The sequence below is a fragment of the Candoia aspera genome, chromosome 14 (assembly GCF_035149785.1).
Source record: "Candoia aspera isolate rCanAsp1 chromosome 14, rCanAsp1.hap2, whole genome shotgun sequence".
Taxonomy (NCBI): domain Eukaryota; kingdom Metazoa; phylum Chordata; class Lepidosauria; order Squamata; family Boidae; genus Candoia; species Candoia aspera.
Window position 1 is genome coordinate 15,324,175 of NC_086166.1, and position 70,346 is coordinate 15,394,520.

Here is a 70,346-nt window from a genome sequence, read left to right on the forward strand (position 1 = left end):
GCAAAAAACAGCAATGTGCCACTTTCAGCAGGAAAGTCAGCTCAAAAAATGCCTCCAAGAAAGAAAATCAAAATATTTTTTTCAAACAACTGAAAACATGGCAGAAAACCAGGAGAGTGCTTGGGGGTTTTTTGTTTTTGTTTTTTGCAAGGGAAGAATTGGAGGACAGGTTTAATGCTCAACCTGGTATTACGACAGGCATTTAGGAGAAGAACTGTGTTAGTCTATGGTAGCAAAAAATCAGAGGGAGCCTGGTAGCACCTTTTCTGACTCAAAATTTTATTCAAAGGGATACATTTTCATGAGTGTCAGCCCACTCGGTAGACCAGACCAGAAAATCAACACAGGAAGACTAGAACTACTTTTATTGAGATAGTCTAGAGTGGTGTTTCTCAACTTTGGCAACTTGAAGACTTCAGTGTGGGCTTCAGCTCCCAGAATTTCCCAGCCAGTCATCTCAAAGATAAATAGGCATATCTGACTTGATTATTTATATTTAAGATATTAATTTTAAGACAGAGACATCCAAAGTTAGCTCAATGAGAGCTTAAAAAATACAATCAAAATCTGAAGATTTATTTTATGGGACTTTGTAATCTGGTTGTAACCTGGGAGTAAGTTCTCTACTTACTCTGCAGTAGTAAAGACATCTTTTTGTTAGACGTACATTTTGTCCCAATTTAATGCATCATCAAAGTTACGGTCAACTGTTTTCAGATTTGAGTCACAAATACCCTAATGCAATGGTCTGCTTAACTAAAGTTTATCAAATAAATCACAACTGATTGGGCTTGCCCAGCCCTCAAAGCAATAAACCTTGGTTTAAAAACATCAATGACTGAGGTCACTCAGACACTGAGCCAAAGCCAAGCAAAGTACACTAGCTTGTTCACATGGCACAATTGCCCTTTCAGATGCATTCGCAAAACAAGCTAAGCTCAGTTAGGGTCAGTTTTGGTTAGGTTTTATGTGGTTTATTGTGATGCGTGTAACCCTCTGGTTTGCTTCATTTGTTGTTGAAGGTATTGTGCAAACCCAGAAACAGTTCAGTAACCAGCTTAAGCTTGTGAATGCAGCCTTAGAAATGTTTGGCCACAAATGCACCCATTGGCTTATTTGTTGGATTTGCAAACCAGACTCTTGAGATCAAGAAGCTTCCTGATGTTTTAAAGAGAAGAGCGAAGTCTTGTTCTGCTGGTCATCTTTGGTAAAATGATTGAGGATGTTTCTGGTAGTGATTTTGCCTACTTCCCTTTTCAGGTCGTCAGCAGGAGGGGAGAAAAGGAGTGCTTGGAATTCATTTTTGTGACTGAAGAAAAATCACACTGAATAAAATGGCCCTGATGCTCCTGAACCGGCACATAACATGGTCCCTGCAACAGAGTTCTAGGATATTTGCAGCAGGTAAGTGGGGATGAAAATAACTGGAACAGAAGGAAGATTTTTTTTTAAGGTTTCATAGCCCAGCACACTGTTTTATAAACTGTACTGGGGAGAGAATTGGGAATAGAGAAGTTGTAAAAAGCTTGGGGTTCCTTAAGAAGAAAGGTATTAGGAAAAACCTTCCATGGATATACCAATTGGTTGATTTTTTTTATTATTTCAATGTGGAGTCCTTGCGGCTCTCTGAGCTTGGTTGTTTGCTTGCAGACATTTCCTTACCTGACTAAGTAACATCAGTTTCAATGAGCAACCATAGCTGAGAGACGTGAGGTGGGGTGCTCTCTCAGTGTGTCCTAAATGGTCCTAAGCACCTAGAATCAGCATGGGCATTGTCCTCAACAGTGTGGTGGTCAAGGCACCAGGCTAGAAACCGGGAGACCGTGAGTTCTAGTCCTGCCTTAGGCACAAAGCCAGCTGGGTGACTTTGGACCAGTCCCTCTCTCCCAGCCCAAGAGCCAATCAGGTGTGGTAGGAGAGTTCTAGTCCCGCCTTAGGCACAAAGCCAGCTGGGTGACTTTGGACCAGTCCCTCTCTCTCAGCCCAAGAGCCAATCAGGTGTGGTAGGAGAGTTCTAGTCCCGCCTTAGGCACAAAGCCAGCTGGGTGACTTTGGACCAGTCCCTCTCTCCCAGCCCTAGGAAGGAGGCAATGGCAAGCCACTTCTGAAAAAAAGCGTATCACCCCACTAAAGGGAAGAAAGAATGATTTTGGCCATGACTACATGGTAGTGTTACCTGTTGTCAAGCCTAATCCCACAGGATCAGGAAGCAAGAACAAGAATGCAAGGATTAGGGATACAGTATGGAATCTTGAAAACTGGGACAGGAACATCCAGCCCTCATTTCTTAGTGAGCCCAAAAGGCAAAGATGTTTTGAATACTTAAATCTTTTCTCCCCCACCCCTTTTTTCCCCTTCTTTTTTGTAGCCCAAACTGAGCTGCTGATCCTGGGATAAGCTATAACAAGCTCCTCTCCCATCTGTTGGTTGATTGTATCTGGAGTTCCTCTGTGTCTTTCCCAGCTTCCTCCCAATCTCTCTCACCTCCTTTACATTCCTGTCCTACCCCATGACGTAGCTCTGCCTTGGACAGCCCTTTCCACTCCTGGGGCCCCCAAAAGCTTCCCTGCTGCTGTCCTAGAACATTGACCCCACGCTGCTGCTGCTGCTGGCCTGGCTAGAACATTTCTCAGAAGCCTCCCTGCTTGCCTGTTTTCCATGTGAATGCAGCAGCTCAATTCTCTAGCCAATTCCAAAATTAAAAACTTTTGCAAACCCTTCTCCTTGAGCAAGCCCTTTAAAGACAGCCCCTCTCCTGGGCATGTTTATGGTGGAATGCTGAAATCCTTTTTCATCCACTTAAACAAATCCATTTGAAGTATAGATTCCTTTTTTAAAAAGAGGGGGAAAATTACTTAGCCTACTCTGTTGCAAATGTTTGGGACTTCTGAAAGCAGCAGGGATGGAAATCTGGTCCTGGGATCAGCTCTTGCGTCAACAGAGGGACGGACAGGCCACAACAAGCTTGCTGCTTCACATGGCAGTACTCAATGCTTGCTGGCTCTTGGAAAGAGTCAGTCTGTTTCTTGATCTTCTCCCCAATCCCTGGGGCAATTTTGCCCTGTTTTCCTCCCCTCTAGTTTGAGATCCAGGGGATAGGGATAGCTGATGATGTTCAAGATAGGAAAAACGCCAGTTTGTGAAAATATTTCCAAAGGAGAACTTAGCAACTGTGTCTTGGTGCACATCCAGGAGGAGAAATCATCATTCATCCTGACATTATTTGCCTTTCCATGCTTTGGATCAATTAATTCATATTTCCAAGTTACTGAGCATTTGGATGTGATCCATGCAATTTCACAACTTGGTGGCTTGCATGTCTGGGCAAATTCAGTATGAACCCCATAGAGAGAGAAGCTCTTTTTTACTTCCAATAAACATGCATTTCACTTTAAGACATCAGGGGCTGATTTTAGGCCTTTAGTTGTTTACTTCATTACTACAGTCTCTAAATCATGATGGGACATCCAACCCGGCCTGTTCAGCTAGATTTCTGTTCTAGCAGCTGAATATATGAGTAGATATCTCTGGAGAGCATTGAGGTCAAGATGAAACAAAAACCCTTTGATGTTGCAATACGTGGGCCATTAAGAGAAAATATTACATGTGGTCCTAAAAAGCTTATAGCAGTAGCTAGAAATACTGGAGCACATGGAACACCCACATTGCTTTCAGATCCCCAGAATTAAATGGAAATAAATTAGTTTAATTTATTTTTATATCACTCAAAGGAGCCCTGCAAATAATTTTCCGTAAGAACAATTAGCTAACACAATCAACAGTAAACCATCTGTCATCAAAATGATTCAAATACAGGAATAAAATAAAGTATTTGCCTTAATAAGATTTTGGGAGATTCCAGGCGAGATTGCATAAGAGTTGGGTGTTCTCACCAAAAAGTTGCTGAAACCTTGTAGGTTTTCTTCACCTCAGCAGTAAATATAGCTCCCTGTCTGGAAGCTGTGTGTAGGAGAACCCATGTAAGCTACCTGATCAGTCCTCGTAGGTTGCAGTGTATGTATGAACCTGATTGTGCTACATAGCTCTTCATGTTCCCAGTTCTTGATCTCTCATACTGGTCTTCATTTCAAGCAGAGAATCAGTATTTTCTTTTCCAAAGAAAAGCAGGGCATGTCTTGCAATAGTTGCATGTACAGGTAGTCCTTGTTTAGCGACCACAATTGGGACTGGCAACTCAGCCATTAAGCAAAGCGGTCACTAAGTAAAATCACAACTGGGCATATTATCTTCCTTCAGCTTTCCTTTGCTTAACAGACCTGCAAAGGTCAAATGCAAGGATTGGTCACAAAGTCATTGGTCCCAAAGAGGATTGGTTATCGCAGTCATAACTGCGAACAGTCGCTAAACAAGGCGGTTGCTAAAAGAAAACTACCTGTACTGAATAAGTAGGAGAACATACCCCAACTTCATCCAGTCCAGAATCCCAGTCTCCCCAGTTGCTTTACTTACAGACTAGAATTTACAGCTGTCCTCCTTCTGTTGAAAATAACCAGAGAACAAGATCTCCCTAAATGGATTATTTCTTTAAATTTGCATCAGAAGAGGTCTGTGTTTGGGGCACCTGAGCAGCAGGCTGTGTCAATCCACTCGCAGATTATGAACCATGCTTGATGTCATGAGTAAGGATGGCGAGCAGGGGGCTCTCACCCAGACTGTCAAGCGCATGCGTAGCACTGAGGAACTGTTCAGCCATTCAAAGAGACACAGATCGGGACCGCCTTAACCTTTGGGGTTTATATGGCTGGGTTTTCCCACGCTTTCTCAGTTTGTTAGGATTCTTGTTAAGTACTACTAATAAATATTAGAGACCAAGTCCTCGCCTCAGTGTGTTTCCTGGTAATCAGGACACTTTCTGTACGTCCGCTGTCTCCCTCCTTTAGGGGCCTTCAGAAAGACTGTCGGGGCTGAGATTCTGATCATTATAACCCAAGTCACAGTGGAAAGGATAACCATTATGTTATTTCTGACACTTGTACGTAACTCGCCAAAACAGTAACCTTGAATCGTGTCTCACCTGCCCCCGGTCCTTTGCATCTGAAAATCCTTCATGGAGACCCAACCCAAGTTTACTGTTACCCTTGGCAGCTGGCCTTATCTGCACATCCGAATGATTTGCTGGCCCCTCTCTGTGGTACGAGGTTGGCTCCTCCTCTGAGTTCCTGTAGCTTTTCTGCCTTGTGCCCAAAGAATGGGTGTAGCATTGTGCAAGCGGCCTTGGTTCAATTCCCAAGGGATGACGACGATGGTGATTGTATTAGTGTCCCCATGCTAGGGAAAGCATAACCCTGAGTGCGCACAAACTCCTGCATCTCGTTTGTCTTCAGCCACATCTGACGTTATCCTTGAAGCATTTTATAAATAAAGCACCCATTCCCAGGCTGTGTGCAAGAGCTGTTTACTTGCTGAATGGTTTCTGACCGTCTGTGGCTCTTCGAACTGTTCAGATGACACTAGGATGTGATTTCCTGGAAAACTCCACAATTTTTCTTCTCTTCCCTCTTTTCTGGGGGAAGGCGGGATTTGGTCGCTCTCTCTTTTTTTAACGGCATTCAATATTATATCCATAAAATGTATACAGAAAGAATGACATATGTAATATAAAGGAACTTATCTGTGTATAAGGATAATATTTACATGTTGTTATATGTGATTGCATGTTATTATACATAATTATATTGCCCTTTCTTCAAGAACTTTGGGTGGCCCCACAGAATATCTTATTTGCTATCACTATAACAATTTGAGAGCCAGTTTGGTGTTGTGGTTAAGGCACCGGGCTAGAAACCGGGAGACAGTGAGTTCTAGTCCTGCCTTAGGTACAAAGCCAGCTGTGGCCAGCCCCTCTCTCTCAGCCCCAGGAAGCAGGCAATGGCAAACCCCTTCCAAAAATCCTGCCAAGGAAACTGCAGGGACTTGTCCAGGCAGTTTCCGAGAATTGGACACGATTGAACGGATTAAAAAAAAAATAACAATTTTAAGTAGGCTGGGCTGAGAGGGGCATCTGATTCAAAGCCACTCAGTGCACTTCATTGGTAGACACAAAGAAACACATTCAGAATATTCCTTGGAGGAAGATACCCTTCCTTTTTATGTTTTGGGGGTCTATAAATTGAACTGTGGTCACTCCTTGTTCCCCAAACAGTTGGGATACTTGTGAATATTCCATGCCAACATACAGTACCAGCTTCAGTGCTGACCGAGTAACAAGTTAGTGCTCACAGGCTTTAATCATAGTTGAATGAATCAAAAGTGTTCCTGATTGATCAAAGGAAATAACTCTGGTTGGAGTGCAACTTTTGTTAATCACTGTTTTGCTCTGGGAACAAAGTGGGTTTCAATTCGTACTCATGTCCTAAAGAACAGATGCATTTCCAAAAAGCTAGTTTTGGGGGGGTTTGCTAACATCAGAAGTTATTTTTAGTACGCCATTCATCAAATAGGTACTGTGCAATGTTATACTATCCACGTTATGCAGAAGTCCCCCTATGGTGTACTTCCTAGTCAGCACATTTAGAGTCACTTCTTTAACTAAATTTTTGGTTTTTTGCAGGACACCGAGGAATCAGCCAAGTGGCAGCTAAAATTGACGTGGAATTTGACTATGATGGGCCACTGATGAAGACCGAAGTCCCTGGGCCAAAATCCAGGGTAAATCAATATGGGGAGGACCATCTTTAATACTCCTCCCCTCCACCACCATCTCCAAATATTTTGAAAAAAGCACTTCCCTGACCTCGTGGCCGGACTTTAATTCCCATCACGTGCAGAGGAAAGCAGGCTCTGGAAGACTGCTTTATCATTATAATCTCATTATATTTATATTTTAAAAAAATGTTTCTAGTCCTTATGGAATTGGGATATACTTTAAAGCATGACATTTCAATGCTCTTCACACTTCCTTGGGATGAATAAAATAAAAAAGATTACAGAGAGACAAAAAAAGCTGAATAAATTATATACTACTACACACACACACCCAAAACAGAACCCCAAGCGTTGTGTTGGTGTCACACCATGAAATAAGAATCGCACACGGCCATCTCCTTGAGATGTGTGGGCTACGACTCCCATTTGCAACCAGCTGCTTGGGAATGATGGCACTTGGGAATCCAGCACATTTTGAGGGCAACAGGTGGGGGTAGAGAAAGGACCCCCCACCAACATTATACGGAGTTGTCCTGTGGTTTGTCTTTGGCTTGAAGGGATGCTCAGCCCCAGCTATTACAGTGGAGCATTGTCTGTGATACATTCAAATAGGGCTTCTCCAGTGTGCCACAGTTAAAAATGCTAACTTAGCATCATGTGTGGATGCCATCTTGGGCTTAAGAGATGCTTGTAAGTCTAAGCACAACCATAGATGAGATCTTGGGAATAAGCCCAAATGTCATATGTTTGAGTTTGGCAGCCATATCAACTGAGTGAATGAATACAAATAAATAAATAAAGCCCCTCTAGAGGGGTCTAGAAAAATAGGATCTCAGGTTACCTCTGGAGCTGCTGTTTCATTTGAAAGAGCAAAGCTGTGCACGTGGACACCATCATGGTCCTTTCTCTGGCTGGTGCGATGCGGCATCTGGGTCTCAAGGCTTGTCGGCGATTCAGAGTCTGGATCCTTACAACAGCTCTGCCAAGCTTCATGGGCATCTTTCCTAACTCAGGCTGGAGACACAGTAAATCCACTGCAGCACAGGAACAGTTCATCTCCTGACTTTTCGACAGGTCAATCTGTATAATAACATCCTTTCTTTTCCTCTTCTTTCAGGAATTAATGAAACAGTTGAATGGAATTCAGGTAATTTCTCCAGTTTCAACTTGAAAAAACTCCCAGGTCTTCTGCCATTAAAACGCTGGCCACCGAGTCACAAACTGGTATCAAAGGCAGGCCGCCAACTAACGTGTCTGCCTGCTAGGCATCAGCAATGTCACTCTCCAAAAACTGAACAGAATGGGACCAAAGTTGGTTGGGGGAGGAGTGGAAATAATCTGAATTTGAAAATGGGCCGGATGCAACTGGGGGCTGCAGGAAAAAATAATCCTGCAAAATTCCCCCAATGCATCCTGATGGGAGGGGCGCTTGGGCAGGGCTTTGAAATGTTGGCAATTGTGCCATTCTAAGTACCCCTCTGCCTGCTTGGTCACATGCCCCAGAAAATGAATGAATGCCACCTGCCCTCTCTCTCCTAGTGCACACCAACACACACAGATGCAAGACAAGGTGGGAACAGAAACACACATGCACAACACCCTCCTTTGTTTAGAAAGGGCAACTAAAAATGCAATGGCTGACCTTGTGCTAATTACTTAGCACTTAGCCTCATCTGGCCTCCTCTGTAAAATGGATGTGATACTGCACTATTATGGCATCTTTTCAAATTCAGTTCTGGGAGCAATTTTGAAACTTCTGGATAGTCATGGGCCCAGCTGCACATCTGCCTTGTTGGGAATAATGGCATTCCTGAGTTGATGTAGGAATGACCTTGGGAGACAGGGCAATGAGATGGTCAGATAAAAGGCAGCTGAACCCACAGCAAGAATGTGGATGGGGCAAGAGGCTCAGAAGAGACCCTCCCTAGTTTCTTGGGCTGTAAAGGACACGGAGGGTGGGGGTGGGAAGAGAAGTACTTTCAGACTTGCAAGGTTCTGTCATTGTAGCCTTACCATAAAGTAAAATTAGCTCACCTGGTCCTGTTTCCTGTCTGGTCTACCTCGTAAGGCTGACAGTAGTTGCAGGTGGTCAGTCTCGGTTCAAATGCAGAAACAGAGTCCCCAGACTGAATTCTGTCCGCCCTGCCCCTTTGCGAAAGGTCTTCCGCTAAGGATCCAATCCCACATGATCAATTGCATGAGCAGAATGTCCTCCTCCCCGACTCCCTCCCACAGCTTTGCCCTAATATGGCCCTTTTTTCTGTTAATCAGGCGCTTCCCGACAGTGTTGGTGAAAAGGCAAAACTGCTCTAGGGGTCTGTTCTCAGTGGTTTTCCTCCCCTGTAAAGACTGAAGAAATGATGGGAAAACTCAAGGAGGGGCTTCAAAAATGAGTGGCTGCTTTGTTCAGTCCCCTGGAAAAATTCTGCAAATTTTTCTTACGGACCCCTAAGGCAGACTGGAATTCCCTTACCTCTCCTATATAACTTTTCAGTATAATAAGATGTACAAAACAAACAAAAACCAGGAGAGAAAATAAGGAATAGAAAAACAAGAGAGAACTTGAAAAAAAGAAAAGCAAAAACATGCAATTAGGTCTTCTGCTCTTCTTTCTGTCAAGTAGTTGTTATCTTAAACTTTCCCTCAACCTCTTTTCCCCTCTTCAATCCCCAAATCACTGGAATTCCCCTGTCTTTCCAAGACAAGCTTCTGCTATGCAGGCATGAAAAATGGTTTACCCCAGCAGGAAACAGAGTTTCCCGTTTTCCTTCCTGTCCAGCCTAAATCATGACTTGTTTGATTCTCAACTTCTGTGTCGTGCCGGGAAATTTCAGCTTGTTTCATCTGTTTCTCTCAGAATGCGGAAGCGGTCCACTTTTTCTGCAACTACGAAGAAAGCCGAGGAAACTATCTTGTCGATGTTGATGGGAACCGAATGTTGGATCTCTACTCTCAGATTTCGTCCATTCCCATCGGTAAGAGCTCAGTCGGGCGGTTTGCGTGGTTTCAAACCTCAGCTTGAGCAGGGGCGGGCAATCATAAGCCCAGAGCTCTTGTTTTCAGCATCAAGAGCCACACCAACAATGCTTGTGGCAGATTGGAAGTATGGGCAGGAACAGCGTAATTTCTTGGGCATGAAATGCATACAGGTAGTCCTTGCTTAACAACCATTCCTTTAGTGACAGTTCGGACTTACAACGGTGCTGGAAAAACTGACTTATGACCGGAACTCACACTTACGACCATCGGAGTGCCACTGCGGTCACATGGTCACAATTTGGGCGCTTGGCAACCGGTTCACATTTGTAACTGTTGCAGCATCCCGTGATCACATGATCACCATTTCTGGTTGGCTTCTGGCAAGCAAAATCAATGGGGAACCACATGATCATTTAACGACTGCTGCAAAAAAGGTTGTAAAATCGGGTTGGATTCGCTTCAATGATCGCTTCGTTTAACAACTGAAATTCCAGGCCCAACTGTGGTCATTAAGCAAGGACTACCTGTAGAAGCAGAAGTGCAAATCCTAAAATAGGACATGCAATTTTAAGAATAAAGAATAATCCACAAACTTTCAATTGATCAAGGGGGGGAGGGAAATAGAAAAATCTCAGGTGTTATCAGGTCTTTCCAACGTCATCTCACACACACACACACATTTTTTTAAAAATTCGGATTGGTAACCCTTTGCAGCTGGGCTTTCAAGGGGAAGACCACAGTGCAAAAGGCAAAGGTGAGAAATGTGCAGGGCTGAGATTTTTCCATTTCCCCCCCCTTGATATTTTGCATGGTTTCAAATCTCAGCTCGAGCAAGGGTGGCCAATCGTAAGTCCAAAGCTCTTCTTTTCAGCACCTAGAGCCCACCAGTATTTTTATTTTTTAACCTATTTATTTGAATTTATAAGCTGCCCAACCCCAATGGACTCTGGGCAGCATACAAAACTAGAAAAAAACATAAAAACAGATAAAAACGTTAAACCAAACAGACATGCCAGACAATACTTGATGGATGTGGTTTATTTTTTCAGTTTTTTAAAAAATTATTATTATTTCCAACTCAACTCAAGTATCTCCATGGATATATTCATGCCATTTTTTAGGGAACAGTATGGAAGGGCTGTTTTTGTTGGGTTTTTTTTTTTTTTTAATTTACAGACTAACAGATCTGGATTTCCTGGTGGTGTCCCTACTAATCAGGCCTGACTCTGCTTAGGTTTTTTGAGATTCTCAAAGAGTGGTTGATGCTGCCACAAAGGAAAGATTTCTTGTGAACTTTGCAGAAGTAATTTACTATGGCCTTCTTTCAGGATGTTTTTTTTTTTGACTTCTCAGTCCTAACCAAAACTGATCCTGCTTATCTTCTAACCCTGGAGAAGGTTAGCCAAGTGCTGAACAACCTGCTAAAACTTTGTTAGGCTATAAACCCAAGTGTATCACTACTCATTTCTCTTAAAAGCAGTTTTCTGGGTGTCAAAGATCCATTCTTCAACAAAAAAAATCAGCATAGGTTGAGTCTGCTCCTCAGCAACACTCTAAAAAGGTTACCATATTTAATTTGAAAGTTGCTGAAATTTCCGGAAGGCAGTTGATAAAGGTCCCTCTGCTTCATTCTAGGCTACAGCCATCCATCTCTGATCAAACTTTTGCAACAGCCCCAGAATCTGGTGAGTGACCTTTTGCATAAGATACCAAATTGCCAAAGTAAAAGCCACTTGGGTTGAGATGTTTCTTCATCCCCTGCCCATACATCCCAACACAAGCAGTGCATGACTTCTTTGTCTCCAAGAAAGGGCAGAATCAGCAGAATTTAATTCAGCTCCAAGGTAAGCACAGGTGTGTTTCATTTGGACTTGCTTAATACCATTGCGTAGCAATAAATACATTGTTCCCTTCCACTGCGTTAAAAAAAAAACATTTGGCAGTATGTTTTGGTAAGTTTATGGAAAGCTGCCTCTAAAATTTTTGGAAGGAATTCTCTGTGGCCGTGAAGTCAAAGCAGGAAGACTATAGTTTGATGCCTTGCAAATAAAGCCACCTCCTTTGTGTCAGATTTTAGCAACCACCCCAATGGGCACTTTTGGAAGGCACCCAAGATTTCTAGCTCTGTCTCTGCAAATTCAGGAAATTAAGTTGTCCTTTAGTGGACCATGGAGGATGTGAGACGTTCCTAGCAGCTCTCAGGTGTGATGCTGATGATAATACTGTGATTGCTTACTGTATTAGCATTAGTATTGCTGATTATAGTTGATAACAGTTACGATTATTGCACTGTTGGGGATGTGTATGTTGCTGCTTGGGAGCAGCTTAGGGGCAGAATGATTGAACTGGGATATAAAAACCATTTGCCATGAATAATGAGGAAATAAATGGGTGCCCTTCCTCTCCCTGAGACCCCAGAGTGTCTACCTCTCCTTTCTCAGAGCTGTTCACCTGCCGCTCAGGGTCTCTGGGGCTGGAACCAGGAGCCTCCCCATCTGCATGGGGGTGGGTCTCTGAAATAACCCTTTCCCAGAGGAGTGGCTGGGAATTATAGGTGCTGGCACAAGCCATTTTAATTGGCTTACTCCAGAGCGAGGACAACCCAAAGGAACTCATTTCCTGATGGGTCCTGGAGATGGTTATCATGTCTGCCATCTTTTGGTAGGAAGCCAATGAGGGAAGGGAGAGTTAGTTTGAAGAGTTACCCCAAGGTTTGCTGAGTGGTTGTGTTGCCCTGAGTCTGCTAATCTCCAGCATATTTTAAATTCCCTTTGTAATCACAACTGCTGTTCATCGCAAAGTTGATGTGCCTCCCACAAGGCACCAGAAATGGAAGAAGGATGCTCGCAGCATGCTAGACTAGGCTAAAAATACTGGTCTGGCACGTAATGTGAACCAAGCCACATGCCCTCTGTGTTATTAAAGTGAATAGGTTTAGCATGTTGTGTGGACTCTGCTCACACATGTATGGAAGGTTTTGGACTGAATATGCGTGGCTGGGGAATTCTGGGAATTGAAATCCACACATCTCAAAGCTGCCAAGGTTGAGAAACACTGCTCTAGAGGACACAAAGGAAAGAAATCTGTTCAAAATCACAGGTACTGTATATGTCTAGAGGACACCAAAGCACCTCAGTAGCCAGTAGCATCCATTTCCCATCTGCAGCTTCTCCCATTTAGTTGCCGCTCTAGCTAAATTCTGATGCCAGAAACAGCCTGACTGAATTACAGGTTTTGGGGAAGGGTGGTTGCAAGTGTCAAAATTGGGGGTGTCCTTTGCTTAAGTCAATCAAGGTCAACCCAAGCATTGTTTTCAGTTAACCCTTAGATAAGAAGGCTTTATTCCAATCATGTTAAAGTCCTTTTCTTTTCTTTTCTTTTTTCTTTTCTTTTCTCAGAGTACTTTTGTCAACAGGCCTGCCCTAGGAATTTTGCCCCCAGAAAATTTTGCTGAAAAGCTAAAGGAATCTTTGCTTTCGGTAAGTTTTATCTAGCAAAGAAGGAGCTTTTGAAATTGACATCTAGCGTTGGCAGGTCTCTGGCCTGCCAAGAATTCCAGTTTTTCTGCAGCCACAGGGGTGTGAAGAGCAGGCAAGACAGAGGTGGGGAAGCACCTTGGTGTGTGAATGCTATAATACATTCCTGTGGTGACTGAGCATGATGGACTTTGTAGTACAACTTATATGGCAGACGGTAGGTTAGGGGAGTCTGGCTTATGGAGCTACGGGTTGTCATCTGCCTGAAACTGTTAGAGAAAGATCCTCTGGGAGATTTGACAGACAAGCTCAAAATTACCAAGCCGCATTTGGTCACCCATTGTCTGTAAATCCCAAGGACAGGGACTGTTACTGCTGATTCAGTGCAAGATTTTTCAGAATGGTTTCAAATCATCTGCTGCTGGAAGTTGGGGGAAATGTAGCTCTCTAGGCTTGGAGGCACCTTAAAACTTGCTTCTTTTTTTAAGGGGGAAAAGGAGGAAATCAGCACACATCATTTTAGCATTCCTGGAAGCCTGAAGTTCTAAGATTAAAATTTAAAGTGCATTTAGTATTCCTCAGTGCTACAACAATGAACAAAAATTACCAGTTCAGAGATCTGACACCTTATGTTGGTACCTGGGCAAAAGTGAGTCCCAGTTCAGAGGGATTTCAGAGCTAAAGCCAATTGCTTATTTAGAATTCCAGCTGTTCACAAACTGGATCTAAGTCAATGGTGTTGACAGTCTGGCTGTAAAAAAACGTTACTAGAGTGTTGAGGACTCTAGTCCTTGAAAGTAGGGTTTCCTCACTGTAGGAAGTGAGAGTCCTGTTCAGTTCTTCATTGGTCAGATTTCCCCTCGAATAAATGTGTCTTGGGCACACATTTTAGGATGGATTCAGAGAAGCTAGAACAGGTACAGAGAAGAGCAGTGAAGATGATTAGAGGACTGGCAACCGAGTCCTACAAGGAGAGGCTGAGAAAACTGGCTAGGTCTAGCATTAAAAAAGGACAACTAGGGTAGGGGAATAATAGCACTCTTCAAAAACCTGAAAGGATGCCACACAGAAGAAAACCACTATGAGTTCTCTGTTATCCCAGATTGCAGGATATGGAATACAGGTAGTCCTCGCCTAATGACCACAATTGGGACCAGCATTTTGGTTGCTAAGTGAAGTGGTCACTAAGAGAATCTGACCCAATTTTATGACCTTTTTGTGGTGGTCGTTAAGTGAATCACCATAGGTGTTAAGCAAACCATGTGGTCATTAAGCAAATCATTCAGTCCCCCATTGATTTTGCTTGCCAGAAGCTGGCTGGGAAGGTCGAAAATGGCGATCACGTGACAAATGGACACTATGATGGTCATAAAAAGGTAAAGGTAAAGGTTTCCCTTGACGTAAAGTCCAGTCGTGTCCGACTCTAGGGGGCGGTGCTCATCTCCGTTTCTAAGCCTTGGAGCCGGCGTTGTCATAGACACTTCCGGGTCATGTGGCCAGCATGACGACTCGGAACGCCGTTACCTTCCCGCCGAAGCGGTACCAATTAATCTACTCACATTTGCATGTTTTCGAACTGCTTGGTGTGCAGGAGCTGGGACTAGCAACGGGAGCTCACCCCGCCACGCGGTTTCGAACCGCCGACCTTCTGATCGACAGCTCAGCGGTTTAACCCGCAGCGCCACCACGTCCCTATGATGGTCATAAATGTGCCCAAATTGTGATCATGTGACCGTGGGGACACTGTAATGGTCGTAAGTGTGAGGACTGGCCGTAAGTCGATTTTTTCCATCACCGTCCTAAGTCTGAACCATCACTAAACAAATGGTTGTTAAGCGAGGACTACCTGTAATGGATTTAAGTTACACTAAGAATGACAGCAATTCAGCAATGACCTTGGAGGTGATGGACCTCAGGACCAGAGAGAAGTTGGACTGCCATCTTCTGGAGATTCTTTATTTAGGATTCCCGCCTTTGGTTGCTGGTTAGAGTCAATGGGCTAAATGGCCGCTTGCAACTCTTAAGACTCCATAATTTTATCCATACACAGTAGAGGGTAATTTTAAGAATTAGGGAGGTTAAAATAAGCATCATTTCGTTGTGATGTACAATTATGATGGAGATATTCCTTACAAACTCTTTGAATTGAAAGGTCTGTGTCTCTTCTCCACTGCCAGGTGGCCCCTAAAGGTCTCTCTCAAGTAATAACCATGTCCTGTGGATCTTGCTCTAATGAAAATGCCTTTAAAACCATATTTATGTGGTACAGGGTAAGTGAAAGCTATGTGAATGCTCTGCCTTGTACAGATGCTCTCCAGTTGCTGAGGAGACCGGGAGGGCTGCCTTTGCTCAGAGCAAGGGTAGGAAGGGGGGGCCTCAGTTTCATTTTCAGTCAGCAGCTAGACCTTGGATCAGCAGTCAGTTGCCTGACCTGATCTGCTTAACTGATCTGCTGAAGAGAGGAACAAGAGAAAGGAAGGTGCAGAAATATGGAGAGAAAAAGAAGATTTTTATCCTCCTCCCCATGTCTGACTTCGAGCCCATTAATCCTCATTTCGGGTTCTGCCACTTTTGGTTTAGATCTTGCCCATTCTTAGCCATGGGCCCCTGATAGATCCTGTGGGATGAAGGCCCCGGGGGAAAAGAAAGGTCTCCATTCCAGAATTAAAAGGATCTCATTTCATAGAAGGTTGAAGAGACGCGCACAGAAGAAGTCCTCAAAATTGCTGCCAAGCAGAAAACAGTCACAAAGTCCACATGAGGTGGTTGAGATGGCCGGGCTTTTTCAGTCTTGGGAGATCCTTTATGGTCATGCTTCCCATCTGCTGAGACTGCCCCAGTAATCCTGGAGAATGACTAACTCCAGGAAATAGACTGGGGGAAAGAATCAAGTCTGGTTCTATTAAGTGTTTAAGCTATCTAAGCTATCAGCTATGATGTGCTTCTGGGATGGAGGTCGGAGCCTCTTGTCTTCCTCTAGTTCCAGTTCTCCTTAGGACACTGATATTGGGAGACTGTGGAATACCATAAGCATTGACATACTGCCATCTTCCCCAAATGATGCTCATGCAGATGTGTTGGATGGCACCTCTTGACTGGGAAAGTTCTTTATTTTCCAGAACAAAGAAAGAGGACCCAACAGTGTTACCAAAGAAGAGTTGGAGACATGCATGATTAACCAGGTAAAATACATTCCTTGGTTCAGCAGAGCAAAAACCTTGCCAAATCTACATTCTGGGGCAGTTATTCCTGCTTAAGTTTGTGCCTGAGCAACAAGACAGCATAAAAGCTACTGAATTTAGAACGTGAGTACAAGCCACACACTTTGCAATGGCAGAGGATTGGCAGCTAAAACGGCAACGTGTACTGAGCGGTAGTTTGCACAACACTGCCACGTTTTGTTGTTTTTACTCCAGTTTTCTGATTATAAACATCTCTGTGTTCAAACCCTCACAGCTACGTTCCTGTGGGTTGGATGTCACCTATTTAAAACAGCCCTTTTATAACCCAACGGACCCTTTCCTTACATCCTCCTCTTAGACCTTTGCTCATTCTTTCACAACTCAGTTTCATCACAGAAACTGGTGTTCGTAGTCCATTTCATAATCCCTTAAATCAGTTTTGCAAACAGGTAGTAAATGCTGCAGCTCAATTTTCTCTGTTTGTGCACGTAACGTCCATTTCCCCCCACGGTGTTTCACAAATGAGACTGAGAACAGCTCAAGTTTTCTATTATACACTGTTCTCAGTAGCACATGCAAGTCCCAAGAGCCAAAAGGCCTGTCCTAAAAACATTCAGAGAATACAACAGATTTTATGAAATAAAAAAGTGTGAAAAGGACAGATTAGAGCTTGATGTGTAAGCAAATCTTTGCATTAACTTCTGTAGATTGACCTTTAGGATTCTGGAATATAAAAATGAAAGCTAAGTGATCAATAGCTGTCGACAAAGGATATTTTTCCTGTTTACTCTTGTCCTCCAGAGTTCCGTCTGCTGCTCCAGCATCAATGAACTTTTTTCTGAAGTGTTGCTTCAGTTCAAATGCTGGAATCAAACTGAACTGGTCTGAGTCCCATTCAGACCAATTCAGACATGTTTTGCACCTCTAAGCGGCTAAATCCTCTGAACCAAATTGGCCCAATTTGAACAAATTTTGCTTGAGAGGTACGAAGAAGAACAGTTTTCCAAACAGTTTGAATCAGATTTTTTGAATCAGGCTGAGCCAAATCTGCAAAGGTCTAAAAACATCACATAATAAAGAACTTCTTTTCAAACCAAGATGCTTTTCTGCTAAAAAAAAATGACCCTCCTGTTTATCTGTTTCTAGCTTTGCTTCTGATGGTCCCAATAGAAAAGAATGTCTGTAGCTCAGGGTTGAACTGTGGAGTCCCCGGTGCTCCTTGAGCTTGGTTGTTTGCTTGCAGATGTTTCAGTACCCAACTAGGAAACATCATCAATATACTGGCACTGATGATGTTCCCTAGTTGGGTAATGAAACATCTGCAAGCAAACAACCAAGCCCAGAGAGCACCAAGGACTCCACAGTTCTGATGGTCCTTCCACTGAAGCCTTAGTGTGGTTTATCGAAACTGAGAAAGTTTCAATGTGCTGGCTATGTACAATTTATCTATTATGATTGATTGATTGTTTCATTTATCTTGGATCTTGTTTTATTTCCATGCTTTATGTTATTTAAAGCTGGTCAATGTCCAAAATAAAGATTGGACCACTAGAAAACTGAGGGTAGATGGATGTTGTCAACTGTTTCTTTTATAGTTAAAAAATCAAAAATATTTTAAGCCACAGTTGAGCACTATGGCCAGGGAGGAATGCTTTGTCCAAGTTGGGATGTGATGCAGTGACCCGGATGTGAGGGTCAGAGGGCAGCACAGTCACTTCCTGCAGTCAGCAACACCCCTGCATCTTTAGCAGAAAGCACAAGACCATTCTTGATGAATGATTGGTGGTGTCAGAAGGGCAAATGACCAAGGTCAACCTAGGACCAGGGGGGTCTACGTTTCACCACTTGCTAAGCCATGAAGCCCTTTGGATGACTTTAAATCTGCTTTGATTGCTAGCACTCTGAATTAATATTCATAACAGAAGAGGGCTATCTCCTAAAAATGCAGCAGAATTGGAAAAATAAAATAAAATATATAAAATTAAATTAAATTAAATAAATTTTAAAAAATGGTTCTCTCCGCCCTTATACAGCATAGTTAGGTCATTCCAGCTAGCATTGCTGAGGGGAGGAGGCTGCCTCCTAGTGGCTAAACCGGAGCAAGCAACAGTATTAATTTTCTCTTTGCATTTCAGCCACCAGGTTGCCCGGAATACAGTATGCTTTCCTTTATGGGCGCATTTCATGGGAGAACCATGGGTAAGGAAGAGTTTGTTTTTTGTTGGAATCAGTATTATATGCAAGCTTAGAAGATCAATGAGATGGCTTGATTGATTGATTAGGTGCCATCAAGTTGGTGTCAAATAAGCCCTAATATTTCAAGAGCTTTCACTCTTAACTCAGCGCCATTTAGATGGTCCACGATGCTGTGTTGGGGGCGTTGGGGTAATTAATATATAGACCAAAGTCTGCCAAAGAAGCCATTTGCAGAAAGGAAAAAGGTCTGAGGCATCTGTCATCCTCCTATGCTATTTTTCTTCCCTTCTCTTCCCATTCTATCTTACAGAATAGTTGCAGATCGCCCCTTCCAATCTATTCTTTTCCTTTGAATTATATCTGATCCCCTCTCTTCCCTTCTCACTGTATTCCATCTGATTCCAGTTCACCCCATCTGGTTCCTTTCCTTTCTTCCTACCTGCCTTCCTGCAATTTCTCAAGTATGAAGGAAGTTTGTTTTTTGGTTCGTTGGTTTTTTAACTTGTTTCTTTCCCATCTCTCTCGGGGATCTTTTGAAGCAAACTGGGCCAGTGGGCTGTTTTCTGTGGCATGTCTTTCTAGAGTTTTGTAGCCTCCTTGGCCGTCCAGATTTTCCTGCCTGAAAAAGGTTTCTGAACGGCGTTCGCTCTTGATGTCTTCACTTCGCATTTAACACAAGCAGGAAAGCCAAGGAAGACATAAAGTGCTGGAAGGATAGTTGCACAGTGAAAGTCAGGATGGTCACACCCACCCTCTTGGCCACCTCATCATAAAATAAGTACAGGGATACCCCAATCCAACCTGAAGAATTTCCTTGAAATTCTCTTCTGAATCTGATCTGTGATTGCATTAAAAAATTACTCAGAGGAAACACTTCGAACCATGCCTGAGCACTGCCCTGAGAAATGATACGGCTGTTTTAAGAGGCACAAGGAAGAGTCTGCTGCTTTAATGTGTGGCTCATTAAAGCCGCACCATCTTTTTTCAGGATCACACAGAACTCTGCAAAATGACGAGCTGCTTTCAATGAAAAGCAGAGGAGCTGTTCTTGCATCTTGTGTGAAGCCTGCCTGAAGTGCCCTTCCGAGGGCAGACAGCCCTAAAAATTGTAACGATTGGTTGGATTTGAGGGAAAGGAACGTTGAAAACCAACGCTCTACCCTCCACTTGAGCAAGAGTTTTTTCTGCAGGGCGTTATTTGGCCAGGAGGGGGTGCCAAAGGCTTCCTTTGGCTTTCATGGTTCTCTTCCTCTCTGTTTAGGCTGCTTAGCCACTACGCACTCCAAAGCCATTCACAAGCTGGACATCCCTTCCTTTGACTGGCCCATTGCTCCGTTCCCAAGGCTAAGGTACCCCTTGGAAGACTTTGTGAGAGAGAACGAGCAAGAGGAGGCACGCTGCTTAGAGGAGGTGAGGACTGGCTGGCTGCAGCTGCAGAGTGCAGAAGGGGCCTCAGGCAGCAGAGGCTTGTGGATATAAAGTGAGTTTGTTTTGCTCAATTAACCCGGCACAGAAAGATCAAGCATCAGACCGAGGAGAAGGACAGCAAGGGGCATCCAGCATTCGTATTTCCTGGAAGAGATAAGTGTTCACAGAACATCTTCACCTTGGCTTGGCTGAGTCCTGACCAAACCAAGTCAGCTTTCATCAGCTTGTTTTCTTGTAATACAAGCGATGGCACAAAACTAGGATCCTGCCGTAGAAATTTCAGGATGATGATCAGGCCAGTGCATAACATTAGTTTGCTTTGCCTCTCTTCAAAGCGGGTGGAATGACTGTCCCTTTGTTGAGAGGGCTGATATACGGCGTCTATACCCACATCTGCCCACCAGCAGCACCGAAAGACATCAGAGGCGTTTGCACTGTGTGGCCAGTGAAGTTAACTGAAATAACTTGATCGCCAGATTTTATTTTATTTTTTACAAATTCAAAGAGAGGGTGGCAAAAGAAAAAAAAACGATGCTGTGGCTATTCCCTCAGCAGGCTGCAGGCTGCTCCCAGACCGTAATGGGCAATTACTGGCAAAAAACAAGCTGGCCGTTCCACCTGGCCTGATTTTTTGCTGGCAAGCAAGGAACAAGATGGGCTTTTGCTGGGACTGAGCAGGTGGAGGGGCATCACTTTGCAACCCACCCTCCACCCCCAGCAGCCCCATGATGCAGGCACAGACAGGAATGGCTTATGTGTGACATGGTTGTGGGGTGGGGCTCTCCTGTGGCCACCCTTGCAAGGCATTAACACAGGCCAGGGTAAAACCCCCCCCTGCAACATTGGCCCTGGGACCCAAGCCAGACAGGGCACAGAGTCTTCTATTCCTGCCCTAAGCAGCTTTATTGAACATCCGGAGAGTCAAGGTGATGATGTCATGTCATCAGGACTGGGACAGGATTCAGCAGCTATTCCAGAGGGAAGTGCAAAATCTGCCCCTTCCTGGACTTGCGAGTCCAGGAAAAGACACAGCTTCTATAACAGTGTTTATCAACCTTGGGAACTTTCAGATGCGTGAACGGGAGTTGACGTTCACGCATCTGAAAGTTCCCAAGGTTGATAAACACTGTTCTGTAAGGAGGTCCTGACAGGTGTGTCATAGACACCTGCTCCAAAGCTCCTCAGGATTTCAGATCTGAAGTGCTGCAGGCCCTGCCCATGAGAGACAATGTCTGGGTTCACCGATGATGCTAAGCCAGGTTTAGTTTTGAGTGAGCTACAACCGATGTCACAACAGGGCTAGCCAGACAACGGTAAGAAGCCGCCTTCTTGCAGAGGCTCAGCTAGAGAAACCGCATTATGGATTTGCTTGACGTTGGTGTTGTTTGGGCTTACAGCAAAACTTGGCAGCTGAAGAGCAGAATAAAGATCTCATTAGAGAATGAAAAACAAGGTTGCAGAAGCACCATAAACTCTCTGCAGCTGCTTAAGGACCACGTTGGTGCTAATATCCTAATTCCATAGGTCTTGGCCTTGGTTTTTTGAAAGCTGCGAGAAGGAGCCCTCCTCCAAGTAGGACTTGATTTCTCAGGGCCCTTTGAAGACTGGGGTGGGGAGGGGCAGCAAAGGATGCTTCTGTTAGGACTGGAGGCTGGAATTCAAGCTGAAGATAACAACATCTTCAAAATGCACCATGGTTAACACTTTTTTAAAGAAGGCCAAAGAAGGAATGAATCCATCAGATTAGTTTGGGTGGAAGCCCACAAAGAAATGGGAATTTTTCAGTTAGAATTGGTTTGCTTTCTGTTTTCAGAGCAATTGCTTTGGATAAAACACTACACTTGATCATAGGTTTGGCCTCTATTGACATCAGTCACATTTCTTCTTAATTTGTTTAATTTATTTCACGTATGTCCTCATTAGCTTTAACCAGCAGTTTATGCCTTCGATGGGACTCTTTTATTTAATACCAGATTATGGCAGGTTTTATTAACGAATTGTCCCGTGGGTCATCTTTCTCCAGCCTGGGAGATGTGTGGGACTTCAACTCCCATAATTCACAGCCCACATGGGAAAGATTGCATGCTTCTGGAGGACTCTGTTTTGGAGAAGGTTATTCAGTGGTACAAAAACGTCACAAATTCTTCCCCTCGATTGTTCCATGAAATGTACTAAATCGTTGCAATGAATTGGAACCAGAGAATTAATATCAATGACTGGTTGCATACCGAAGATTTCTTTCTTTTAAAAAATTCTTACTGTGTTCTGACATACAGGTGGAAGATTTGATTGTAAAATACAGGAAAAAGAATAAAGTTGTGGCAGGGATCATTGTGGAACCCATTCAATCCGAAGGGGGGGACAATCACGCATCGGACAACTTTTTCAGGAAGTTGAGAAACATTGCTACAAAGGTGAGCTTTGGCATAAAATGGGACATTTCCTAAACATAAGATGTGTCACCTGAGAAATCTGTCTATCTAATCTTTAAGTAGTCACTTCCAAGCTGATCTGGGAAAACCCAGCAGAAATCCTGTGAAACTGAATGTCTAGAGTTAGCTCCTACAGGTAGTCCTTGCTGAACAACCACAATTGGGACCAGAATTTTGGTTGCTAAGCAATGAAGTCATTAAGCAAATCCAACCCGATTTTACTACTTTGCGGTGGTCAAGCGAATTGCATGGTCGTTAAGCGAACCACATGGTCATTAAGTGAATCACATGGCTTCCCATTGATTTTGCTTGCTGGAAGCTGACTGGGAAGGTTGAAAATGGCAATCCCATAACTGCGGGATGCTGCAACTGTCATAAGTGCAAGGACCGGCCCTAAGTCTTTTTTTCAGTGCCATCGTAAGTCCAAACTGTTGCTAAACGCATGGTCGTTAAGCGAGGACTACCTGTATTCAGCAGGAAGGCAAAAGATCTCTAGGCTTAAGTAGCAAGAACCTGATTTCTTGACAATTTCCAATTCAGCAATTTCCAATTTCCAATTCAATCCTGGGCTTGGTATTTAAAGCTTTTTTGTTTTTTTGTAAAATAGTACAGTTCAAATGAGCAGTGGACAGATCTAAGAGATGGAAACTTGTTCCCGCTAATTTCCAACCGTTGCCTCTTAGCATCAAGATCTGTATTTTACAGAATATTTGTTTTATTTTATACATTGGGCAGAAGGAATATCTGGCTCTGCACTCCACGATGAACTGTAACATAATTTCTTCAGTTTCAGCCTGCACGGTGGACCACCCCAACCACTGTCACTTACAAACTGATTTGTAACTTAACTCAGCCTTGCACAACCTGAATGACTGCCCGATTTCCAGCCATCAACCATGGTCTTGCTGGCTGGGGAATTCTGGAGATCCAGGCATCTAGAAGACCCCTCTGTCTTCAGAAGTCTGGCTTAACTTTGGCTTGCGAGCCGGCCCAGAGTTTGGTTTAAGATGAGCAGCCATTTAAATGTTTTAAATTAATTAAATTAATCAATTAACCTGCTGCCCAACATAAACAAACTGTCCTAACAACCAGGAAACACACTGAGACAAGGAACTGGTCTCTAATATTTATTGCTAGTACTTAACAGGAATCCTAACAAACTGAAGAAGCGTGGGAAAAACCCAGCCATATAAACCCCAAGGGTTAAGGCGGTCCCGATCTGTGTCTCCTGGAATGGCTGCCCAATTCCTCAGTGCTACGCATGCGCTTGACAGTCTGGAGGGGAGCCCCCTGCTCACCATCCTTACTCATGACACAAACCATAATTAACACAAAAGGTGGCGTAGTGAATGCGTGAAGTGACTTTCCTGAAGTTGCACACTGAGGCCAGCGGTGCAATTTGACCCCAGGCCTTACAGCTCCTTCCAATCTCCACCTCTAAGAATTATCGACTCGTCCATTCCTTGGGAAACCAAGCAGAGCTGTTTTTCCCTCCTCCCTTTCTCCTGAAGAGGTCCCAGCTGCTCTCGTCAAGGGGCTCACTTCATCCATGCTTCCTCAACAGCATGGATGCGGTTTCTTGATAGACGAGGTCCAGACAGGAGGTGGGTGTACCGGCAAATTCTGGGCCCATGAACACTGGGGGCTCGAGGACCCAGCCGACGTCCTGACTTTCAGCAAGAAGATGATGACCGGAGGGTTATTCCACAAGGAGGAATTTCGGGCGAATGCGGTAAGTCCGCTTTTGAAGGGCTGTAGAAGGCACATTGTCACCGTGATGCCATAACGGAAGGCTGCCCTCGGCTTGACCCGCCTTCTCTGTCACGTTGCATGGATTCCAGAAACCGTTCAGGAACAAAAGTGAACATCCTGCGAATTGGTTTTTAATTCTGTTCTAAACAAGGTGCTTTTAAAAAAAAACCTCTTTAACCCGCAGAGTTGACCATGTTTCAAAACCGATAGAAGAGATCTGGTGATCAAGTCTCCAGGCTGTTTTTAGCCTGTTGATCATGCACGCAATGTTTATTTGATTTTTATTTATAGCCTATTGTGATGACTGGTCACCCTCAAGCGAGATCCAATACTGTAAAATGCACCAGTACATTGTGCAGTTGCAAAATGCAAAGCTTAAAACCCAGTGTAAAATGCAAAACTTGAAAAAAATTACAAATATCAAAAGCTACATAAAATTACAGAAGTCAAGAGGAATTTAGTAAAATGATATGGCCAGATAAATTAAGTTGACAGAGCAGGCCTTTTCTAGATCTAGAGCAGAAAAAAATAATGCAGTTCTTGACACTGCACATAAGGACCTGTGGGACTCTCTGCCACTAGGTCTGCTATGGTTCAGGCAGCTTTCCAAAAGGTGTGTCAAAGGAAAAGAAACTAACTCTTCCTTGTCAATTACTGTGTTTTCTTTCTTTTCTCTTCCCTTCTCTCCTTCGGTGTGTCCACCCTGCAGCCGTATCGGATTTTTAACACGTGGCTTGGGGACCCTTCCAAGAATCTTCTGCTGGCAGAAGTCATTAATGTTATAAAAAGAGAGGATCTTCTGAACAATGTCACCCATGCAGGGAAGGCCCTGTTGACGGGGCTGCTGGAATTAGAGGTAAAGATGCATTAAAAGACAAGAGGATAAGTGGTTTGGGCAGCTGGATGTGAAGTGGGAAACTCTGCAGCCTCAGGATGTGATGCAGTGTTTTAAAAATCGCCTTTCTATTTAATTGGGATTCATGACAGATATTTGATTTATTTTGTGGACTCGGTATACAGTGGATAACATGCAGTAGTTAGTTTTTAAAAAAAGAAAAAAGAAAAACCTTCAATCCCCTGTCTGGAGTTTTACAGCCCAGGTCTGGTAAGCGTAGTTTAATTGTGTGTGTGTTCATGATTTGCCATATTGTGTAACTCAGTCTGTTTAGTCTGTGATTCAGTGTATGACAGGTTAATTATGGGTGCAAACCCTGCCATTGTCTTCCATTATTTTTACCGTAAAGTAACAGATTTGGACAATTTGTTGGATGCAAAGCACCCTGGGTTTTTACGGTTAAATATTACAAGAGATGGGCAAGACCTCTTTAGTGCAGAGGATCTCTGATGCCCATCCGTGGAGTTACTGTGGTCCAGCAGGGCTGCTGATGGATCACACTACAATCAGCAGGCTAGAAGACCCAGGCCTCCATAGTCATTCCCTCCTTCACATGTACCTGTTGGTCTAGTGGTGAAGGCACCAGGCTAGGAACCAGGAGGCCGTGAGTTCTAGTCTTGGGCGTGAAAGCCAGCTGGGTGACCTTGGGCCAGTCCCTCTCTCTCAGCCCAACCCACCTCACAGGGTTGCTGTTGTGGGGAAGAGGAGGAAGGAGCATTAGGTATATTCACCACCTTGAGTTATTTATAAAAATAATAAAGGCGGAATAGAAAATAAATTAAATAAATAAATGAGCCAATAGCTGTTAGATCCAGGAGTGGTGGAGGCTGAGAAAGTTAAGAAGCCGTTAACTCTAAAGAGTGCTTAGCCAGACGTTGGAGGGAAGGTGTATTTGGACCAACACAAAATTCCACTAGCACCACTGTCAACCAACCCTCTCCAAATCCACAGAAAAAGGCCAATGGGCGCAAGTAACTTCATGGCCCTTTTCACGCAATATGGATCACCCATAACCCATTCTCACAATCCATTTGCTCATTTTTGTGGGCCAACAGCACATAGTTCAGGAAGAATGGGTCCCCAAGTAGGTTGGGAGCTGTCAGCCTTCCCAGGTAGATCAGACAGGAAACACAACTAGATATGCTGATTCTACTTTATTGTAAGGCTACGTTAACAGAAGTCTGAAAGTACAGATCTCCTGCCATCTCCTTTACAGCATGAGAATTAGGGAGGGTCCCATCTGAGCCTCCTTCTCCATCCATTATGCAGCTGCCGGCCATGCCCTCTGACCATTCCCTTGGCAGCATCTCTTCGCCCCGTCTCCCGAGCTCTTTCCCACGTACCATTACAGGAGATTGTCACTTTCTTCCTACTAGTCATTTTAAATGTTTTCCCTTCTGGAGCGGGGCAGGGATGGAAATCCCTGGTGATTTGCTCAGGATCAGTTCCACTCTAGACAACTTGGAGGGGAGGGGTATCTTTTCTCATCCCCTTCTTCCCCAGCCCTACATGATCTTGGGTGTAAAAGCTGAAATGACCACAGAGATAAGAGTACCTAGATCAGCCCTGTTTTCAAGGGGGCTCTCTAGACCTTCATCTCTATCACAGACGTGGACAAGATAGTTGACCCTTGGGGAAGGAGCTGGCATGATACAGAAGCAGTTATTTTAACTCCAAACAAGGCTGGGTCTATTTGGGGATAGATTAAAGGGTCAGTTAGCTGGGTTTGCATAACCTGTACAATTCACCATGGAGATGCAAAACCGTAATTGAAAAACAGAAGAGAAACCTGCAGCAAAACGAAAGTGGTGGTTTCCTGGAACTGAAACTGGCTGGAATGACAGTTTGTTCCCTGTCACTCACGGTTGGATTTGAATACAGGTAGTCCTCACTTAATGACCACAATTGAGAGCGGAATCTTGGTTGCTAAGCGAAGCGGTCATTAAGCAGATCCGGCCCGATTTTATGATCTTGTTTGCAGTGGTCATTAAGCAAATCACCATGAGCATTAAGCAAACCAGTTGGTCATTAAGCAAATCACATGGTTCCCCATTGAGTTTGCTTGCCAGAAAATGGGAAGGAAGGTTGAAAGTGGCAACCACATGACCACATGACACTGTGACGGTCATAAATGCGAACTGGTTGCCATGTGCCCAAATCATGATCATGTGACTGTGGGGGACACTGTGATGGTCATAAGGATGAGAACCAGTCATGTTAGTTTTTTCAGCATTGTTGTAAGTCTGAACCATCACTAAATGAATGGTTGTTAAGCGAGGACTACCTGTAGCATTCTTCTATCAGCTACTTGTATTCTTAATATCGGGCACATGCCCTGCACAAACACACCCACTCCCCAAATCTACTCTGGAAGGTTAGGAGGACCCCACCAAATAAAGGAAAGGAAGTCACTGGAATTTCGTTGCCCAAGCAGTGTTGTTCTGCTTTAATACCAGACGTGGCACGCTTCTCCATGTAAATAAAACCATACTTTTTGTTATGATTCCACAGAGTGCAAGTCAAACCCTCTGTGCCAGCACCCAGCACGGCACAAAGCAAACAATGACATTGCTGTAAAATTGCTAAGAACACTGGGGCTGTATTCACCCAGCATGCTTAAGCAGATCGCATAAAGACTTAACAGCTGGATTTCCACAAGATGCAAAGCTTGATCAGGGTTATCTGTAGTTGGTTGCCTGGTGCTGTGGCTAAAGGTGTAGCATGCAAACCCAGATAATTTTGAGTATTTTATGGTTCACTGTATTGTGGAAACCCAAATGAGGGTTCAGTCACTAACCAGGGTAACTATCACTGTGGGAAAGTTAGGCACTTTTTTTTTTGAAGTCCAGCACCTGGGAATTATCTTTCTTTCCCCTGCTTTTTTCCAGCATATCTTGCCTTGTTTTCCAAAAAGATGACAAAGTGTGATTTGCCTTTCTCTTTTTTACAGAGTCGCTACCCCCATCTGATCAGCCGAGCCCGGGGGCGGGGGACGTTCTGCTCCTTTGATGCTCCAAATGACACTATTCGGAATAAACTCATTGGAATAGCAAGAAACAAAGGTGAGATGTTGTGCTTTGAACCAGGGTGGGTCTCTGGATCTCAAGGGCTGGGGTGTACTTAATAAATCATATTTTATGTTTAAAAAAAAATAAAGCTTCCTTCAGGTTGAGTTTAACCTCAAGCAGGGGTGGGCAAAAATAGGGCAGCAATTTGCCACTGCTTTCTTTAGGGACTTTTTAAAACTTCCCAGTCTAGTCTGCAGCCCTGAGATCTCCTGATGGTGTGCCATCCCCCTCCAAATACCAAACAGGCCTAGCCCTGCTTAGCTTCTGAGTCCAGATGAGATCAATCACATGGTGCCACCTGCTGAGACTTTTTTTAATCAGACTGAATTATGCATAAATGGTTGAGCAACTGCTTAATTGTTTATTTTGCCATATATGTTTTAAAAGCCAGTATTTGATTATTAACTTGGTCAACGCTTTTAGATGGGATGAGGCTGTCCCTGTTACCAAGGTAATAATGTATGTATGCAATTTTGAATGAAGGAGGGAAGGAAACAGGAAAAAAAGCCATGCTTTCATGAAAAATTATTATTTTGTAAATCATAGGTTCCAATAGAAGAAAAGATCTGTAGCTCAGGGTTGAACTGTGGGGCCGTCTGAGCTTGGTTGTTTGCTTGCAAACATTTCATTTCCCAACTAGGTAACATCATCAGGCACTGTTGATATTACCTTCAGGTAGTCCTCACTTAAGAACCACAATTGGGACTGAAATTTCATTTGTTAAGCAAAGTGGTCATTAAATAAATCCAACCTGATCTTATGACCTTTTTTGTGGCAACTTTTAAGCTAATCACCACAGCTGTTAAGCAAGCCACATGGTTGTTAAGCGAATCACACCAGTTCCCCATTGATTTTGATTGCTGGAAGCCGGCTGGAAAGGTCGAAAATGGCGATCATGTGACTGTGGGACACTACAACGGTTGTTAAGTGCAAGGAATGGTTGGAAGTTGCTTTTTTCAGCACTGTCATAAGTCTGAACTGTCGCTAAATGAATGGTCATTAAGCGAGGACTACCTGTAGTTGGGTAATGAAACATATACTGTAAATCATAGAGACAAAGAAGGAAGTTTTTGGTCCCTTTCGCTTAAATACATCTGCCTATTCCATTTCCAGCTTTGGCTGAAAAGCTTATGAGTGACGTCTAGTGAAAGCTAAGACTCTGGGTGTGAGGGTCTTCTATGCTTTTGCCCTGATTCTCATGATTCATGTGAGCAGAAGGACATTTGACCTTGTGGGCCAAGTTCAGAAGGCCAAGTGTGGCCTGCCATTTCAGCCACAGCCAGGGCCTTCCACTTCCTTTCTCCATTGTTTCCCTCAAATCCCCCTGCTTTTCCTGTCCCAATGAATCCCACGGCGACAGAGCATACTTGGCTCTTAGGTGGTCTTCAAGAGATCCCCTGCCCCCCTGGGCGAAACTGTGGGGAGGCCAGGGATGGAAGGGAAGGAAGATGTCAGCCGGCAGGAGGCAGCTCATCTCATAAACAGCAGCTCAGTCCAGGTGGGGCGAAATCCGGGAAGAAACTTTTCAGACCACCCAAATGAACTCCTCTGAAGGCGGCTGGGAAACTGCTCTTGCGGTTCTCAAGATTCTACATTTGCCCCACTGTAGCATTAAAGCATTCCTGACATCCGATTAGATCTTGTTTCCGTGGTCTTCCCCAGCTACGTGGGGCCTGACATCTTTTTCTGGGGTTGGGGGGCACAGCCTATTCCGCCAAGCCTGATACCTCCAGCATCTCAGCGGCCCTGCTTTACTCTCGTGGTCTGCCACCTAAGTTCACTCTCACCAAGAACGATTTGGTACAGGTTATATTCTATTTCGGAGCCAGTTTGGTGTTGTGGTGAAGGCACCAGGCTAGAAACTGGAAGACCGTGAGTTCATGTTCCGCCTTAGGCATGAAGCCGGCTGGATGAGCTTGGGCCAGTCACTGTCTCTCAGCCCTGGGAAGCAGGCAGTGGCAAACCAATTCCAAAGAGCCTTGCCAAGAAAACTGCAGGGACTTGTCCAGGCAGCCTCTGTGAATCGGACACAATTGAACAGAATATATATATATATATATCGACGCAGTGGCTCTGCGGGTTAAACCGCTGAGCTGTTGAGCTTGCCGTTCGGAAGGTCGGCGGTTCGAATCTGCATGACGGGGTGAGCTTCCGTTGCTAGTCCGAGCAGTTCGAAAAAATGCAAGTGTGAGTCAATTAATAGGTACTGCTTTGGCAGGCAGGTAACGGTGTTCCGTTCAATCATGCCGGCCACGTGACCACGGAAGTGTCTACGAACAAACGCCGGCTCTTCAGCTTTGAAACGGAGATAAGCACCGCCCCCTAGAGTTGGACACGACTGGACTTAATGTCAAAAGAAACCTTTACCTTTAATAAACAAAGAAACAAACAAATATTAGTTACTTACGTAAAAGTAATGATGGCCCACCACTATCCAGGGGATCATGTGATGGAATACCCTCTTTGTCTGTGTCCTGTGTGATTAAAGAGAGCTGAATCTGCAACTTCTTTCTTTCTCTGCCCTTAGGTGTGGTCCTAGGAGGCAGTGGTGACAGATCGATCCGTTTCCGACCCACTCTGGTCTTCCGAGACCACCACGCACATCTTTTCCTGAACATCTTCAGTGATATTCTGGCAGACTTCAAGTAGTCAAATAGTTCCTTGCACTGAGAGAGGCCAAATATCTTATAAGAATCGGAGAATAGTTTATTTAAGATCATAAATATATATGTATATACCTATAATATATATATATTTTCACTAATAGGAAAGATGGAATTCATGAAGTGCTTTTTTTTTTTTAATATTGGTTTTATCATGCTTACCTCCAACACAAACTGCTCCTGACTAAAAACTCTGGACATGCTGGTGATGTCCTCAGCTGTCTCCTTTGACCTAGCATAGGCGCAATGGTTGGTTTTGGGTTTCACAGTTTGGCCTGGAATTTGAACTCCAGGGAAAGCTTTCCGGCAACGGGTTTCTAGCTCTCACATCTGTGGCAAGGCTTTGGAAAACGCACTCCTACTCTATGGACCCAGAACACTGGTGATAAGGCATCCATGTGCATTTCCAAGGAGAAAGCAGCTGTTGCCCACATCCAGGTCTATCTCCAGAATCCCTTCACCCAGTGTGGTCTCTCCTGAAGCACGTGTTGAACCTCAAGACACATTTTCTCCCTCCAAGTCATGTGTCCTCCTAGAGTGGAAGCTAGTATCAGACGCTTACTGCACCACCCTTGAGGGTCTACAGGCCTCTCCGAAAGGGGGCTATGGATCTTGGAAGATTCACAGCATCTTCTCCAAGTCTTGATACTCTTTTACAGAGGAGTTGCCCAAATGGATTTGGGACTTCCCTGCTTTTTTGCTTGTGACCCCTTGGTTTACACCTCTCCCCTCCCTAAGGCTGTCATCGCTTTTGTTTTATGTTTTTCGGCCACGTTTGCTCGGAATACAACATGCAGATGGCATTTCCTTTGGCGACGAAACAGGGTTGTTTTTTTTAAATCAAAAGGACAAGGACAATTCCCAGATGCTGGAAGGGCACTTTGCCAGAACCACGATAGAAATTTTGCAACTGTGGAGGTCAAACGGAGCCAGCAAAATGGGTAAACCCACCAATGTCTACAGCAGCGGTGCATGCTCTGGGCCCCCCTAATGGCACCCAGTCCTCCCCACCCCAAAACCATGACTGCAGCCCCCAGAATCCTCCAAAAGTTGTTGTCTTAGTGCATTTTTTTTATACAACGGAAGGGGAAGTTGCATTGATGAATGGTTGTACAAATTCTAATGTAACTTTAATTCGATTTGGCTTAGCTTCTGTCCCAGCCTCATCCTTCTTTTGAAGTGGGATTCAAAGCTCACAGGTGGTCCTCCGTTCAAAGGCGACAATGCCTCCTTTTCTACGTACCATGGTGCTTACAGAGGACAGGTTGCAAAACCAGGGCATGTTTCCCATCGGCAGCCTGTGATTTGGCCCCCATACTCACTGCTTCTGCAACCCTCCCATTCATGCATTGGCTTAAATTCTGTCCATCTTGGTTTTCAGAACCAGGAAGAAGTTTATGAGTGCAAGTTCTGAAGTCTTTCCAACAGGAAAGCTGCCTTTGGAGGGACTGGAACGGAACAAGACTGTAAGAGACCTTCTCTTGCTGTTCCAAATGATGCCCCTGCCCTCAAGATTTGCTTTGGCAGGGATTGAAACCTGAGTCCTCCCCCTGACACATCAACTGCACCAAACATGGAACCCTTCTCTTGTGTATTGTGCTTTTTAACGACAGTCCCAACCTGCAAGCTAGTTTATGGGGAGGAGGGTGGGTGGATAGAAAAAAGGCACCATTATTCTCTTCAAGTGGCCTGGTCAACCTCTACTGCATCCTTCTGTTACTCCCCCTTGCCCAATTCTGTCAGAGGAGCAGAATGTCTTCCCCTTCCCTACTTCTGTCTTCCCAGGACAACCTCAAAAGCAGGATGGAAGGTCTTGTAATCGTTGGGAATACAGAAGATGGGAAGAGGAAGAAAGACCAGAAGCTAACAATATTAAACCTATCCAGTGCCCCACTACCACCACCTTGAAAGGCCAGGGGACTGTTTCCCATTTGCAGCAACGATGGTTGGAGAGTGCCCCGCAGACCACAAAAAACTGTCAAGGGGTTCAAAAGGCTGCAGAAGATCAGGTTTCCCTCTTGTAAGAGCTGAATCCAGTGAGACAAACAAGCGGTCCTCAGGCTAGACAGAACCATTTTGCAAACCTAGAGCAGATGTCTCCCATTCTTGAGGCCAGAAAGAAAGTAACCAAATTACCACAGACTCTAGGAAAGGGCCTAGAATTTAAACCCTGTAAGAGATACAGAGAAATAATTGATTTTTTGTCTTCTGCAATAGGGAAATCTGCATATCTATGGCTTCTTTCTTGTCTACAATAAAACAATCTAGTTGTGTCACATCTCTGAGCTTCTGCTGTGAACAAGGTTCTGAACACCAAGTGAAGTGCCTAAAGATCTTGACTGGGTGTGAAAGCTAACCAGATCTACCTACTCATATTCCCAGCACTACAGGAGGAGAGTCCATACTTTGACACCAACATTAAATAAGGGCTACAGATCCCACTGATGATATTATGATGTTTCAGGATTATAAAAAGTTATGACCCAGATGGATTAGCTAACTTTGCAGGGCTGGGTGTGGGTGTGCAGAATCTGCTACAACCAGTGGCTCCCATGCCAATCCCAGGTGTTGCTGGAGCAACTGCAAAAGCAGCAGTCTCCTACAGCTAGTATCCCTCTCTTGCTAGACAAATCCTAGCAATTTACTACCTTCTTTGCTCAGGGTGAATTTTAAGTCTCCCTAAGATTGAGGATTTTCTCATGGGTTAACTTATTTGTTCAATTTCTGTAGGGTTGACCTTGAGTAGGATTTATTATGGGTCTAATGATGGAAGAATGGCAAGGACGGGATAGAAAATAAATAAATAAATGAATAAATATTCAGAATAACTCAGACCGGGACAACCACACCATTTCCGTGACACATTTGAGAGCATCTCTGACAATCAAGGCAAGCGACCGATCTCCAGCTCTGAAATCTGTTGCTCCAACAGGGCAATCCAGGCCTGCACAGCATGCAGCCAGGGGGCCGCCTAGAGCTCACCAAACAGTCGTGTGGCATTTTTTGAAAACTCAGCAAATCCACTGCCACCAAACATTGCCACTACCAGGAATGGTCCACCGCCCCCCCCCCCCCCCAGCTTTTCAAAGCCACAGAAAGACAGGCTGTGGAGCATCTCCAAGCCTCACCCATCCTGCCAGCTCCATTGCTGCTGCCATGCTACTAGCTGCCACCCAGCTGATCGGTGTCCCGGCTATTTCTTTGTGACCAGCGATTATTTTTCGTGTAGCACTCCAGCCCTTTCCCCTCTGTAGTTGTGCTGGCTTGAGTGTCTGGGTACTTCGGAGCTGAAGTTTACTGCTAATGCTGAAGTAAGCTGCTAAATTCAGCTGTTAGCTCAGGAAGTGAGCTGGAATAAAAAATATTTAATTGACCCATTCATAGATAATCTATCAGATGAAATACAAGATGAACTGATTCACTAGGGCACCCCAGAGACCTTACAGGTAGTCCTCACTTAACAACCATTCGTTTAGTGACACTTTGGACTTACGACAATGGTGAAGAAACCGATTTGTGACTGGTCCTCACATGGCCATCACAGCATCCCCACAGTCACGTGATCATGATTTGGGCGCTTGGCAACCAGTTCGCATTTATGACCGTCGCAGCGTCCCATAGTCACGATTGCCATTTTCAACTTTCCTGGCTGGCTTCTGGCAAGCAAAATCAATGGGGAATCGCATGATTCGCTTAATGACCATATGGTTTCCTTAATGCCCGCAGTAATTTGGTTAACAACTGCTGCAAAAGTAATAAAACTGGGTCGGATTTGCTTAATGACCACTTCACTTAACAACTGAAATTTGGTCCCAATTGTTGTTAAGCAAGGACTACCTTTATTTGCATTGATCAAGGTCTGACTGGGTATCAGTGGAAGACTTTTGTTGCTGCTGAATACAAATGGGGAAATAATTTTTTAAATTTTTATTTATTTATTTTCTATCCCGCCTTACTATTTCAATAAATAACTCAAGGTGGGGAACAGACCTAACACTCCTTCCTCCTCCTCTTTTCCCCACAACAACAACCCTGTGAGGTGGGTTGGGCTGAGAGAGAGGGAGTGGCCCAAGGTCACCCAACCGGCTTTCGTGCCCAAGGCAGGACTAGAACTCACCGCCCCCTGGTTGCCAGCCCGGTGCCTTCACCACTAGGCCAACCTGACCAAAGTGCCACTACCCTCATTCCATTCTTCCTAATTTGGGAAGTTAAGACACATGCTCTAGAGTTCTGCTATTTGCCAGGGCACACAAGGCTATGTTTCTATTGTGGAGAACTTGAACACTTTGTACACTTGACTAAGATCTCTCTAGTCTCTCTGACTGTGAATCACAGGCCAGTCCATCCACAGTAAATATACAGGTAGTCCTCACTTAACAGCAATTTGTTTGGTGACGGTTTGGACTTACGACAGTGTTTTACTTGTGGGGGAGGGAGCATTTTGCAACCAAACACCCTAAATGCTCCAGATCTAGCCTGTTGGGAAACAAGTTAGTCCCAAACTGCAGAGACTCATAGACGAGCCAGAAATTAAGTGGAGCCCAGACGTGAAAAGTTGTCCCTTGACCCTTCATCCTTCCTGTAACTTTACCAACCGAATTGGAAATACAACTCTAGATCTTAGTAGATTCTGGTGCCACAGGCGATTTCCCTGAATCCTCTACTGCGTGCAAATAAGTTCTATCCCCACAGCCTGTTTGACCATTTGTTAGGGTTGAAACTATTGATGGAGGATCTTATGCTGAAGGCCGATCACAGAGCGCACAGAGCCTCTATTACTGACCATCAGCGACCCTTAGAGGTCCCTGCAACATTACATAGGCTCCCAATTACGGGTAGTCCTCACTTTATGACCACAATTAGGACAGAATTTCGGTTGCTAAGAGAAGTGGTCATTAAGAAAATCTGACCCGATTTTGTTACCTTTTTTGCAGTGGTTGTTAAGCGAATCACTGCGGGCGTTAAGCAAACCACTTGGTCGTTAAGCAAATCACGCAGTTCCCCTCTGATTTTGCTTGCCAGAAGCTGGCTGGGAAGGTTGAAAATGGCGATCATGTGACCACGGGATGCTGCAACAGTCATAAATGCGAACTGGTTGCCAAGTGCCCAAACCATGGTGACATGACTGGGGGACATTGCGACGGTGTGAGGACCAGTTGTAAGTCTGATTTTTCAGCACTGTCATAAGCCCAAACCGTCACTAAACAAACGGTTGTTAAGCGACGACTACCTGCATGTTTATTGTGAATGGACTGGCTTGCGATTCACAATTCCCGTATCAATTAGAACGTGATAACATAACCTTTGATTCCCCTGCATCAAACACTCCCAGCTTCAAACTTTAATCTCTTACCAACCTGATGCAGCCGCACCCCGCACCTTGCCTGCCAAGTATGCAGACTATGCTGGTGTGTTTGGAAAGGGGAAAACACGGACCTTCAACGATTCCGCGACTGATCAATCTCATTCCTGGAGCTCAGATTCCTGGAAAACATCACCTGACGCCAAATGCAGAGTTGGGTCGCCTAAAAGCGTCAATGCGTACGAAGTTATAGAAAGCTTTATTTGCTCCTCTTTACCCCACCAGTGAAAGGATGAGTCCTCGCGTGTTGGGCATGGCCACTTGCTCCTGAGCTGGGTAGCCACTAGAAATCCCTACTCTCTTTCTCTCTGCTGGCGATTCCTGTGATGGGAAGTCTGCACATCTGAGGTTCCAAGGATTGGTAAACACTCCATCAGTCGTCTTGTTATTTATGAATTCTGTTTTTCATGGTTTCTGAACAATGTTTTGCTGGTGTACTTAGATTATTTGCTCATTTATTCTAAGGATCCTACTCTTGATCATGATCTGCCATCAAGTCAGTGTCAACTCTTAGGGACCACATAGGTACGATTTTCTCCACGATAATCTGCCCCTAACCTGGTTTTTCAGGTCTTCCGACACTGCGCCCATCATCACTGAAACCGAGTCCATCCACCTGGTCATCCCCGTCTTCTCTTTCCTTCCACCCTTCCCAGCGTTAGCGCCTTTTTCAGAGAGCGGGTCTTGGCATAATGGGCCTGAAGCAGGCTAGTTTGGCTTAGACGGGCTGGGGGGCGGGGGCTTGGCTGGGGCAGGGAGGTCAATTTGGGTCTGGCAGGGTTAGAGAAAGGGGGGGGCTGGGTTGGCCCTGGCCACATCCGCAAAAGGGGTGCAGCCTCCAAAATTTCTTTTCCCTGCCACAGTCTGCAGCTCTAACCGTTCTAACCGGGTCCAACTCTGCAAAACTTTGCAAGATCACCTCAGGTGAGCACAGTGATGCTTCCTGGCTTGGCCTGCTTCGGGGTGGTTAAATAAAACAATGCGCTTCTTATCTGGATTGAAATAAATCATTAGGACCCATATTCAGTCCTGGGACTCATCACTCCAGGGTATAGGTAGCCCTCATTTAGCGACCGCAATTGGAACTGGCAACCTGGTCATTAAGCCAAGCGGTTGCTAAGTAAAACATTGCGTGATCGCAGCTGTGCTGATTTTACACAGGACAATGCACACTGGCTGTAATGGCAAACACGTAACTGAGACACGCGAAGGTCATACGTGTGAAGACTGGTCGCAGTTACTTTTTCATTGTAACTGCAAATGGTCGCTGTCTGAGGCAGTTGCTAAGCCAGGACACCTGCAACACGATGAACTAACCATGTGGGGCTGGGGTTCAAGCTTCCACTATGGATTTGCAATGGATTTCTTGGAGACCAGATACATATTGCTGTTGTTCAGGGATGCAGTGCTTTCATTTCAACCTATTTTTTCACTTGTAAGAGTTTTGAGATGGGAAGAATTTCAGCAATCCCTAACTGGAAACAGAGACCCTTGGCCAGGGGTTGAGGCCTAGACCGAATGCCCTGCCCAATGAGTGGGAACAGAGAGCTCCCAGTGCCCATAATAGTTTTCTGTCCCTACAAAATAGTTGCCTGAAGCAAAATATCCTGCATGCTTATTTGAATATGAAATATAATTTGAAAGTCACAGAATCCCAGAATTGGGGCATTGGAAGGGACCAAAAGGATCATCTAGTCCAGTGTTTCTCAACCTTGGCTACTTTAAGATGTCTGGACTTCAACATGCTGGCTGGGAAATTCTGGGAGTTGAAATCCAGACATCTTAAAGTTGCCAAAGTTGAGAAACGCTGATCTAGTCCAACCTTTTGCAACGTGCAGGAAGTCCAATCCAACTACCCACGAGAGTTGGCTGTCCAGATTCTTCTTAAAACCTCCAGAGATGGAGAACCCACCACCATTCCACCATTGGGCAGATCTTACCATCAGAGAGCCAGTTTGGTCTAGTGGTGAAGGTGCTGGGCTAGAAACCAGGCGACTGAGAGTTCTAGTCCTGCCTTAGGCACAAAAGCTGGCTGGGTGACCTTGGGCCAGTCCCTCTCTCTCAGCCAACCCACCTCACAGGGTTGTTGTTGTGGGGAAAATAGGAGGAAGGAGTATTAGGCATGTTTGCCACCTTGAGTTATTTATAATAATAATAAAGGTGGGATAATAAATAACAATAGCCTTGTGTGGCGCAGAGTGATAGGCAGCAGTATTGCAACCGAAACTCTCCCCACAACCCGGGTTCGATCCTGACGGAAGCTGAATTCTCTCTGGGCAGCCGGCTCAGGGTGACTCAGCCTTCCACCCTTCCAAGGTCGGCGAAATGAGCACCCGGCTTGCTGGGGAAGGTGACAACCGGGGAAGGCAATGGCAAACCACCCCGCTATAGTCTGCCAAGAAAACATTGCGAAAGCGGCATCCCCCCAAAGGGTCAGACATGACTTGGTGCTTGCACAGGGGACCTTTCAATAAATAACAAGGATGTTTTTCCTTAAACAAAAGTAGGGAGCTGCAGGTTACACCTATTTCTGGTCCTAGTTTCTGTGGCCGGACCATCTTCATCTCCCTGCATGCAGCTATTACAGTCCCCAAGTCGTCTTCTCACCAGATGGAACACCCCGACTTGGGCCAGCCTGTCCTCAAGTCCCTGTATCACCATCATGGTTTCCTCTGACCCTTCCCTATCCTGTCAATCTCCTCCAAAGAATACATTTTTCTGCAAAAGCTGGCCCATACTCCTGATTTTCAAAATGAATTCTAAAAAGCCTGGCTCACCCTCCACACGTATCCATTTTTCAGGGGTGCAACTTTGGGGGGTTCTGAGAAGCATGCGGTCTTTAACAGCAGCCTACAATCTGCATTCAGAGACATAAGGCACAGCCTAAACTGGGCTTAAACTCAAAATCCCTTGTGAAGCACAAAACAATTTGACAGCAAGTTCTGGAAGGCCTCCAGCTGCAGGGGGGACTGGTGGCTCGGAGCTCGGCTTGCCACGCAACTCCCGAGAAGCCACCACGTGCTGCAGGATGCTTGCTTAGCCAGGCGGGTGCCAGTCACATAGCTTCTCTCCAGATGCCCACTTCCCTCTGGCTGAATCCGGTCCACCAAGATTAGCAGCCCTGTGCAGAATTCCTTTTCCCCCACTGCCTCCTTCCCTGTGTTCATTTTTATCTCTGCTGGTGTCTTCCTGAAGGTGCAGTTATTACCCCCTCATGCTTAGCAAACACTGTTCGAGCAAGGGAGGAGAGCAGCGAATATGCAGCAGCGGCTAAAAGGAAAACTGAAACAGTACAAAGAAAAGCAAGCATCAGAAGCTGCCAACTAACATTATTTAGAGATTTCCCTGGCCCCGTTTGGTTCAGGACCATCATGCCCAACAGGAGGCTAAAGGTGCCTTTAAAAGCTGTTCTACTTTTGCTTGTAACTGAAAAAGATGAAGTTTTGATTTGGGGATTTGATGATTGGGTTGGTACAGATTATAGAAATCATGTTTATTATAGTTAAAATTAGAGTAAGATGTTAATGTATTTTTTATTTGTATCTGTGCTGGAGAGGGTTGGAAGTCACTCTTTTTGCTGTATTTTTATTTATTTCTGCACTGTTTAGTTTTTGTTGTTTCTTTATGCTTTCTTTAATCTTTCTCTTTCTGCATTTTATCTGTATATAGAAAATTTAATAGTTTCTTTAAAGAAAAAAGATGTCCCACTTTCCTGCATAGTCTCTTTCAATTATCCTGCAAAACGTGCGCTGCAGCACATTGATGCACTCTGGAAGGAGGTTCTTTATTTTATATATTATATTATATTTTGAGAAGGAGAGACTACAGAAGGTAAAGAACAACCTTGTCCAGGAGATTTTTTTTTAAAAAGCCTTTCACAAAAACTAAGTACTTTTTAAAATTAATCTTTCCTTCTCTTTCTTTGAGAAATAATGTCTGCTACAAAAGACAGTTGGAGAAACCTCATATTTCAGCTAACAAGGTTATGCAAATGTTCTGGATCTTAAGGCTTCTCTCTCTCACACACACTCTCTCTCTCTCTCTCTCTCTCTCTCTCTCTCTCTCTTAGGAAAAATGCCCAAATACTTTGACAAAACCTTGCTGATCCACAATCTGACCCAGCTGAGGTAAAAAATACAAGACCCCTTTCCGGTCATACTGTCTGAACTTCAGGAGAAATCTGCTCCTCTCTTTGCCCACGTCTCCCGAGATCATTACAGATTCCACCGGACAGCAGAAATTTCTCCTCTTCCCCCAAAATGTCAAGTGCGAAATTTTTAACAGAGTGCCACTTTCATTCAGGTACATGAAGCCGATGATCCGTTGCAGAAAGAAGCTGGCTGCGTACAGGATGACGAGGGAGAAGCAGAGCCCGACTGTGACGTAAAGACCTTGAGCGAAAGTAGCCTGGTCCAGCCAGTAGAGATACCAGACCGGAGGGAGGACCACGAGAGTGATGCCAGTCTGTAGGACCTTCAGCCTTGAGAAGACTCTCAGGGACCGGATGCCAGAGAATCGGTAAATCAAAGTAAATTGCTCTGAGCTTTCAGAGCTAGATTGCTGCTCTGGATCACGCTGAGAAAAGGCTACACTACCCAGCCAGCGGGGCTGCCCCAAGCGAAGACTGGGCGTCTGGCCACCTCCCTGTCGCAGTACCGCAGGACTTCCAAAGGAACGGAGCACCTGGTGGTCTTCTTTCCCCAACTGCAGAGCCAGGCTGATTTGAAGACATCTGGGCCTCAGGAGGACCAAATGCTGACGGGCGCAAGCAGTGAGGATCTTCATCTGGAATGAAACAGATGGGTTTCCGTCAGGCTGTAAAGTGGGAGGCCTCAGATCTAACCGCTTGTCACAGCAAGTGTGTGCCTTTTCAGAAAGCAGCACATTTGTGACCATGCTTGTAAATTTTAAAAAAATGCTTTAGTTTAATTAAAGGACAGGATATCGTGTTTGAGGTTACTACACTCCATTTTGCTTTTTCTCCATGTAGCTACAAGGATCTGATGCTTTATACTCTCCAATCCTAGCTTTTGTCTTCCTAACAATCATGTGAGGTAGGCCAAGCTGACAAATGGGGATTGACTTAGGTCAGCCAACATGGTGCTTGTCTGTCAAAGATGAGAAATGGCTTTCTACATGAGATGCCTCAGCAGTATTATGGGGTTTTCCATTCTTTCAACCTTCTAGATCACTGTTTCTCCACCTTAACAAATTGAAGTCGTATGGACTTCAACTCCCAGAATTCCCCAGCCAGCTATGCTGGCTGGGGAATTCTGGGAGTTGACGTCCGTACATCTTCAAGCTGCCAAGGTGGAGAAACCCTGTTCTAGGCCCAAAGCAGGGCTCCAGCCCCTCCACTTCAACTCTTCCATAAATCTTGAGGCTGGTTTTCTCTAATGTGTTGGACTACAACCACCATCATCCCCCAGGGACTACGGAAGGTGCCATTCTAACCTTGCCTCAGCAGGAGGCAGCACATGGCCCTTCTTGCCTGGACTTGGAAAGCAAGCAAGGTCAAACCTGGTGAGGACTTGGATGAGAGACCCCTAGGAACTCCTAGGCTAGACTGCAAAATCTAGAAACATTTTGGAAGGAAACCGAGGCAAATTGGAACTGTTACGACGACAAGCCAAGAGTTGGCTTGTTCAGTTAAGGCAGCACCAGCTGGCCTTAGCTGGGTCAGGCCAAGTGAGCACATGGGCAGGAGGCCACACAGAAATGCCAGGGGTGTCAGCCAGACCAGGAAGCCCCATGCACCTCCTGGAAGGAAGCAGCAGCAAACCACTTCCATACATCTGCCAAGAAAACCCACACATGGATCAGGGCCTGATGCCTCGTGGAAAAGAACACAAAAAGCCCACCCTGTGATAGAAGGAGGCCGAGGTGCCCTCTCGCCCTGAGGGTCTCCTCTCCGCACAGGCCAGACCCAACCTTGCTCACCCTGCCTTGAGCTCAGCCAACGCCACCCCCCGCGCACCCTGAAGGTCTCGCTGCGTGGTCTCCACTCCGACGCAGCCACGGGATCCCCGCGCGAGAGGGAGACTCGCTTGGCACGCGGGGCCGCCGCCGCCGACCACCTTCCCCAGCCCGCCCTTGCGCTGCAGCCCGGGGGGGATGGTGGGCCCTGCAGTCCCAGGCGCCCAGGAGGCGGCCGCCCTCAGCGGGGCCTTCCAGTGCCCGCAGGAGCCGGTCCTGCCCCGGGAGAGGACCCGGAGGAAGACTTCGCGGGCCTGCCTTGCTTCGCCCCGGATGGGCGCGCCAGCCGGAGCTTCTCCCGACCTCCGGCCTTTCCGGGCCTCCCCTCAGGGCGAAAGCAGCGTCTCTCGACCTCAGCGTGGATTCATGGAGGCTGGGGAATTCTGGGAGTTGAAGTCCACACAACTTGAAGCTGCGCGGGACGGAGAAACGCTGCCTCGACCGGACTGAACGAATCCCCGCGAGCCACGTACCGTCCCCTGTTACGCTTCCGCCCCGCAGTGGACGGCAGCCGAATGAGAACCGAAAGCGACGAGCGCCGCCCGCTCCGCCCACCTCTACTCCCGCCCCCGACGCCTCCGCGCCGCGAGCTGGGGAGGGAGACGCATGCGTCGATGTCGCTTCGGCCCGGAGGCATGCTGGGAGCTGTAGTTTTCCCTCGGCGCATCCAGTCGGAAGGCTCTGGGCTCAGACGAAGAAGCGGCTCGGGCGAGCAGGTGGCAGGCGGCCGCCATGGAGGGCGACGGCGGCTCGGCTCTGTGTCTCTTCGACGTGGACGGCACCCTGACCGCGCCTCGGCAGGTGGGGGCTTGGGGGACGTCGGGCACGAGGGCGCCTCTGAGCATGTGCAGAGTGCTTCGAGCCCGGCACCAGCCTGTCGGAGAAGAGGCCGGTGCATTTAGTTCCTCGCCTAAGAACTGCTGCAAGCAAGCAGTGTCTTTGTCGTTTATCCAGCTGCCTGATAATTAGGTGGTGGTGGTGATGATTCTCTGATTAATAGCCGAAACCTTTCTGTTGGCCAGGCTTTTAACGCAGCATATGCTGTCATATCTTGGATGGCTCTTCTTCTTGCCCAGGTTTTAATCTTTGCTCTGATGTTAACAGTTTTAATGCATCGTTGCCATTAATTGTTGATTCGCTCTTTATAATGAGACGCGAGTAAAGGTGGGCGGGAATGAATTAACAGCGCGGTCAGTCGTGGCACCATAGAAGGGAGGCGCCCCGTTGCTTGTCTAATTCTTGGTGGTTCCTTCTTTGAAGTGATTTATCCAAACTTAGTTGTCGAACTTTGTCGCTTGGAACCATCTGATTCTTAGTGCTTCGGTTTTTGTGGGCACTTCTGACTTCTTACTCCCCATCCGTTTAAATGGCTCTCCTTATTTTCATTACAGGTCAGAGTTACTGCTTTCAAAATAAATTAATGATAAAGGCAATTTTTTTTTAATCCAATCATGTCCGATTCTGGGAGACTGCCTGGACAAATCCCTGAAGTTTTCTTGGCAAGGTTTTTCAGAAGTGGGTTGCCATTGCCTTCTTCTCAGGGCTGAGAGAGAGGGACTGGCCCAAGGTCACCCCACTGGCTTTCTGCCTCGGGCAGGACTAGGTCTCCGGGTTTCTACCCTGGTGCCTTAACCACGACACCAAACTGGTTCTCATAAAGACAATAATTAGAGTGTAAGAAAAATGTAACAGTGATAATAAAACTGTTTCTGATTCAAAGCCACTACTTCCTGTTCTGATGAGCTAGACATTTTATTTCCTTGTAGCAATGGCAGAAAGTAGATTTGGTTATTAAGCCATTTCTCCATTTCATTTCTTCACTTGCAATTATGCTAGTCTATGTCCATAATTAAGATTTGATTGCTTTATTCACTTGAAATATATAAATACACTGGCCTACCTTACAGACCTGTTGCAAAGATTAGCGGAGCAATTGTGTGAAGTAAGGTTCTTTACTCTGCTTGGTAAACTGCTTTGCACAGTGAGTGCATAATAATAATAATAATAATGCCTTGCACACTGAGTCTGTCCTATTAATAATATCAACAACAATAATTCAGCACTCACCAAATCAAAAGAACACAATTTGTTTTCCCAGGGCTGTTTCAAAAGTTGTGGCTGAATTGTCATTTTTACTATGAAGGGGAAATGTATAAAAATGTAATGCTACTGTATTGTTTGTATTGAAGTAGTTAACTTTTAATTTAGTTCAAAAGTCAATCATATATATCTTTGTGCTCTACCATTCTATCATGCCCAACTAAGGCCAAGTGTATTTTAATGTTCTAAAGAAATCTAGTTCTTTAAACACTTTAAGAATCAGAGCAATCTAGAAAAAAGAGTTTGAATTTTGAGCTTAAGTTCAACTTAAGTTGGGCTTAAGTTCAACCACCTTGGGTCACTTCATGGCGTCCCCTCCTACCTCACAGGACCATTTTCAGTACAAGATGGAAAGACGTCCACATTCTCGATGGTGTGGAGATAAGAATAAGATTGCTCAAAAGAGCAAGTGAGTGTTGCTGGATTCCCTGTTTGATCTGATAACACACACTGATTTCTCTTTTCTCAACCCATCTAGAAAATCACTTCTGAGATGGCAGATTTTCTGCAGGCTTTGCGGCAGAAGGTGAAAGTCGGCGTTGTAGGGGGCTCAGACTTCGAAAAGATTCAAGAACAGCTGGGGGTGGACGGTAAGAAGATAGGCCAAGGCGCAGGAAGCCACTCCAGGAGTGGCAAAGGAAAGTTGAGTGTCCCGCCATTACGGGTTGGGCAGCTGTCCTTGCCTTCTTTATCAAATTCACTTCTGAGGTCAGCTTGCTCAAATACAATCTATGCTTGTCAGCTGAGCATACAGGGAATGAACAGGCAGCAATTTTCAATCTCTTTGTGATTGAGCTGCCTTAAATTGGATTAAAAGTCCATTCCTATTTTCAGGCTCGAAAAAGCATGTGGCTGGAAATCAGGGAGGCAGATCTCTGGACAGCTCTTCAGCCTGGTGGCTAATTGCTTCTGTGAATTTAGAGAGAATATCTTTCTGAGAAATAAGCCCTAGGGGGAAACAGCAAAGCTGCTGATTAGATAAACTGTTTGCCTTTGTGTTTCACCCCAAAACCGCTGTTTTGGAATCATTATTATTTAATGTTTACTTTATTATTACGGTTTGCAACCAGCCAGAAGAAAAATTACAGCATCAGCACGGTACTGAGTCTGAAAGAGGTATTTGAGGAGTGGTTTGAATTTTTCATGCTGCAAATTCTTCTAAAAAGTTGCTCTTCCCTGGTACCAGAATTGGCAGTACATCTGAGGAACAGATTATTTGGTTTACGGGTTTGCTGATAGAAGCTTTGGGCTCCAAAGCACCTTTTTGCCTTCAAATCTGCTGCTGCGCAGCTGCAGTCTTTATCTCCCCCTGCCCCACCCCCTTTCCTCCAGAAGCACCAAGTGGCATTCTGAGATCTCCTCCCTTGCAATTTATCTTCACAGCAACCCTTTGAGGTAGGTTGGCTGGGAGATACAGACCAGCTCAAAGTGAACTTTGATTTGAACCTGGAGCCAGATGGGTGGTACCCATCCTGCCAGCTTTATTTTCAAATATGCTTTTTGGCCTATTTGGGGCCCAGAGGCATTCTTGTACAATAAATAAATATGATGTTGGAAACTCACTTTGCTTTGTAACACACCAGTTCCCTGTGTAATTTCTTGTCATCTAAAAATCTTAATACAGGCATGAGATTGGCAGTTATTCTTGGGCATATTTACTGCACAATGTAGTGTGCAACTGAATATAATCAATTTAACCAACTGCTTTGAGGTTGCTATGCAGAATTTTTTTTAAAAAATTTCCAGGTGCATCATGAGATCAGAGGAGGGAGTAGGAAAGAAGATATTTCTGTTAATTTCATGGACATTTCCCCTGAACTAAATAATACAAATTAAAGTTCCTTTGTTTTTTCTTCCTTTTTTGGAGGGCAGTGGTTGGAAAATATGACTATGTTTTCCCAGAAAACGGTCTGGTGTCATACAAAGATGGAAAACTTCTTAGTAAACAGGTAGGTTTATAAGTTCAGATCAACCGATTGTTCGAGGGGCTGGTTTCAAAAAATGCAGGGTTTAATTCTGCCCTGGCGGCCAGTGGAACGTTGAGTAGGGGATCAGACTTATGAACAGGGTAATGTTGCATACGTACTGGGTAACGTTTGATTTTTGGGTATTAATGCAGGATTAGACATTGCAGTGTGATGATACCTGTAACGGAATTCTCTGAGCCTGGGAAAGGGAGGGTCCATTTGCAGTATATGACAGGACCAGAAAACAGCTTCTGGTGCTGAATCTGGCTAAAAACCTGAAGTGAAACATTTTGACTGGAACGCAAAGTGTCAGTCTGCAGGTGCTTACCAAAATTCAGATTCTGCATTACCCTTAGGAACCTGTCTTTCGGCAATGTGAAGAGCTGCACCAGGTATCAGTCATGGAGGGGACTGTTCCCAAAATACGATTTGGCATCAGATGGGCAATCCTTTTCATTCAGTGGGACAGAGCAAATCAGTGCAAATCGAATCCCCAAAATAATTTTTCACTCTTTGGCAACTCTCCACACAATCCCATTTACCAGGCCAGAGACTTCCATGGGCAACGGATAACGGAAAATAAATTACTGTGATGTGGGCGGCAGCGAAAAGAAGAGGAAGGGGGCTCAAATGGACATAATGCCCTATGGTTTCTCACTATGTTTAACCAGTCCTCGTATTCATTGAAAAAAATACACGGAGTTCAAATGGCGAACCCTGGGTTGTGATGTAGGATGTGATGGATATAATGTTTGAGAACACCATATCCCGGTAAGAGAGAGGTTTTCTGTTACCAGGGATAAATATTAGATACCTGAAATCAAAGAGCGAGGGGACTCTAAAAGTGTAAAGAGTGAAGAAAAGTTATGTGCAAAACTTTCTGGGAACAGAACGTTCTGGAGAATTCTGGAACATTACGTTTCTTCTTCGCTGGACCCTGCTGATCTGGCAGTTTTCCTGCAATTAATCTCCCAGATTGGTGCATTGTGGAGAGAAATGGCGTGTTCCATCTTCAGGGATGGTAGGCTTTGTCCCCCCCAGGAGAGAAGGTTTCCTTTTGTTCAGAGAATTGTGAGAAGAATGTAAAATGCTTTGGGATTGAAGCGCTCCAGACTCCCAGTGGGGCCTCTCCGAATGTACAAGACAAGGGGTCCTTCTGGCCGCAGAATAGCCTCTTTGGAGGTTGGAACATTTTGACCTTGAAAGGTTTTGCACATCTCTAATTCTGGGTCTCATTGATGGGAGCCACAGAGCCCGCCAACTGCAGTGCTTCCTCTGTTAGTGCAGAATTCATGTATGGAATTGCTGGCCCAAAGATGTGAGAATGGCCAAAGTTAGGTGGATTTAAAATCAATTAACTCAAGTCACAGAGGATGAGTGGCTGCTTGCTGGGAACCCGAAGGAATTACTATTGCAGTGGGAAGAATACCCGTTCAGTTTCTCAAGACAGTCTGTTCCTCCATCACACGGCTCCCTCTTTTCCTCTCCAAAAGACCCTCTGAGGCCTTTTTGACCATGCTTGGTCCTTTCTGGGCTTCACAAAGGCCTTATGTTAACGTAACACTGTCTAATTTATGATAATCAACGGTAGATCGAGGCTTGTTGCCTTCATTTGACCGCGGCCAACCTATCAGTTGCCTGTTTGGCTGTGGTGAGAGACGAGGTGGGCCCTTGGCGGAATCGCAGCTGCTGAAAACATGTTAAAATCACCAGGGGGGCACTCTGCCCCATCTGATCCCTGCGTGGCCAGTAAGAATCCCTCTGATTCAGGAAGAAACCATCCGCCGGGCTTTGGGAAGTTGTACCAAGAAAAAGTTTCACCGTGTTTTTATTCCTTGAGAGTTGCTTCTTGGGTTTTGGACTCTGGCATGACTCTTCTTTGCATCCTCTGGGCAGAGCATTCAGGACCACCTGGGCGAAGAGCTGCTCCAGGACTTGATCAACTATTGCCTGAGTTACATCGCCAAGATTAGGCTTCCCAGGAAAAGGTATGTGCCGCTGCCCTCTCCTGTATGCAACCTTTCCTTGAAGAAGGGGCATGCTAAGAATTCGGGTTAGCATTTCCGGAGAACTCTGCAATATCAGACCAGGGTGTTTTGAATCCAGCACCCTCGGAAAGCCACAGCATGAATGCTAGAGCCTCCTCTTGCTTCTGTTACGCAGTGAGTCAGGCAAAGAATGTGCCACCCTCTGCCCCTTGGCACAATGTTTAACCAGTACACCGCATTGAGCCTGTTCCTCCGCGCGGAAAATAAACATGCCAATCTGGACCTATGTAAAAAATTCCGTGCATGGAATAAACTAGCATATCAAGGAGAGAACCCTGCCAAGTATCTCTTGAATGCTAGTTTTCTACCTGCAGGGCACTTGTATGGAGGAAATGCAATCCCGTATCTACATCAAACAATGGGAACACCTGCTTTACTGCTCCTTTAGCGTGGCTCTTAGATTTTATGGTTTGTGCTAGAAACACTCCTCCAAGGGGAGAGATTTCCCTTGGTAAGAGGAAGGGTGTGCAGTTGCTCTGGTGGAGGGCAGCTCTAAGCCTGGAGGGTGTACTTCCAACCAGAGAAGGATTTCAGAAACACTTTGGTTCTCGTGGGAGAGTCATTTACCTCCGCTGTCCCCTCGCCCAGTGGACCTGGTTTATTCCCCTCTCCAGCTGTACGTGCGATTATTTATTCTTTTAGGGGCACTTTCATTGAATTCCGAAATGGGATGCTGAACGTTTCCCCCGTTGGCAGAAGCTGCAGCCAAGCGGAACGGATGGAGTTTTTTGAACTCGATAAGGCAGGTGATCGGGTGCTGCTTTAGGCTCCCAGTTCCTTCTCAGTGGTCTGGAGCTTTTCAGGGGAGAGCTGGTGAGCCTGCAGAGGAGGTAGGAATCGGGGCAGGCTTAAGCTGGATGGACCTTCCGTAAACCACAGTTAAGCCATTTTTGGACTTTTGGGTATTTTTAAGGGGTGCGATGGATGCCCTAAGCAAGTTATTTCACCATTCAAGCATCTGGCCAAACTCCCAGAAATTGACTTTGAGTTTTCCAGGAACTGCAGATAGATTGGGGGGCTCGTGAGATTTCCAGGCAACCTGCCTGAGTACCATTTCTGAAGCCAGTCTGTGGGGCACTGACATGGAATGGTGGGGTTCCAGTGCAAGCCTCTGCTCGTAGGCTCAGAGGTAGACTCCCTTGAATCCAGGGGAGTTACACCGAAGTAACAACATATATGCCAGCTACTCTGTGAGCTGCTTTGAGGATCCAGGCATAATTGTCAGTCCCACCAGTTAGACCAGACCAGGAAATCAATTCCACAGGAAGGCTAAAACCATATTGGTTGAGATGGGCTGTAATAACAGAATCTTGCCAGTCTGTGCTTGTCCTGCCGCCGCCTCCTCCAGTGAATCAGGGAGGGGTCTGTCTGAGCCACTTTTGAACGTTATCCCATTGTTAAACATGGGAAACATGACTTAAAACATGTTTCAGCCCCCCACTTTGCCCAGGTAATGGTTCTTGCATATTTCCGTCAAGGTTGTCGTCTTCACTCTACAGCGATATAGAAAGCAGTCTTGGTACAAATCTATTCTGTGATCTTGGCACCAAGAAAAAAAATTGCGAACGTCTGTCTGTGACCCTGAAATGGTTAAGATGGTGCTATCGGTGCACACTGATCTTTAAGGACACGTAATACGCATCATGTTTTTGCTTTCGGCAGTATGCCCTCACTGCAGTGAAAAATCAAATGCAAACTCTTCTATTAGTAGCTATCTGGATCTCCTTCCCTTGCAACAGGCTGGACCTGAACAGTGCACAGGCACAGAAATCCAGGGTCTTCTGATCACGAAAGTTAGTGTAGGAAAAAAATTCTGAAAGAATTCCAGCAACTTTTGTGTTTCAAATCAGTATAGTGAATCAAGAGTTGTTCTGGAGTTAGGCAGTCTAGACCAGGGTTTCTCAACCTCATCAACTTGAAGATGTGTGGACTTCAACTCCCAGAATTCCTCAGCCAGCCATGCTGGCTGGGGAATTCTGGGAGTTGAAGTCCACACATCTTCAAGCTGCCAAGGTTGAGAAACCCTGGTCTAGACATTTGACAAATAAATAGTAATAAAGGTTTAAGGGCCTCCCCCCACCTTTTTTGGTGCGGCAGGAGACCTGGTTTCCACCAGCCCCTTGTTTTGGAACAGCCAGATCTGCTCCAACTTGTTTTTCTCTGCCTGCAGGCGAGTTCTCGTACTCATGAAAGCTTTTGTGGACTAGAAGCATGAAATGTATAACTTTTTCAGTCCAACCTCCTGCTGGTGGGCTGCAGCTGTGAAACAGGTTGGAAATCCTGGGAAACATATTAACACCTCCCAAGGGAAGGCCCTTTGAGTGGAACTCTCAAAGGAATGGGGCCCTACAGGGGGTCGGTTTGTAGACCAAGTTCTAAGAGGGACTGAGGAGTTTCATGGATGGTCTTCTCTCTGAGAAAGCACTGGGCACAACTTGGGTTGCCCAGCCTCCAGATAAGGCGATAGGGCAGCTTATCCCCCAGAATCTGTGGTGACCAGATGGGGTTTTATGGCAGGTGCGCAGCAGCACAGGGTCTCTGCTGGCAGGAGGAAGCCAGGAGGATGCTGCTGAAAATCCAGCTTCTTCCCTGAACTGATGGATCTGCTTTGCTTGTATTTCTTTGAACAGAGGGAACGCATCCGAGACAGATTTGTGGCCGATTTACGACGTGACTTTGCGGGAAAAGGCCTCACGTTTTCCATAGGTATCACTTTTTAAGAACAGAAGTAGAAAATTGCATTCAGAAAGTATCCCCCTTGTCTGCATATCCTGAAAAATTAGCAGAGGGCCCTCTCATCTTCCCCCGTGCTAGTTGGGAGGAGAGGAACAGCCCCGGTCTGCAAAGCCTTTGCTGCTTTCCTCTGATTTGCTGTTTTCTGGGGGCGCCCACAATCCTGATGGGAATGAAAACCCATTTCAGGTGGGGGGCACCAAGTTGGAAAAAACTAGGCTGATTTGGCAGTACAGGTAGTCCTCGTTTAACGACGGCCATTGGGACCAGAATTGGGCCAGAACTTTGAGGACCAGTCGTAAGTCCCTTTGTTCAGTGCATCATAACTTTGAACGGTCACTGAACGAGTAGTCGGTAAGCAAAGACTACTTGTAGCAGAATGTTAACTGCTCCCTCTCACACACAAACACACAGCAGAAATGTCTGGTGTCGGTGTCAGATGTACGGATAGGGGAAATGCAACTGAGATGCTGAGTTCTGGGAGATCCAGCTAACATTTGCTATGGATTGGCAGATTAATGCTGAGATCCTTGAGGGGATGGGACAGCTCAAGAGTTGTACTAGTAGCGATGATGGTGATGGTGATGATGATGAAGAAGATGCCCCACCCACCCAAGGATCGCAGCCTTAGCCTGCAATTCTGTAGCAATGAATTATTATTATTATTATTATTATTATTATTATTATTATTATTATTATTATTATTTAACAGTATGTGATATAAAACAGAATAGCACAGTGTCAACAATCCAATAAATTTAGCTCAGAAACCACTAAAGAAATACATTAAAACAGTACTTTTTAAACAATGTCCTGGGATGGGACAGCGTATCGGTACATCCATAATAATTTACAAGCTCACGGTTGATGGCGTTTCCCCATTGGAGGTCCCAGACCAAGCTCCAGTTTTGAGGGAAGAAATCTGACATCTCACACACCATTGCTAGCCTTCAAGGTGGGCTCTTTCAGGGCTGGGAAGAGGGTGGAGTGGAGGCGCACCATAATTTCTCAGGTTTACTGAGGGGAGCAGTGGATCTCCAGAATCTCCAACTCTTCAGAGAAGTGTACCCAGAGTATCTACAGCAGCTTCATAGCTGACCAGAGATGTTGTCCCACCTGAGGGTTTCTTCTTGGATTTCTGGAAATCATTGGATTTCTCAGACGTGGCGAGAGGGCTGCATTCCCCCATCAGAGGTAGCATTGCCCTGTGGAGGGACATCTGAATCAGGAGACGTCACTATCTAGGGCCAGAACTGAACTCTCTCTTGGCATCTGAACAGGGTAGTGTTCATTTGTGGTTCCTGGGTTCTGTGTCTCTGGATTTTTGTTCCATTCAGAGCTACCCTTGCTCAAATCAGCTCCATCATTTCTGTTGCTCAGCCCACCATCCTCACTCTTATTTTATCTCTCCAGGAGGGCAGATCAGTTTTGACGTATTCCCCAACGGTTGGGACAAGCGATACTGTTTAGGAATTGTTTCTCAGGACAACTTCGAGAAGATCTATTTCTTTGGAGATAAGACTATGCCGGTGAGTATGAGACCAGAACAGGTTGGTTGGATCCAAATACTGCTTTGAGACTAGGTGACCCAAGAGAATTGCCATAGGGATTCTTCCTAAAGATATCAGTGTGAAGATAACTGGTACTCAACTTGTGGTGGTACCATAGCACATCCTCACACTGTTTTTTGGCAACAGCGTCAGGGTACAGCATCTACACTCCAGACCTGAGATCTCCTGCTGGCTTCCTATCCAAGTGCTGACCATCCCAACCCCATCTAGCTTTCCAAGATCAGCCAAGGCCTGCGACAAATGTACGTGTGTACAGCAGTAACATGGAGACACACACACCCTCTTTTTTTCCCAGCTGAATGGTAACAAATGGCGGTGACTGAACAAAGTGGCAAGGGATGGTTTCAGTATTTCGGTGAAACTTTTGAAATGATGAAACCTGGTGGGTTGTTTTTTTTGTAAGTAAACCCCTGAGATCTTTCATGAGCAGTTTCTCCTGGGTTTTGGGAAGAGAGACAATTTTTGGATCCCAAACATTAAGGGGGAAAGCTTCTGTTCTGTAGGATTCTTTCTTCTGGAACATAGTTGCTGAAAATTAAATAGAATTTTTAGCAGAAATGTTGATTTTGACCTATTTGTTCAATGACAGCAAAGAAGTGCATTTTCTGAGCAAAGTGGGCCTAACAGAGGACAACCTCCTCCTCCTCCTCAATTTCCTCAATTGTCGTTCTCATTTGCAGGGTGGGAATGACTATGAAATTTACACGGACCCCAGGACCCTTGGCCACAGCGTCTCTTCACCCGAGCAGACGAGAGAAATATGTGAAGACTTGTTTTTTAAATAGATGATGGACTTCCTTTGCACTGAAGCCAGGTTCAGGACCAATATTTGAAAACTCCTGGGGGAAAGGCTGGGGTACCGTCAGAACTGGGAGGAAGGATTTGCGCCTATCCCGCCCACTTGGCTGTTCTGAGCTCATACATTGCACAAAGCTGTGGTTTCTTCCCCTATGTTTAAGGAAGGAGCAGTTGTTGGGTTTGCACAATGTAATGAGCCATAAACCAGGATTCACAAACCATCATCGCAGAGTTTACGCAAGTCGGTTCCCCAGAATAAAACAGCCGGTTTGATGGCTTGGTGCAGTTTGTGGATTAGATCCGTCTTGAGAAGGAAACTGCCGTTTTCAAAGTGGAAAGCAGAGCGGGGGGGGGGGGGGTCTCAAGCGTGAAGTCACCCAGAACCTTGCTTAAGAGTCCTCTGGGTAATCGTTTTGCACCGACTGTCTGGCTTTGCGGGACAAGTCCTAACAGTGGAGATTCTTTCTCGGCATGGAAGCATCTTCAGGATTCGATTTGTCTCCGAAGGCCGATTTCTGATGCACTTCAGAACGCCCCTCGCCCCAAGCAATTTGTGGGAATGGCCCACGAGACTTGCACAGCTCCACGTGTGCCAAGTATCCCAGAAACCATCTGTGGGGTAAGAAATACTCCACTGGCCCAAATACGTAATCCACCCTGTTAGGTTTATCTAGTTGCTCAGTAGCTCAAAAACTCTACTGTTGGGTCATGGTTCGGTCTTTCCGCAATGGAACAAGAATATTCTTGTTCCGGTGGTGTTTGGGTGCCTTCTGAAGGAAGCTGGCTGACCCCGTTCTCGCTCCCTCCATTCTCACTCCATCCCTACAACCTGGTCCTTCCCCACGCCATCTGCAGATCCATTTTTGGAAAGGTAGTCCGAAGCACCTGGTTCTGAACCCTTCTTCAATCTCGGATAGCATTCAGTGGTTCCCTTTTATGTTTGGAATTTAACGGACTGGAGAAAGACCGGAAGAGCCCCCGGTTCCTCCCACAGGCATTTGAAAGTCTAAAAGACAGGTCAGCTCAGCTTGCTCGATCTGCAGTTAGATTTCTGGACACTAAGCTGTACTCCAGCATCAAACTGGATCATCTCTCATTAAAATCTCTGTGAATTGTGTGCGTTTTCTGTCCAGCGTTTGACCTCCAGAGGGCTTCTCTTCCCACCCCTGACACCAGAAACAGCCATTGTTGGCATTCTTGAGGTTTCAAGAGGACTGGAACCATCAGGGGCCACAAATGCTCTTGAACCTGGCTTGCAGTGACTTTAAAAATTAGGACGGGCATTATCCTGCCTTTTGAGATGTTTGAAGCCTGCCCTTTAATGAAGTTGGAAGGAGAGAGGCTTTTATGCAAAGCTGGCTTTAAAATTAAGACCCTGCCTAATTAAAGTTAGCCAGCCCTTCCGAAGAAGAATCAAATTCACCACTCTCAAAAGACTGACAGTTCCTGAATAAACCACAGCAAGTTGGGTTTTTTGTTCGCTTATTGGAAACAAACCAGTTTTTGGTGTGGTGGTCCAACTTTTGTGCTTTTAGGTAGTATGTTTGGGGCCTGCCTTTCCTCAAGGAAGCCTACATGGCACTCCCTCCTTCCAAGCCACAAAATATTTGTTTCACGCATGAAGCCAAACACAATTTTTTGAAAGAGCATTGGACCCTAATGTCAAGTCATATGTGCCAGGAGAAACTGTTGTTTTGCACTACTGTGCTGTCATCATTTTCACATTTCTAGGCAGTCTCTGAACCAGTTTGGTGTCGTGGTTAAGGCACCAGGCTAGAAACCGGGGGACCCTGAGTTCTAGTCCTGCCTTATGCACAAAGCCAGCTGGGTGACCTTGGGCCAGCCACTCTCTCTCAGCCCCAGGAAGGAGGCAATGGCAAACCACTTCCAAAGAACCTTGCCAAGAAAACTGCAGGGACTGATCCAGGCAGTCTCCGAGAATCAGATACAATTGGAACAGATTTTTTAAAAGCAGTCTCTATACCTTTCTACGTAAACATAAACATGATGTTTTTTAAGAATTACCACACACATCCACATCTGATTGATTTAAAGTTGTGGTGGTTTTAGGTTTCTAACATCTTGCAGTGCATTTATGCCTGGGGAAGTACACACAGTAAACATGATTTACTATAATCATGGCCCTATAAGGTAGAGGAATGTCTGGTGAACTTCTGTACAAAATTCAGCTCCTTGAAATATTCAGACGTAGAAGAGCCATGTTAGTAGCCAAAAATCAGGAGTCTCTTATCATCCTAAACCAGTGTTCCTCAACCTTGGCTGCTTTAAGACATGTGGACTTCAACTCCCAGAATTCCCCAGCCAGCTATGCTATGCTGGCTGGGGAATTCTGGGAGTTGAAGTCCACATGCCTTAAAGCGGCCAAGGTTGAGAAACATTGCCTTAGACTAACACATTTTATTAAAAAGCAGAAGTGTCTGTGAATTGCAGTATGCTTTACCTTTTTAAAAAATATGTGCAGATGTCAGTGAAAGAAAAGAGCACATTGCCCATCCTTATGCCCCCTTGCAGACATTCCCTGCTGAAATCTCAGAAACCAAGTAGCTGATGAGGTGGGCTTCTGCATGGCTCCCATCTCAAGGGGAGTGTAATTATTGACAATAAGGCAAGAAAGAGGAATGGGGTAGGAATGTTGAATCTGATGGCCACCAGCCCTGAATTCAGGAAGAAGGAAATGAAACTGAACTCAGCTTTAATATAAGCCAAGAACTACGGTCACAAAGTTCACAAAACGTATTTCAAGATTGCATGGGGAGAAGTGGGAAGCTGGCAGCTCCCACAAATGTTTTCTTAAACCAGCCAGCAAGTCCATGGAATGCATTTCCTGCCAAATAAGGGGGGGGGCAAAAAGTTAATAAAGTGGAACAGCATAGAGTTACCAGTAATTTGGAATTGTTCCTCGCTAATTAATCTCTGAAGTTAGAGATGTTACACAGAGACCAGATGACTTAGAGAAAACCTCCGGTTCTCAATTACCAGCATGATGGCTTCAGGATTGAGGTGCAAAATCATTTGCAATTTGTGAACCCGCTGGAATCTTAAAAGTTTTTGTATTTCCCAGGTGCAGCTGTGTACTCTTTCTATTCTTACTTTATTGCTATGGTGTGTGGTTTTAATCTTCTTTCCGTGCCACCTTGTTTGCAATTAGGCAGCATTATTATTGTTAATATTCCCTAAGATTAGACACCCTTGGGCTTAAACTAGACATTAACAGCCTTTTTTGAAGTGGTACTTCCCAACAGATTAGACCACATTTCTCACCATGCAATGGCCAAGTTGGCTGGGAATTTTGAAAGCTGACATCTGGGAGGCTCCAGATTGATAACAGCTGCTATATTTGCTTGATAACCAAATGAGCAATTTGCTGCCAAATTGAATATGGGTGTAAAAAAGGGGCAGTCCATATTAGCACAAGGTTCTGCTAAAATTTCTGAAAATTCTTCGCCTTCGGCCTAGCCTCTGCCTGCTAATTTTGGACAGTAAGTTCCCACCAGCAAGTTGTGAGGCTAAATTAGGAAGAAACCAAACCCCAACAGGTATTTAAAACACAGTGGCCGTCTCAAGGCCAGACTTGGTCCATTCATAACCATATCTGTTTATTTGTTCTGTCTGCCAACCCCGAGAAGCAGGCACCAATTCCCAGGCGAGTGTAGTAGGAAAAATTAAAAATTTGCAGTGATAACATCCCTTCTGGCTTGGGGTTGTAATGAGCTAGAAGAGATTTAAATTTCCTTTTTTCAGGCTGCCACGGATGATAAACGAGGGAGTCTTGACAATTGCGTCAACAACTCTCGATCCGTCCCTAGCAGTTTGCTGCTCCAAGAAGGATTTTGAGGGCTGTATTTCCCAAAGGAGGGACGCAGTGGCGCTGCGGGTTAAACCGCTGAGCCACTGAGCTTGCCGATCGGAAGGTCAGTGGTTTGAATTCGCGTGACGGGGTGAGCTCCCGTTGCTAGTCCCAGCTCCTGCCAACCTAGCAGTTCGAAAACATGCAAATGTGAGTAGATCAATAGGCACCGCTTCGGCGGGAAGGTAACGGCGTTCCGTGTAGTCATGCCAGCCACATGACCACGGAAGTGTCTACGGACAAACGCCGGCTCTTCGGCTTTGAGACGGAGATGAGCACCGCCCCCTAGAGTCGGACACGACTGGACTTCATGTCAAGGGAAACCTTTACCTTTACCTATTTCCCAAAGGACTGGGAGTGGAGATGGAACTTTTTGCAGATACAGGTAGTCCTCGCTTAACAACCATTCATTTAGAGAAGGTTCAAACTTACAACGGTGCTGGAAAAACCAACTTACGACAGTCCTCACACGACCATCACAGTATCCCTTCGGTCACATGACCACAATTTGGGCACTTAGCAACCAGTTCGCATTTATGACCATCGCAGCATCCCACAGTCACATGATCGCCATTTTCAACCTTCCCGGCCAGCTTCTGGCAGGCAAAATCAATGGAGAACCGTGTGATTCGCTTAATGACGTAGTTCACTTAATACCTGCCGCAAAAAAGCCTTAAAATCAGGACAGATTCACTTAATGACTGTTTCACTTAGCAACCAAAATTCCAGTCTCATTTGTGGTGTTAAGCAAGGACTACCTGTATAGAATAGGAAGTGCAACTTATTACTGACACCTGAAGAGTTTTACTCTTGGAGCACCCAAGACACATCATTACCATTATCATTATCATTATTTATTAGGCTTGTACACTGCCTGACTCTCAATGATTCTGGGTGGCCTTCTTGTTTTGCAGTAGCTCATGTATGTGTGAAAGTAAACGGAGTAGAGCTACCAGTGGGCTGCAAAGGCAGGCAGGAATGATAAGGCTAGTAAATCATTAGAGACAACTGTTTTTAAAAAAAATACACCCCCAAATCTCCTGGGAAAGAAAAATCTGAAGCTTGTGGCTTTGCTTTGCAAGATTAGGGCTTCCAGATTTGGATGAGCAGCAGGAGGCAGCCAAGATACTGTATACGTAAAGCTCTTTTTACTCTTTTCATAGCCCTGCACGTGGCTGTCCACCAGGTCCTTCAGCTTTCCCATTAATTAATTCAATTCAAAGAGTGTCTCTGTCTGTCTGTCATCTACCTACATATATTATTGTGGCTTTGGATGGTGCCTCTTTAAGCAGTGTTTTTAAGGCAAATTGCCCTGGAAGTTACTGAAGGGAACCTGAGTCACCAGGCCAAAGTGCAGGCCTATCCAGAGGAAGAACAGGTGCGGGTTCCTGTGGCACCACGTTGCCAACGTGAGAGCACCCCACCGTGCCAACGTGTGCCTGATCTGTACGAAGACCGATCTGCTCTCCCTGCCAACGAGCAACACGCTTGGCATCCCTAGATGAAAAAAAGACACGGGCTTCTAGTGCTAAACAAACCAGCGATTACCAGCTGCAACGGAAGCTCTGCCAAAACCCACCTTGGCAATTTCTCAACACTTGCAAAAGAGGGTTCTGTTTTTCTACCTCCTCAAGTGTGCCTGAGAATCTCTTGGCAGCATTTTTGACCCGACTTTCTTGTTGGAGATGCTGAGGGGGCAACCTTTGTGTTTCCTGTGATGCAACTCCACACTCCCTCTGGCTATGGCACTTCCCAACCTGAAAAAGAGACTTTTAATACCTTTCCTTGAGACTTAATTGAAGGGCTAAGCCAGGGAGGCTGGAAAGAGGATGGGGCCATCAGAAAGCACGTAGAAGAAAATTAGTGGATAATTTTGCTGCATGGCACCAACTGTGACATGTTTTGTTTGAGAAGCATCATGGACAATCACAGATTTCCGCAAACTGCAAGTATTTTGTCTTTTATCTGTCATTGGTCAGTGACTGTAATACTTTCACACAGACCCCCAAAAGGGAAATTCACTCCAAGCATTTCATTTCCCTCCCACTCCCCTTAAAAATTTCTCACTGTTGGAGATAAATACTGTTCAGAACGCTTTTTGCTGGACGAAGATCCAAAGCATTTGAAATGAAAACGAATGCAAATTTGGCTACAAGCTACAAAACTCAAAGCTTTAAATATGTTTGTGCACACAACTATTGTTAATAACACAGACTGTCAGTTGAAGAAGCCACAATGATTTCAAAGCTTGAATCAGGTGTGGGGGTAGAGGTGGGGGTTAGGGTACATGCAGTAAGCCCCCCCCCCCCACCAAAAAAAAAGCTGATTTTTATGTTCTATTTTTGAAAAACAAAAAAAGGGAAAAAAGCCATTGGAAGGCAGTTTCATCACCCAGAAATATTCAACCGAAACACTAGGTACTAAATTCACGTAGGAAAGGTTTCTATATGAAACGGCAGCCTTTTCTCTCTCTGTGTTTAGCTTCTCTAAGACATTCAAGAAGAACATCAAATTATATGACACACATCCTCTGTAGGTGTTCCCTCAAGCGATTTCCTTGGCCTTAGCGATCCAAAAAGAAGCAGGGAGAATAACTTAGAAAATAACTAGTGATTTTAGGACGGCAAAGCTATCTCAGCATTTGCCTCAGAATCCCATCTTCAACTCATTTCATCAAAACCTGCCCCACACTAATACTTGGCCCCAGCCAAGTATTTCCTGGAAGTGTTCACCCCCTGCAAAAGAGGCTTCTGTTTTTCCACATTTCCAGGGTCATTTAGAATCACTGAGCGGTGGGGAGGGGGGTGAATGTGCCATTTTCTTCTCCTTCCCTTCCTTAGCTGCTCAAAGTTTCTGATCTTACAGGAAAGGCTCCCCGCTCCAGACTGAAGGGACGTACAGGAGCCCACAAAGAACTGCAGAGCATTAAAGGGAGGGCTATACCACTAAAGATGGGACCACCTCACACACCCATCTTCTAACTTCAGTAAATCCAAGAACTCTGCAGCCCACCCATGTTTTTCAAGCAGACGTTCACTTAAATGTTCTCCAGGGGTGGGGAGTGGAGATCCGAAGCAGGCCTTTTGCATCAATGAACTGAAATTGATCAGAAAAAAGGTGAAGAAATATTCAGAGCAGCGCTGAGCAAGATCAGTAATTTTCTGATATAAAGCAGAGAGATACTCCCCTAAACTGTTTGTCCTAAATACTACCACCAAAGCAGAGAAGATCTTAAACTAATCAGCTGCTGCCTTCTCGCACCTGATGTCTATATTCAGATGCGTTGGGGCTTCAAATGCCGTAATATATAGCCAACCCAGCCTTCCGAGTTGGAAGATCAAGTTCTGAAAGGTGCCAGACTGAGGAAGCACCACCCACAGGGTCACGCTGTTTGGGGAGATGGACCAGTTCCTGGTTCTTCTTCTGGTCGAATCTTTCTAAGGTCTTTGAGTACCCTACTCATGAATGGTAAAACATTCAATTTGTAAAGCAAGAGCTAAACATCCCCTTTCTTGCCAGCACAAGCCCTACAATCTTTCCAATTATTAATTTTTATACTTTGAAAAACATGTTTTTAAAAAAAAAAAAAAGGTTTAATCTGGCCACCTTTGGAACCCTGTTTTCAATGACACAATCTGCAGAAAACTCATCAGGCGTGGTCACTCTAGGTTGCTGAGCAAGATTGAGCAGTCCAGCCTCTTCAGTCAACATGGCTTCAGAACTCCCTCTAGGAGTTGATCACATGTCCCGACCACGTCTCATGTTTCGTGCCCGGAGCTAAGTGAGTGATGTTGACCTCTACAGCTTGCAGCTTCTCGTTCTTTGGTGGAATAGTGCACACCTTATAGGTGACCTCGTCACCAGCTACCGGGACATACTCTCCTTCAATACTGTAAGAAAAGAAAAGAGGACTGTAATACGCCAACGGAAGGGAGCAAGCAGGGCCACTGCCCGTTGTCCCGATCAACCACCTCCATCAAGTTTAGCTTCTTCTCATCCACCAGCCAATCCACACGGTGCTCCGGAAAACTAAGATCGATCTTCGGGTTCAGTCTGAACACCAGGATATGAAACGGCTCTGAGGCTGGATAAGGCCAAGAGTCCAATTGCTCCAAGGACAAGCAACTTGGTGTCCACAGAAGTTTTGGATTTGGGTTCCCAGCAGTGCCAGCCAGCATGGCTGATGACAAAGGAGTGTGGGAAACGCGGTCCAAACTTCTGGAGGACACCAAAGAGCCTATGCCTGATCCACTCAAATTCTCTGCCTTGCAGTGGTCAGCCAGGGTTATTCAGAAACATCACAGACACTGATAGGAGTGTGGTCACTTTGTTCACTGTGGCTTCCCAAGGCTGGCATTTAAAGCCCCCTGCATGTGCTTGGGGTAGGCGGAAATGGCCACCGAGCCCTCTTCCTGGCCATTTCCTGACCTCTTTCAAAACCATCTAAATTGGTACATTCCACTCTTGACCCTTGTAAGGGACAACTTCCTTTTATTGGTCCCCCCAATGATTTTCAAGGGATGAGCCCATTGTTCTAACACTGTAAGAGGGAAAACGTTTCTATCCACAAGTCCCATCATGTGCGCAGATTTATTTCTCTCTGTCTCCCTTTACTGCCTTTGATCTAAACTACAAAGCACCACTCTTTTTTTTCCACAGGGGAACTGCTCTGAACCTGCTTATTATTTTGACTGTGTTTTTTTCCCCCTTCCCTTGCATCTTTTGTTCTTTTCTTGAAGGAACAACCTAAATTATCCACCGTATTCCTTTTATGGGCACATGATAGATTTAGAGAAGGACAGTTTGTTTTCCATCCGTTTCCTGACTTCACCTTGGTTGAACTCTGTACTGAGCTCTTCGAAGTGATTTCAAGGCTGAATCCTGATTGTTCATCACCCACTCAGATTCCATCAATGAAAGGAAAACACGCTGAGTTTGGAGACCATCAACCCACCCCTCTGGTATCCCTGTACGGTTCCAACGACGGTGTCTCTGTTCTGAATTCTGCAAAAGCTAGAAAGCAAGATGACTCTACCCTGTCTCCAGAAGGAGCTTTGCTTACTCAGAAATATGGACGAAGATATCTGGTCCTCCATCACCAGGTGTGATGAAACCGTGGCCCTTGGATCGGCAGAAGCATTTACACACCCCATTGTAGGTGGGCCCTTCAGCGGCTCGTGTTGTCCTACAGAGGAAGACAAGGCTGTTCAGAAAATTGGGGAAGAGCATTCAGCCTGGGCTGGGGAGACCACACTTCCTTTAAAGGAGGCTCTAACACCATCTTTTTGTTCTAAGGTGGCAAGAGTCCCTACCAGTTCTGATCACAAAATGTCCCATTTTGCTGGTTTCTGCTCTCTAAAATTTAGCTTTAGCTTTAGCTTGGCATAAAAGCCATTCCCATTCATTGGGTTTCAAAAGGGCAGAAGCTGGCTTCCTAAGTACCTCAGGAATTGTGTCTAAAGTTAGCGTTAGGGTTAAGTATCTCACCCCTGTGCTTGAAAACGAGTAGGCAAAGCCAGCTGGTATCCCAGAAACCCGACGACCAACAGAGAGACAGGAATGGGGATCAGTGACTAGAAGGATAAGGAGTTCTGCAGGATTTAGCCAAGCGCAGAATTATACAAAGGGAGGAAGGATTCTAAAAATGGGCTGCAGAATCCAGATTTTCTATGCTGAAAAATAGAGAAGCTTGTTCCAGATAGGTTTAGATTTAAAGAGCTGTTGGGGTTTTGCTTCTGTTTTGCAAAGGCAGAGCACCGTCCCTTTTATAAGGGGCTTGCCTGGATGGCAGCGATAGAGGAGCAAAGCTATATTCCATCACAAACCAATTCACAGATTCTCAGGGTAGGGCAAGGCGGGCTTTGCATTAACCAAAGGAAAGGGCCCTCTGTCAGCCCTGCAAGGTAGGCAAGTCAGGAAAATCTAGGAGTTGCTAACAGTCTTGGAACATGCTTTAATGGAGTTAGGGCAGGGTTCTCCACCAGCGTGCCGTGGCAGCCTCGGGTTCCACGAAAGGTCACTAGGGGTTCCCTGGGAGATCACAATTTATTCAAAAAAATATTTCAAATTCAGGCAACTTCACATTAAAGAGGCAAGTTTCAGTCTTTATCTTTAGGTTAAGAACATTGTTAATGCTTATATACAGGCCCACCCATGAAACAAATACAATAATTTTGTAACATCTGGCCTATATTTGAGCTGAATTGCAGGGATTCCCCAAGGCCTGAAATATATTTCAGGGGTACCTCCAGGGTCAAAAGGTTGAGGAAGGCTGCGTTAGGGTATCGTAACCAAATCTTGAAAGCCTACACAGCCCCTCTCTACTTCAACTTATACCTAGCAAGATCAAGGCAGAGTTTTCCAGGCTTTCTTTCCCATGCTTTCTACCTTCCCAGGGCTCGAGTATCTTCCTTGTAACAGTTCAGCCTGCCTCTCCTCCTTTCCTCTCACATTTCTTCACACCATTTGAAAAGCCCTGTGGGAGCCCACTTTTAACCAGCCACAGCACCACACCCAGAAAAAGTGGTTTTAGCGTACATACAATTATTTTTTTAGATTTTTTATCCCGCCTTCATTATTTTTATAAATAAGGCAGTGAACATACCTGATACTCCTTCCTCCTATTTTCCCCACAACAACCCTGTGAGGTGGGTTGGGCTGAGAGAAAGGGACTGGCCCAAAGTCACCCAGCCGGCTTTCATGCCTAAGGAGGGACTAGAACTCTCAGTCTCCCGGTTTCTAGCCTGGTGCCTTGACCCCTAGACCAGCCTTTCTCAACTTTTTGACCCTGCAAGAGCCCTTGAAATATTTTTCAGGCCTTGGGGAACCCCTGCACACTCAGGCTCAAATATAGGCCACAAGTTACAAAATTATTATATTCGTTTCATGGGTAGGATTCTATATGTGCATTAACAGTGTTCTTAACCTAAAAATAAAAAATGAAACGTACCTCTTTAATGTGAAGTTGCCCAAATTCGAATTAATTTTTAAAATACATGGTGATCTCCCAGGGAATCCCTACTGACCTCTGGCGGAAACCTAGGGTGCCACGGAACCCTGGTTGAGAAACCTGTTCTAGACCAAACTGGGTCTTTTGCCGAAGTGGAGCCCTGACTGGGTGGAATCAGGCTCTCCCTGAAACTTACTGGAAGCCGAGTGATGCACCTTGGCCAACTGACCACCATCTACACACCCAAGGTAGGTGCTCCCTCTCCTGGGTCTGAAGCCAATCTAGAGCTTTCCCAGGAAGGCAATGTGGTGTCTCTGAGCACTGACCTCCCACAGATCCCTTTCCTGGCATGCAGCAAATTCTCTGTCCCATGTGCTATCATTCTTTAATGGTGCTTTTAACTAAAAATAGAATACAGTAAATTGGGAAGAAGCGATCTCCAGCTTATTTCCCAAGAAGGCTTCAGCGTCCCATAGGGCAAAAACATAATTGGGGAGGGAGGTAACAGTGAGCATCTTCAGGATGGGTTCTGCAGGTTTGCTATATTAAAAAGCGAGATAAATAATAAACAACCTAAAAAGACTAGATTTGTGAAAAGAAGATCCAAAATGCTTATATTGCAGGACAAAGTACTTCAAAAGCTACTCATTAGACCAACTTGAGCATAAAAATAGTACAGAAGGAGAAATGTGGAGAAAGACATGCAAATGTTCGTGCAATCTTTAAAAAAAAACCCCAAAATCTCAAATTAAATGTACAGACAGATAAACCAAGCATTAAGATCAGAAAACGAGCAAGGGAGGAAAACCAGAATCAATCGTCCCACCCATCCTTTGTCACTAACAACTGGCTGTTGACCCTGGTGGGTTTCTGTTTGACTCCCACCAAGTTCCATGTTCTACCTGAAATGTCTCAAACGTGGACCACAAACTTGGGCCCGCCTAGCTCAATGCAGCTGGAAGAGGAGGAATCAGAAGCTGGAAGGCATCTGTGGGCTCATCATTCAAGGGGAAACTTTTGCTGGTGAGCTCTTACATGCACCTGTTGCTACCCCTTGCTGAGAGTTCTGAGGTCCTCTCTCACCTTGACTTACTGGACCGAAGTGGTTCTGATGCCATGGAAGTGCCAGGGTGGTTGCACACCCTTCCTACCGACCAGGAGAGGGAGAAGCTGGAAACAGCTTGACTCCCATGTCCTTCCCCCTCCCTCCTGTCCACAACCTCCCTCCCTTGCACAACGTTTGAGCTTCTGGCCTGGATGCAATTGTGACACAACCACCTGTGGCTGAGTCATATGGGCTTCTCGCTTGGCCTGATGTCACAGTTACTGTTGGGTGCAAATCACCTTCAGAGCACAGGCAAATGAATCATAACTGTGTTGGTCCCAACTGGTTTAGGGGTAACAAGGTGACACCTTTCTTTGGACCAACCAAAATGGTGCAAAAGGGATTACAAGCTTGCAAGATCTCCAAACTGGTCATTAGGCAAGACGTTAAGAGAAGGAAGAAGCAAAACAGCTTTCAGAATTAACCCAGGTGTTTAAGCCGTGAGGTTTGCGGCAGTTAAAAACAATCCCAAGATGGAGGTTGTGGGCTGGCTGTAAAATCACTGCATTCACCATTGCTTTCAGCACACAACTCATCTTAACACTTAGGCTGTGTTCGGACAACAGACTCAACTAAGTCAGTTAATATTAAGTCTAGCATGTTGTGCAAATACCACCTCTAATTTGTTTCTTTGACTTGGGACTTGGTCACAGGTACAAATCCAGCTTGTCTGAACCAGACATCATTTGCATTCAGACAACACACCTGAAGAGAATAGAGTGGAGTTGGGTTATTTGCATTTCGGTTTATTTCATCATGTTAAATCATCATGTGGTTCAGGTGATGTGGACACAACCACTGTACCTTGTTAATCCAGATACAGAGTGTTCTTGTGAACCCAGCCTAAGTTTCCTTAACCAGGTGTCCTCCAGGTTTGTCAGATTTTGACTCCCCAAATTACTTCAACCTGCTTCCAAATGTGATCAGTCCACCTTGTAAGGGGACCCTATGTTTCTGCCCCCAACTCCTGCCAGACCAAACAGCTGAATAATCTATCAGCCCATTTCACAGATTGCTTTGGCACAAAACTGAGGCGGACCCTGACCCTGTGAAAAAGGCAGCATTAAATGCAAGGCCTACCCAAAGTAGTCCTGGAGCCTTCCAGCCGTGCGCATGGAAGAGACTGCACTCCCTGATCAATTTACTTATTTTAGGATCCGGTGGCACATTAGGGGTGATTAATGCATCTCAGTGAGCCTGCAGCTAGACGCCGTGTGCTGACCCTTGGCGATGCTGCAGCCACCACAAATGAGGCACATGCTTCTCCAGCTAGCTGCCAATGTGAGATTTGGAAGGGAAACAAGCTCACGGCCTGGACCAAAATGCAGCAGGAACAGAGAGGAAGGCTTGCCAGTCTCTAAAGGGCTGACTTCCTACATTCTGAAATTGTAGGAGGAGAACCGTGTCAGTCTCTGGTGGTCCAAATCAGGAGGAGTCTGGGTGCATCTTTTCCAACTGCAGGTGGTCCTTGCATAACAACCATTCATTCAGTGACTTTTCGAACTTACAATGGTGCCGAATGAGTGGTACTTATGACCAGTCCTCGTAATTACAACATTGCAGCATCCCGCAGTCACATTGTCACCATTTGTGACCTCCTTTGCCGGCTTCCGACAAGCAAAGTCAATGGTGAACCCAGCAGGAGGTTGCAAATGGCGACCATGTGACGTCCTCGCTTAACGACCCATGGTGATTTGCTTATCAACTGCAACTGGGACTGCCAGAATTTTGGTTGCTAAGCGACGCAGTCACATGACGTCGTGCTTTATGACAATGTCACTTAGCAATGGAAATTCTGATCCCAATTACCATTGTTAAGTGAGGACTACCTGTGACAAATTTTAGGAAAGTGCACGAGTGTTCTTCACATGCCACAACTAGCCTATACCAGGAAAAATTAACTTACTTCTTTTACGGCAAGTTAAGGGGCACTTGCTTAAGAATCCAACGTTCTTTCTCCCTTTCAGCCCATCCAATCTACTCCCCACCGACTCCCCAAGCCATCAGGTCTGCCAATTTCAACCACACCCATTCTGTGATGTCATATCCCCAACGGCCCACCTCCGAGGACCTCAGGTAGACACTGGATGGACCGCCCAGGCTGAAAAAGGGGGGGGTGTCCTCCTCCCCCCAAAAAACAAAATAATTTCATTAATCCATTTTCAAGCAGACATGCCTAAAAGAATATAAAATAAAAGTGGACAACTTACCATACACAAAAACAACAGGAAAGAACATTACACAAGAAAATGCATAAAACCAACAAAACTGTTAATTACAGTGACATCCGAAGTTCACCTGATTTTGTAAGTCTTTAAAGGGAAAAATCAGGCTTTCAATATTAACCAAGCCTGTCCATGAATCTTTTCCAAAGGGAGAGATAAGGTGATTAACCGAATATATAATATCCTCAAAAAAAAATGGCTAAATCACACATCTCTGAAGATCATTCCTTTATATTTGGAACTATAGTATTTTCCCATCTCCTAAGGATTATTCTTTTTGCTATTGTTAGAGCAAAAAGAATAATCCTTAGGAGATGGAAAAATCCATCTTTACTGCGAACGTGTTAAATTCCAAGTAGTCGGTACATAATTCAGGACAATATATATCTCTTTAAAGCCCAGTTTTCTCAGTAATCCTGTCAACATAGCGCGTAACTTTCCTCCAAAAGGTCTAAGGAAGAACAGGACCACAACAGATGAGTTAAACAGCCTTCCAGTTTCCTGCAATGCCAACACAAATAATCCTTAGTCCATCCTTTGTGAAACATTCTAGATGGTGTCCAGCTGATACGAAAAACGATATTTTGATGGATTAATTTCAACTTTAAATCATAGGCTATAAACTAAGTATTCTTAAAGTGCCCTCCCTCTGCTTAACGTATGCCGTATTTGCAGAGCCCTTCAACGGAAGAGCATCCGAGGTGGACTTCAGTTGTTAGGTGCCCCCTGAAACTGCTATTTTGAGATGAGGGAAGGACCCATTTTCTCATCCTCCCACCCATGATCCCACTGATTCGCCTCCATACTCACGCTGAAAACGTGCGGTTCCTCCGAGTCGGAACTGGACTTGGGATGAGATAACCTCTCATTGGGGAAGGAGAACGTTCCCTGGTCCGGCGGCCTTCTGGCAGATGGAGAGACCCCGGAGATGGGGAACGTTGGTGAGCTGAAGTCGACTCTGAAGTCATTTTGGACACCAACAGTGGAAAGCTGAAAAAAAGAAGACAACGCTTTAGGGCACCTGGATCTGCTCCATGAAGCACATCTCTCTTGTTGATGTTGCTTAGTCCCAGCAGGGCTTACATGGAATAAGACCACCAGAAGGAGCTTCCCCAGTGCTTCTCAATCTCAGCAACTTTAAGCTGTGTGGACTTCAACTCCCAGAATTCCATGCTGGCTGGGGAGTTCTGGGAGTTGAAGTCCACACATCTTGAAGTTGCTGAGGTTGAGAAACACTGAGCTACGTGTTCATTTCCTCCATGGTTGCAAAAGATGACAAGCCAAAAATGGAGGCTTCAGTCATATGATGGCAGGATACCCTTCAGCTGCTGAATTTGGGAAAGAAATCCAAGTTCCTCCAAAGAATCATCATGGAAGCATCATACTTCTTAGGCCCACCAGCAAAATTCCTCTGCAAAATACATGGACACCCTGTGGCATCACCACTGCTGGGGACCCCAACATCTCACTCTGAAGGGGAAAATCAATTTTTGCACTTGTTAAACAAAGGCCACACTATTCAGAAGTGTAACAAAAAGAAAAACAAGCTTTTGGCTCAAGGGGCACAATCCACACCCATGTTAAATCCTTACTCGTGCATGGGTCTCACTTTCCTAGCCACAGAAAATGTCCTTCTTGATCATGTCTGAGTCGAACCAGTGGCTTGAACATGGTCCAGAGTAAATAGCAGACAATGGCCAGGTCCCTTGCACTAACGCACCTCTGCAATAGCCTAAACCAAAAATAAAAATGGAAGCAGTCTGGTGCAAAGCCAAGCCACAGCTGCAGGCACTGCCTTGGTTCCCAGGAGTGTTTCGGGACACAAAAGGGTGCAGGGACTGCAGCCCAGCGTCTCTGGGGTTTTTTTATATATAAAAGTTTTATCAGTTTTTTTAAAAAGAAGATAAAAACTAACAAAAACAAAGTAAAGAAACAAAAGAAAGGAAAAAAGAGCAAGCAAGCAAGCGAAAGACAAAAGTGCAAAAAGAAAGATAAAAAGAAATAGAAAGAAGCCGCTTCTGCTTTCCTTTGCAGCAAATACAAGTATGATTACAAAACTCTCTCTCACTCTCTGGTTCCAAAAAAAAGAAGGCTCTCTTTTTTCTATTATCTAATGTTTTCTAATCACCAGAACCACAAATCAAAAGTTCATTTTTTTATGTTTCATGCAAAAAGTCTATAAGGGGTTTGCAGCCCAGTGTCTTTGGAGAGGAAGGCATCCATCTGCCCCAGGGAGAGTAGAAGCTAAAGGGGAGACGGCTCCGGGCTTCTCTGCTTCATTATTATTACTAGCCATTTTAAAAGGAAAAGGATGAAGAGGGAAAAAAAGAGAGTAAAACACATAATGAAGCAGCAAGACATTTACAAACATCATGAAGCTGAGCAAAATGGAATACAGGTAGTCCTCGCTTAACAACCACAACTGAGACCAGAATTTTGGTTGCTAAGCAAAGCAACCGAATCCAACCTGATTTTACAGCCTTTTTTGCGACGACCATTCAGTGAATCGCTGTGGTTGTTAACCGAACCACATGGTCATTAAGTGAATCATGTGGTACCCCATTGATTTTGCTTGCCAGAAGACAGTCGGGAAGGTTGAAAATGGCGATCACATGACCACGGGATGCTACGACGGTGACAAACGAACTGGTTGCCAAGCGCCCAAATCATGATCATGTGACCGCAGGGATGTTGCAACAGTTTTAAGTGTGAGCACTGGTTATAATTTGGTTTTTTCAACACCATGGTAAGTCTGAACCGTCAGTAAACAAATGGTCATTAAGTGAGGACTGCCTGCATATTCGACTCTATTTAAATCTGAATGTGTATTAGAATACATTTTTAATACTACGTGAATTTGGTTTTAAATAGCTAAGTCTCTTAGGTCATTTTAAAAACTGCAGGTTA

At 45.2% G+C, this 70,346-nt stretch overlaps 4 protein-coding genes across 5 annotated transcripts in view; 2 read left to right on the forward strand and 2 right to left on the reverse strand.

Annotated features, from left to right (window-relative positions):
* The first annotated feature begins 1,260 nt into the window (after nucleotides 1-1,260).
* Nucleotides 1,261-30,845, forward strand: ABAT (4-aminobutyrate aminotransferase). Of its 2 annotated transcripts, XM_063314596.1 has the most exons (15): nucleotides 1,261-1,404; nucleotides 6,572-6,669; nucleotides 7,784-7,813; nucleotides 9,524-9,641; nucleotides 11,281-11,330; nucleotides 13,044-13,124; nucleotides 15,299-15,391; nucleotides 16,241-16,303; nucleotides 18,439-18,502; nucleotides 19,761-19,909; nucleotides 22,204-22,341; nucleotides 23,924-24,091; nucleotides 24,821-24,967; nucleotides 27,957-28,068; nucleotides 30,602-30,845. In XM_063314596.1, exons 1-15 carry the CDS (start codon nucleotides 1,335-1,337, stop codon nucleotides 30,721-30,723), a joined length of 1,503 nt encoding a protein of 500 aa, XP_063170666.1. In that variant the 5' UTR covers nucleotides 1,261-1,334; the 3' UTR covers nucleotides 30,724-30,845. The 2 variants fall into 2 exon arrangements, with proteins under 2 accessions (XP_063170666.1, XP_063170667.1); XM_063314597.1 differs by lacking the exon at nucleotides 13,044-13,124.
* Nucleotides 30,846-39,577: 8,732 nt separating this feature from the next.
* Nucleotides 39,578-41,777, reverse strand: TMEM186 (transmembrane protein 186). Its single transcript, XM_063314598.1, has one exon. It carries the CDS (start codon nucleotides 40,993-40,995, stop codon nucleotides 40,165-40,167), a length of 831 nt encoding a protein of 276 aa, XP_063170668.1. The 5' UTR covers nucleotides 40,996-41,777; the 3' UTR covers nucleotides 39,578-40,164.
* Nucleotides 41,778-42,785: 1,008 nt separating this feature from the next.
* Nucleotides 42,786-53,303, forward strand: PMM2 (phosphomannomutase 2). Its single transcript, XM_063314712.1, has 8 exons — nucleotides 42,786-42,876; nucleotides 44,654-44,765; nucleotides 46,048-46,124; nucleotides 48,039-48,130; nucleotides 48,833-48,932; nucleotides 50,821-50,896; nucleotides 52,337-52,452; nucleotides 53,175-53,303. The coding sequence occupies exons 1-8, from the start codon at nucleotides 42,808-42,810 to the stop codon at nucleotides 53,277-53,279; spliced, it is 747 nt and encodes a 248-aa protein (XP_063170782.1). The 5' UTR covers nucleotides 42,786-42,807; the 3' UTR covers nucleotides 53,280-53,303.
* A 7,436-nt stretch (nucleotides 53,304-60,739) lies between these two features.
* CARHSP1 (calcium regulated heat stable protein 1) overlaps nucleotides 60,740-70,346 on the reverse strand; it is an 18,878-nt gene continuing 9,271 nt past the window's right edge. Inside the window, exons 2-4 of the mRNA XM_063314599.1 lie at nucleotides 68,250-68,429; nucleotides 62,223-62,345; nucleotides 60,740-61,050 (exon numbers count right to left, since the gene is read on the reverse strand). Of these exons, the coding sequence (XP_063170669.1) occupies nucleotides 60,888-61,050; nucleotides 62,223-62,345; nucleotides 68,250-68,407 (444 nt within the window). The 5' untranslated portion in view covers nucleotides 68,408-68,429 and the 3' untranslated portion in view covers nucleotides 60,740-60,887. The remainder of the gene's footprint in view (nucleotides 61,051-62,222; nucleotides 62,346-68,249; nucleotides 68,430-70,346) is intronic.

Coding starts and splice junctions, on each gene's coding strand:
- PMM2 (XM_063314712.1), top strand. CDS start 42,808: ATGGAGGGCGACGGCGGCTCGGCTCTGTGTCTCTTCGACGTGGACGGC. Junction 44,766..46,047: donor AGAACAGCTGGGGGTGGACG/GTAAGAAGATAG, acceptor TTTGGAGGGCAG/TGGTTGGAAAATATGACTAT. Junction 48,933..50,820: donor AGTTTTTTGAACTCGATAAG/GCAGGTGATCGG, acceptor TTCTTTGAACAG/AGGGAACGCATCCGAGACAG.
- TMEM186 (XM_063314598.1), bottom strand. CDS start 40,995: ATGGTCACAAATGTGCTGCTTTCTGAAAAGGCACACACTTGCTGTGAC.
- ABAT (XM_063314596.1), top strand. CDS start 1,335: ATGGCCCTGATGCTCCTGAACCGGCACATAACATGGTCCCTGCAACAG. Junction 1,405..6,571: donor TTCTAGGATATTTGCAGCAG/GTAAGTGGGGAT, acceptor GGTTTTTTGCAG/GACACCGAGGAATCAGCCAA. Junction 19,910..22,203: donor AGGCACGCTGCTTAGAGGAG/GTGAGGACTGGC, acceptor TCTGACATACAG/GTGGAAGATTTGATTGTAAA.